Source organism: Pinus tabuliformis, chromosome 7 (assembly GCF_031772625.1).
Source record: "Pinus tabuliformis cultivar Carrire ecotype Pingquan chromosome 7, CPIR1, whole genome shotgun sequence".
In the NCBI taxonomy this organism is placed as follows: domain Eukaryota; kingdom Viridiplantae; phylum Streptophyta; class Pinopsida; order Pinales; family Pinaceae; genus Pinus; species Pinus tabuliformis.
In genome coordinates this window covers 972094300-972166388 of record NC_142293.1, presented here as the reverse complement: position 1 = coordinate 972166388, position 72089 = coordinate 972094300, and the positions used below count along the sequence as shown (strand labels likewise).

The 72089-nt window shown below is 37.0% G+C and overlaps 1 protein-coding gene and 1 pseudogene across 1 annotated transcript; one reads left to right on the top strand and one right to left on the bottom strand.

Annotated features, from left to right (window-relative positions):
- Positions 1-19300: 19300 nt before the first annotated feature.
- LOC149250852 (polcalcin Jun o 2-like) lies at positions 19301-20295 on the bottom strand. The gene is made up of 2 exons (XM_089453770.1): positions 20119-20295; positions 19301-19952 (listed from the first exon to the last, which is right to left on the bottom strand). The coding sequence occupies exons 1-2, from the start codon at positions 20293-20295 to the stop codon at positions 19440-19442; spliced, it is 690 nt and encodes a 229-aa protein (XP_089309896.1). The 3' UTR covers positions 19301-19439.
- A 17028-nt stretch (positions 20296-37323) lies between these two features.
- Positions 37324-41130, top strand: LOC149250851 (putative calcium-binding protein CML18; annotated as a pseudogene).
- The last annotated feature ends 30959 nt before the right edge of the window (positions 41131-72089 follow it).

Here is a 72089-nt window from a genome sequence, read left to right as displayed (position 1 = left end):
AGTTGTTATCAAGACTTTAAAGTTAAGATTCCTAAAGAAATTGGTTGTACTTATAGGTAATTCTATTTCTTTTATTAAATTGAAATGCTATTCTATGTCAAATAAGAGATAATGTATGGAAGTGGCTTATTAATTAGTTAGGTCTCTTGTTTTCTCTAACTTTAAAGGAAGGAATTATTGCACTCACTTGTTTTCTCTAAATTTATAATAAAACAATCAAGTTTAATACTCTAATACTTCTTTAAAACATCTACACATATCTAATCCTACAAACTAAATCCATCAGCTTGTTTTCATAGCTTTAAGATGATTTCTCCATAAGTTAATGTAGGTTAAAATAACATATAAGAAAATTATATTTTATGAACTCCATCTAGTTGCAAAGGTGGAATCTTTGAGATAATCTATGCAAAACTACCTTGATTTAATGGGGAAATTGGCATGGGATTGTAGAAATATTTTAATCAAGTATTTAGGCATTATAGTTATATCATCCCTCATATCATTGGTTGTGCATTGTAAATTGTACGGTTCACTCTTGTGTTGCTTCCAACACGGAAGACCGTACTAAAGCACTAATGTTATGGAATACTATTAGAGAATTATAGTTATATCTTTCTTAACATCATTGGGTTACCATATGGACTTGTATTATTTAGGATTTTGCTGCTTCCAACAAGGAAGAATATACACAAGCAAAGTTATTATGCAATACATTTGAAATTAGATTTTACATTGTGTGAAGTAGGAATTTGAATAGATAATGCTTCAATATTTTTAATGATCCTATTTTTAGATGGGTTTTCTAGCATTAGGTTATAGAGTGAGAATATGACAAGCAATAATTTGTTAAAATGTTCGAGTGACTTGAGTACAATTTTTTTTAACATAGTTTGAAGATCTCATAGTATGATATTTTTAAGTATTATTTGTCTTACATTTCATTAGCGAAATTAAACACCGTATGCCATTTAAACTTGTATTTAGTTTATGTTATTTTGAAAAGCAACTTTATGTTTAATTTTCATGAAGGATCGCATTAAAATATTGTGGTAAGTTATCTCTTTGTAAACTCAACAAAAGTGACACTTCCTTCCTTGCACATAAATGGTTAATGGGAACCTATTTTGTTTTCTATGCAATAACTAAGTGGACAGACTTTTCTATTTTGGAATAGGGTTGTTAGGATCTTACTTTGATTATCAATAATTATTAGGAGGATGTTAGAGATTTAACCTACCTAGAATATTATAGAATACTCATATTAGTATTAAAAAATCAAAGGTTGGAATTTATCTCCAAGGGAGTTACTCAACATATTTTCCTTTTAATTAAATTGATTAATTACTATAACTATTCCCTTTGTCTCCTATATATACAATAAGGAGAACTAGTCTTTGGATCATCAAATATTGTCTTGTGCATACCTTGAAGATCACTATAATTATTTCTTTCTTATCATTTTAAGGTACAAGGATGATAACACAAATTTAACTTCTCCTTTCTAGGTTAATTATTAGACTACTAGTTTGGTGGTTCTTAATCCCCAAATTTCCCTCTCACCTTATTTCCAATTTAGAACCCCATCTTTCCTCATTCTAGGCATGTTTGCTAGAGTTTCCACAAGGAGTTTTGTATTATGTTATATATCTTTAACCTGTGCTTCCAATGAGAATATATTCTTTGATTGGGTTGAGGGTTATTGTAAGCATATTCATTGTTCATTTTTGGTTTCTTATGGGTTCTTGCTCAATCATTTATTATATCCCCTTCAACTTTCCGTAAATACCCAAAGAAGCATGTTGTGGTATATGATATGTAAACTACCATGGATATTTTACTAAATTTGTTTGCCATAAATACCTAACGAAACATGCTTTGATACCATTATGAAATGTAAACTACCATGGATATTTTACTAGACACTTTGTCATAAGAAATCTAGTGAAAGAAAGCAAAACCTATACTATGAAGGGTTAATTCCTTAAGATTATAGATTTTCTATTAATGATTTTTATGTTTATGTATGTAATATATAAAACATGGAAAATAGATAATAGTGAAACATTAGCACTTGACAATTAAACTGAACACCAATATATTCATTGGGAAACCCTTCTAAGAGAAGACCTAGGTGGAAGGTGGGGTTTCTATGCTCTCTTTTCTCTAGAATGGAAATAATTCAAATAAAAAGGATAAGGAACTCTATATGGAGTTACATGAGACATATGTCCCATGGCATGCTACAAAATACAAACCCTCCTCTCTTCTTCTCTCTTACTATTGAATCTAGGTTACTTTCCTCTATTATAGAACAAAATGTACTCAAGTAGAATGGAATCCATTTTTGTCCTACTCTCCTAGTTATAACACAACTTGATAACAAACTAGGGGTTATGTTTGACTCGAAATTCAATTAGAGCTACCAATTTGACCCTTTAGGAGTCTTATTTATAGTTTCCATATGACTAGTCCATTTTCCCTGAGTAATGAGGTTGAGGTGGTGTCCTCTCAAATCCTGTGAAAAGTCACCTTATTAGTGTCATAATTTCCATTTCAAGTATTTTTTAAATTGTTGGAAAGGAATTTTAGTTTGTACCAGCTCCAAGGGGTTCATAGTAATTAATATGTTTTGGATCCCATAAAACATTATCTAATATCTCAAAATAGAAGGTTTTGGACCCCAATTCTCCAGATTGGGACCCTATGGTAAAACTTGCATTATAAGCTACTTCCTAAAACAAATTCACTCTAAAAGCATCAAAATGGATGGAAAATAATATAAATATCTAATCTTGATCACTCATATCCTTCTCATACCCCTCCCATGGTGAACAATAAAACCCTACCAAAAAACTAACAAACATGTGCTCCTCCCATGGCTGAATAAAATTTATGTGTATGATTGATAGAACGAAATTTCCATTTCATGTATAAAACAAGTGTATTGCATTAGTTATTGGCTTACAAGCCCCCTTGATTCCCAATCTCCCTAGAATATTCCCAATATGCTAGTCCTATGGGGATGTAGGAGTTGACTATACCTATTAATAATTAATTATTGCAGTGATGAAGCTAAATTGGATATGCTTGGTCCAAGATCAATCCAATATGAGATGAAACATGAGGGATTTTACAGTGGGATTTCCTCACTAACCAAACATCACCTAATGAATATCATTTGTATAGTTCGTAGTGAGCAAGTGGAGGAGAAAAACTCAAGATAATGTGTGTCGAAGTGAAACAGAGTGAGGTGAATGGTGTTTAATGGTTTCAAGGATTAAAAACTAAAATAAACCTTCAGTGTATGAAAATTATCTTTTTAACGCACTACGATTCCAATTCTTTTGTCATAATCATCTATACATTTGCTTGAAATTAGTAGGATAAGTTTATATAATTTATTCAAGTTTGAGATTTGAATGAAAGAAGTCAAAATACATGGAATAACTTATTTATCTAAAAGGCCAAATGAATGAAATGATGCCTCCAAGGAGTTAGAATCCAAAAGGGAAAAATGGAAAGAAAAGGAACAAAATTCAAGGGATATGATTCCCCTAGACTTTGAAGTTGTTATCAAGACTTTGAAGTTAAAATTCCTAAAGAAATTGGTTGTACTTATAGGTAATTCTATTGCTTTTATTAAATTGAAATGATATTCTATGTCAAATAAGAGATAATGTATGGAAGTGGCTTATTAATTAGTTAGGTCTCTCGTTTTCTCTAAATTTAAGGGAAGGAATTATTGCACTCACTTGTTTGATGAGAATTTGCATTGTTTTCATTTTGTTGAAAGAAAATAATGCATCATTTACTTTTTAAGAGCCCTTTATGATTTTCTATAAATTGATAATAAAAAAATTGGGCTTAATACTCTACTACTTATTTAAAAGGTCTACACATATCTATTCCTACAAACTAAATCCATGTGCTTGTTCTCATAGTTTTAGGGTGATTTCTCCATAAGTCAATGGAGGTTAAAATAACTTAAAAGAAAATAATGTTCTAAGAACTCTATCCACTTGCAAAGGTGGAATATTTGAGTTAATTTATGCAAAACTACATTGATTTAATGGGGAAATGGGCATGGGAATGTAGAAATATTTTAATCAAGTATTTAGGCATTATAGTTATATCATCCCTGATATCATTGGCTTCCCATACTAAATTGTATAATTCACTCTTGTGTTGCTTCCAATAAGGAAGACCATACTAAAGCACTAATGTTATGGAATACTATTAGAGAATTATAGTTATATCTTTCCTAATATCATTGGGTTATGTGAGGGACATGTATTGTTTAGGGTATTTTTACTTCCAACAAGGAAGACTATACAGGAGCAAAGTTATTATGCAATACATACGAAACTAGATTTTATATTGTGTGAAGTAGCAATTTGAATAGATAATGATTCGATATTTTGAATGATCTTATTTTTAGATGTGTTTTCTAGCATTAGGTTATAGAGTGAGACTAGGAAAAGCAATAATTTGTTAAAATGTTGAGAGACTTGAGTGCAGTTTTTTTTTTAACATAGATTGAAGATCTTATAGTATGATATTTTTAAGTATTATTTGTCTTACATTTCATGATCTAAATTAAACATATGCCATTTAAGCTTGTATTTATTTTGTTTTATTTTATTTTGAAAAACAACTTTATGTTTAATTGTGATGAATGATCACATTAAAATTTTGTGGTAAGTTATCTACTTGTAAACTCAATAAACCTGACACTTCCTTCGTTGCACATAAATGGTTAATGGGAACCCATTTTTTTTTATATACAATAACTAAGTGGATAGACTTGTCTATTTTGGAATAGGGTTTTTAGGATTTTAATTTAATTATCAATAATTATTAGGAGGATGGTATAGATTCAACCTACCTAGAATATTATAGAATATTCATATTAGTATAAAAAAATCAAAGGTTGGAGTTTATCTCCAAGGGAGTTATGTTTATTCAATTTAGTTTCCTAAATTGCTTTGCATAAATTATCATCTGAGGGTCGTAAGCTGATGAAGTGTAGTTCATTGTATGTGCTAGTTAACCCTTCTTACTTCGTTGTTTTGTATTTTTACATTGTTTTGTTTTGGGGGTTTCCTTGATTTCTAATGATATACGGTCTAAATTATGAGAAAATGAGTCTAAATTTCCTAAGGGGAAGTATTCAAAATCTAAGCTAAAGGAAGGAAAAACAGAGTATCTATCCTATCCTGACATTTAATCCTAAGTCAAAATTAAAAGGTGAAGCTGTAAGGAAAATTGAAATAATTATAGAAAATGAAAACTAACTAAAGCACGTTTAGTTGTCTAAGCCTCCAATTTTGAAAGATAACTTTCTTGAGATGGCAAACAAGCAACATACTGTACTCTATAGTTTAGAGAACTAAATCAATATAGTGTTGAAATGGTGACCAAAAATGTTTATCCACACAGTGCATTGGCAATCTGAACTAGGAAATAAATAATGGAGGAAAGAAACAGTAAGTACACTAATCAACAATGCATCCTTGTTACTTTTCCACCTTACCCTGTTAAAACAAAACAAGTTTCATTTATAAAATACATAGGAGAAACAAGACTCCATCATTGAATTCTAACACTATGATACTGAACAGAATTAAAATAAAAACAACTACAAGAAATCAATCTAAACTACAAATACTGCTAAAAGTAAATAATGAAGCTGAAGTAAAGAGTAAACCAAATAACAAAAGAAATACCTCCTTCAGTGCAGTGGCCCTCTGCAACTGATTGAGTTGAGCTGCTAACTATTTGAAGATACTCTTGTGAATGATCACTTGGTCAAACATGACTTCATACTATTAAGAGGAAAATAAGTTCCAAAATTACAGAGATGTAATTCTGAGCTTAATACAGATAAAAATTCGAACTCTTTCTCAGTTCTTTACAACTGATATTTAAAGAAACATTCTTAACTGTGTTTTGAGAGAATTTAGCTACAAGTGGTTTCCACATATTACAACAGATCTACGTAAAGGGTTGATTAGCTACAGGTGACTTTAAATCAACAAGATGGTTGCATGAACTATTATCACCGGTGGCTGGTTTGAGTTATTTCTACAACAAAACTGTCAGATTTATTAATTAGCCAGGAAGAGTGGACACAGAGTCCTATTTCTCTCGGGTTTCTTCGTTTGACTCCACCTTTGACTGTGGTCTTTAGCTAGCTTTTTTATCGATTTGGGCTGGGTGACTAGGATAGGATCCATGTCGTGACCATTCCAGAGATTCTCATGTGGTTGGTTTCCTCATTTGACACCTGTAACCTGCTCAACCATGGAAGTGGCTACAAAACACATGGTTAGCTAGAGAATGGGTTACGTTCCATAGCTAATTTTCAAAATCTTATTTCAAATAGAAAAAACATAAAAGTATAGCATGTCAATCATTTAATGTCTTCCTTGAAACAAAATCTATCATTTATCAATGATGGGGATCTGTCTTTCATGGAAAAACAAGAGAAAGAAGTGAGAAAAGTTGTCGAAGAGAGAGTAATTTTGAGCTCCAACGTACCCCCACTACAAAATCATTGCATGTCCGCATGCAATTTTTTGAAACTGTGAACTCTTCTTTCCTATTGTATCTACTTAGATACCTCTGCTAGTACATCTAACTTTCTTCTCTTGCTCCTCTTTGAAGTGACTGCCATCCTGGGTTTCTTCATGAGAAGTCTGTATTTAAGGTTGATCACTATTTTGTTCAAGTTTCCATTCTTCCTCTTCAACTTCCTATTCTTCTTGTACCATAACCCTTGGTGCAGTATTGTATTATCATGAATGACTTTATCCAATTTGCTTTGTTCCTTCAGGGTTTCATTTTCTTCCTTGATATGCCTATTCAATATCTCCAACTCATAGATTTCCTATTTGAGAGAGTCAGTCAGAGGTTCTTGTGGAATGACAGGTTGTTCTGGATTGGCCGAGGATCCTGGATCCATTGAGGCACTTTTCTCTTCCAGTGATTCTATGTAATCATAAATTTGTTGTTGTACTAGGTCTATACTTGGGTATCCTCTACTGGGACTTCCTTCAAAATATTGTCTAGGAGAGTTTTGAGGGTTCTATGTAAATCGAACATTTTCAGGAGATGATACTCGAGTTTCTTCTTCTAGATTTATGAACTTCGTTTCCTTTGATGATACCTTCTTCACCATACCTCGGAGTCTAGAACTCCTTCTAAGTTGTAGGGGGTTTATGTTTTCCTCTTTTGTACCCTTTTTCCCTTTCCTATCTTTTCCTTCCTCTTGATTTGTTTCCTTATCTCTGTCAACTTTTCAGAGATTGGTTGTCCTTCATCTTGTTGTAATGGAGATTTAGGTTTGTTCTCAGTAATTCCACAATCTTTCTTTTTCATCTTCTTCTTTTGCTTGATTTGCTCTCGGATCTCTGTTAATTTTTCAGAGATTGGTTCTTCATCATTTTTCTGTACTGAAGGCTTAGGGTTGCTTTGAATGGTTAGATTAGTCTTCTTTCTCCTACTCTTTCTGATACTATATTTTTCAGGAGATTATAGTGCCTCTTGGAAATGGTTTCTTATCAGAAAGTTTTCCCAGATGTCTCCCATTCTTTTCAGATGATATTCAACCAGTATTTTGACCAACCCATGATGGTACATGGTTGTCTCCAGGGATTCTATTTTCCTTTGTACATTTGAAGCCATCCTCCTTAGACTATTTAGAAGGAAGAAAGGGAGGTTGATGTTTCCATTTTCTAGAAAGTTCATCAATAAACATGTATGATAAACATACATACATCTGAATCTTCCCTCATAGGTAATAAATTTTTGTAATATCAAAAGCATGCTTCTCCATTTATTTTTGAGTGCTGAAATAGGAATACCTTTTCTAAACACAGTGACATCCATACCTGGGTTCTTGAGGATTACCTTCTAAGATTCAATGTGAAATTCTTTGTTTCTGAACAACCTCTCACCAAGTCTTGGCAATTCTGTAGCCTCTGCTATGTAAGATTTTGCTATTGTGAACTTAATGTCTCCAATCTCTACTTCTGTACCATCGAATGATCTAGCAAATGATTTTGTGATCTCCTTGTGATATCCATCAAATTTTTCAACGAATTTGAGCCATCCATTCTTCTGTAGCATCTCCTTCAGTTGTGGGTACCCTTCCAAAAACTTTTCCCCTACGGGCTCTGCCCTGACAATGAGTCCCATGGTCTTTGTTTCGTAGAATTTGCTAACCTTCAGAATTACTCTCCTGGTCTATGAAATGGATTGTATGCCCGTATGGTGAAAAAGAACGATGGGTTTGTATGGAATAAGTAGATAGTGAGGGTTTGGAGAGACGTGAATACTTTGGTCATATCGTGGTTATGACCATTAGCAGATAGAGTTATTAGAGACCATTTTAAGTACAGACTATGGAGACCGTAGCGGAGTTGTGGTATGATAAAATCACTATAGACCGTTGGGTATCGAATGTGGAAGATGTGGTGGAGATGTGGTAGTCAAATCAAATGATGACTTGTTAAGGAGACATATGATCATTGATATTATACATAACTTATGTTTATGACTTGCTGTTTGAAATAAATTTTCATTTTAACTTAGAACTTAACCTTTTTCTTGATAATTCTTTTGGCGTTGATCCGTAGGTACTTTGACCATGGTTGATCTCAAAAACTTGATTCTTCAATTTCCCTGCATCCATGATTTATTTGTGAGCTATACAATTGTGCCAAAGCTGATAAATGTGTTGCAGCTGCAGAATCAGATTAGCTGTGGAATGGAACCAGCTGTAGAATGTGAAAAGAAGAAAAAGTGAAATATGGCTTATGAAATATGGATGTAGAAATAAAATGGAAATGATTTATGACAGTGAGATGGAATGAGATGTAAGAAAAATGAAAATTAGGGTGAAATGGAGTAAAAATGTGAAAATAAAATGTAAATGAAAAATGACAGTGAGATGAAGTGGAAGTGTAAAACAGAATGAACACTAAATGAGATGGAATGAGACTATGAAATTGCAGACTCTATACTTCAAATAAATATAGCTTTTTGTCACTACTTATTATAGAAAGGAAATGGAAAATATAGGATGTCAGAAATCTCTAATTTTCACCCTGTTTTTTCTTTATAACTATGCCAATCAATGATTGGTTTTCAACCTTATACTATTTATTATTATTATTATTATTATTATTATTATTATTATTATTGTTTTATTGTTTTATTTTTATTTTTATTTTTTTTATGAGTCATTTCTTGGGAAAAATAAAGACTAAGTTAGTGGATAAGAAGGATTCTTCTTCACTAGCTTCATTTCAGAGTTATCCCAAAAAATCCCAATGAACTCTTCTCCTGAAACTGGTTTTTGATATATCTTCAACCGATCACCATTCACAGGAAGAGGTACCTTTTCCTCATCTATTTTTCTTATTCTAACCACTCCACTGTCAAAGACTTTTTCAATCTCATATGGCCCAAGCCAATAAGTTTGAAACTTCCCTTGAAAATCTTTGAACTTTGAATCAAACAATAGTGTCCAATCTCCTACCTAAAATTTCCTCTCCTTAATATATTTATCATGCCATTTAGCCCTCTGCTATTGGACTATATTAGTTCTTTGGACTGCATATTGTCTGGTTTCATCGAGTTCATTGAGCTGCTCCAATCTATGTTTCTGTGCCTCTGATAAATCCAATCCCAATTGGACTGCCATCTTGAAGGTTTTGATTTGAAACTCTATAGGGAACACGGCTTGTTTCCCATAAACAAGTTCATAGGGTGTATGTCCCTTTGTGTTCCTCCATGTAGTTCCATAGGCCCATAAGGCTTCAAGAAGCCTTTCTACCCAGTCTCTTCTATGTAGATGCACAGTCTTAGTGAGAATTCCTTCAATCATCTTATTTGTAGATTCAACTTTACCATTTGCTTGTGGATGATAGGGAGTAGATTTCCTACGTTTGATCTTGTAATTTTCCACAAGATCCTTCACCATTTTAGATGTAAATTGAGATCCTTGATCTATCACAATTTTTCTTGGAACACTAAAACAAGTGAAGATGTCCTCAAAAAGAAAATTAACTACAGATTTTTCATTAGCAAAAGCTAATGCTTTGGCCTCTACCCATTTCGTGACATAATCAGTGCATACCAATATACACTTCTTTTGCTTATATGAAGGATTAATTGGCCCAAAAAAATCTAAGGCCCATTTTTAAAAAGGTTCAATGAGTACCTGAACTTGTAGTGGCATTTCATTTGAAGTAGCACATTTCCCTACCCTCTGGCAGCTGTCACACCTCCTGACATATTCTTTGGCATCTTTGAAGATGGATCGCCAATAATATTCTAAAGAAAGGATTTTATAAGTTGTCCTCTTATTAGCAAAGTGTCCACCACACGGCTCATCATGACATGCTTTAAGAATCTCAGGCATTTCATCTTCCCTAACACATCTTTTGATCATAAGATCTGGGCCTATTTTTATATAATTCATTAATGATCCATAAGTATCTTGCACTTATCTGAATGATTTTTCTTTTTTCTCTAGGAAACAAATGTGAAGGCAATTTCCGTGTGACTAAGTAATTAGCAATATCTGCAAACCAAGGAGTTTGAGTAGTCAATGGAAAAGGATATTCATCAGGAAACTTATCTTCAACAAGAGTTTCATCTTTGATATTCTGAATTCTGGACAAGAAATCAGCAACTATGTTTTCTTTTCCAGGTCTATCTAGCACAGTAATATTGAATTCTTTCAAGAGTAAAAGCCATCTTGTAACTTTCCATTAGTAATAGGTTTATTCATTAAATATCTAATTGCAGAGTGATCTGTATGAACAAAGGTTTCATAGCCTATTATATAATGTCTGAACTTGTTGATTGCATGAACAACAACTAAAAGTTCCTTTTCAGTTACAATATAGTTCAACTTAGTGGGAGTCAAATTCTTACTTGTATAGTAGATGGTATAGGGAATCAAGTCATTTTGTCCTAATACAACTCCTAGACCTGTATCTGAAGCATCTGCTGAAATGTGAAAAGGTAGTTTCCAATTTGGACCTCTCAAGATGGGTGCTTCAGAAATTTTTGTTTTTAAAGTCTCAAATGCTAACTGGCAGTCAGGATTCCAATTGAATTCACAATCCTTGGTGAATAATTTGAAGAGTGCGGATGCTATTTTAGTGAAATTTTCTATAAATCATCTATAGTATCCTGTGAATCCTAGAAAACATCGAACATCCTTTTGACAATTTGGAATTGATAATTTAGAGATGATTTCAACTTTAGATTTATCAACTTTAATCCCATCTCCTGAAATGTGATGCCCTAAAACAATACCTTCTGTAAACATTATAGAAAAAAAATTATGGCTTAGTGAAAGGTTTGCTTCCTTACATCTTTTAAGAACTCTTTCCAAATTTTCCAAAGCTTCTTCAAATGTATTCCCATAGACTATAAAATCATCCATATATACCTCTACACAATCATGTATTATATCAGAAAAAATTCCTAGTACTACTCCTTGGAATGTTGCAGGTGCATTACATAACCAAAAAGGAAGTACTCGGTAAGCATAAGTTCCCCATGGACAAGTAAATGTGGTTTTATCTTGATCTTCAGGTGCCACCTGAATCTGATTATAACCACTAAAACCATCCAAAAATGAGAAATACTTCTTGCTTGCTAATGTATTTAACACTTGATCTATAAAGGGCAAAGGAAAATGATCTTTAAGGGTAGCTTTATTCAATTCTCGGTAATCAATGCACACCCTCCACTTACCATTAATTTTAGGCACAATCTCTAAAGGGGAAACCCATTGGCTATCTGAAATTGGGTAAATGAAGTTTACATTCAGCAGTTTTTGCAGCTCTTCTTTCACAATTTCCCTAAGATTTGGATTCATTCTTCTCTGAGGTTATCTGATAGGTCTGTAATTTTCCTCAATGTAGATGTGATGAATAGAAGTCTTAGGACTAATTCCTTTCATGTTAGTATATTCCCTGCATATGCAGTAGAATGTTGTTGTAATGTATTGATTAGCTTTTCCTTTTGTAATTTCTCCAAGTTATCGTTTATGTTCAATGTTCTCCCTGCAAAGATTTCAATTATAGAGCTACCCAATTCTTCCATAGAATAAAGAGACATCTTCCTAGATGACAAATATTCGATGTTGGATTTTTGTTGAAATTGATCATGTTCATATTCTTGAGATGATTCAAAATTTTCCACTGTATTTAAGATTTGACTATCTTCACTAATATCTGAAATAGTAAAGAGAGGATGAATGTCATTTTCATCATCAATCCATTCTTTTTCATCTATTTCTCTGATTGTTATTACTGGAGGATATAGAATGAATTTCTTTGTTGAATTCCTACAAAAAATATACATATCACCATATCCAAGCTAATGAAAGCATCAATTGTGGCCAGCCAAGGTCTTCCTAGTATTAATGGATGTCCTCCTAGATTGTTCTTCAGGGTTAGGATCATAAAATCAACAGGATATTCCTAAGAATCTAAGGATATTTAAATATCTTCCAACACTCCATCTGGTTCGATTACAGATCTATCCACTAATTGCAGTAATGTAGGAGTGTAAAGAAGATTAGGAAGCTTGAGTTATTCCATGGTTTGTTTGCTCATGATGTTTATTGCTGCCCCAAAATCAATCAATGTATTTGGAATTTCAACTCCATTGATATGTGATTTCCCAATTGGACTTCCTAGATCTACATATTTTTGTATGGCAATTTTTCTCATCATTATATCTGCTATTTTTCCTACCAGGTGAATTCTTTTTGTTTCTTTTACTCTTCTTCCTGGTTTCTTTATGCTCAACTCCTTTATTGTTTTAGATAAGATTGGAATCTCCTTAATTGCTTGTAACAAAGGAATTTTGATACAGATATTTTTCAATTCATCTAGAAAATCATAATTGGGCAACATGATCTGCTTTTCTACACCTTTATCAACTTGTAGTCTTTCAGGAAAAGGAGGTGCATAAGTAGATACTGGCGGCTCAATGATAGAAGTTGAGTACACTAGTTCTTTCTGTTTTTCATTCTTAGTATTTTGGTTTTGGAGAGATGTTCCCTCAAAACTTTTATTGGGCTCTAGAGAATCTTCCTCACAATTGTCTTGTTCCTGAATAACTACAAAAGGCCTTTCCTTTTCTAATATCCTACTAGATCTTAGTTGAACATCATTGAGAACTAGAGGAGTGATCATATAAGTTGGAAATTGTTGTCCTTCCACCATGTAAGAATTTTGAGGATTTTTATTGTTGGGGTTTGGTAATGGTTGGGCAGGTAGCTGATTTGGTTTCTGCTGAAATGACAGTAAGAGTTGACGACTTTGGTTTTGTTGTGGAAATGGTAATGAAAGTTGAGCGTTCTGATTTTGAATTTGTGGCTACTGATTTTGTTGTGGAATGTGTGGGGGAGGATAATACTAATATGATGGAGGATATTGATAATATTGAGAAAATCACCCATAAGGATTTTGTATTCCTTGTGTCCACAGTTGAGATTGAGATTTAGATTGAGGCCAAGGTTGAGATTGAGATTGAGGTTGAGGCCAAGGTTGCTCCAAAGAATTCCAATTTGGTGGGGGCTGAAGATACATTTGATTGTTAAATCCATGATTTTATGGCCCCTGCCAAGGTTTTCTAGAGACAAAACAAAGAGGCTCTGCTGAATTTGGAACTGTTTCTTCTCAGCCTTAAGACCTAGAATCAAAGGACAACCCCTGGTTTCATGATTCTTTGAGCAAATTATACAAGTCTCTATAATTTTTGCATCTAAAGGGCATTCTCTTAGAGCATGTTTCCTTTTGCATTTTGGACAGAAAATAGCTAAAGCATCAGCCTCTGCCTTCTGCTTGTTTTGCAAGTTAAGGGTGTCTATTTACTCACTAAGACTCCCTAGGATATCTGTTTTGAATTCATCAAGAATATTACCGATTTCTGCCCTACTCACTCATCCAGTTGTAGACTTATTTACTCTAACAAGACAAGGATCTCTTGGTCCTTTCCGAGTTTTGGATTTCCCTCTCGAGAGATGAACACATAACTCTCCTATATCACTTAATGGGAGTTGAGAGATATCTGCTTTCCCCATCATGTTAAGGATATCTATCCATTCATCTCTAGTGGATTTTAGTAAAAGAGCTTTTAAGGTGTCTTCATCTAAATTTTCCATCTTTTCTCTCTTCAAATTATACTTGAATATCTCAATCAAATCCTCTAAGTTTTAATCCTCTATTTTCATAATTTTTAACACTTCATCTTTGTGATTGGTAGGCATGCAATAATCCAAATGCCTATCCAAAAACATTTTTTTCATGTCATTCCATGTTCTAATGGACTGAGTGACTAACCCCATGAACCACTTCAAAGTAGCTCCTTTCAGTGTTGAAGGGAACAACTTAAGCTTTTGAGAGTCTTCTAGATAGTCATAGGTTCTGCACAAGACTTCAAACTCAAATAAAAATGTTTCAGGATCCTCACTTTTTAACCCATGGAAGTTTGGGAGGACAGAAGGTGAGATATTTTTCATTGTGGCATTTGTTTCTTCATCCACTATAGGGAATCCAAAAGAATTATCTATTTCCCTATTTCCTCTGCCTCCTCCATTATTTCCTCTATCTCCTCCATAATTTCCTCTACCTCTTCCTCTACCCCCTCCTCCAAACAGTGTGAATTCTCCATCTTCTCCTTCTTCTACCATTATAGTTTCTTCAGGGTCAGTATAGGGTTCAACCTGCAAGGTTACTTTCTCCTCCTCTAGTTCTTCAATCAATGGTATATGGGAGAGAGGTTCTACTTCTTGTTCCTCACCAGGTATTCCTAATTCTTCAATTAAAATGTGCTCCCCTGTGGAGGTGAAAAAGGATATTCCTACTGTTGGAGATTCAAGAATTTTCTCCCCTAAGACTGACTTAGTAGATGAAGTAGGTGATTCTTTTCATTGGATTTCTTCTCCTGGAACTTCAGGAGCTCTATGGCCGGGAGTATGAGTTTGGGGTGGAGGTGTATCTTTTCTTTTTCTTGGTGGAGTGGGTGGTGTTGTAGGAATTGAACTCCTGCTTCTAGCTATAAATCTACCCCTAGTGTCTCTTTCTCTATGCATATCATTTTTTTTTAATGTAAGAGACAAAGTTACCTAGTTACACTTCCCGGGCAACGATGCCAATTTTTTTTTTCAGTTTAGTTTCCTAAATTTCTTTGCATAAATTATCAATCAAGGCTCGTAAGCTCATGAATTGTAGTGCATTGTATGTGCTAGTTAACCCTTCTTACTTCGTTGTTTTGCATTTTTATATTGTTTTGTTTTGGGGGTTTCCTTGATTTCTAATGATATACAGTCTAAATTATGAGAAACTGAATCTAAATTTCCTAAAGGTGAACTAATCAAAATCTAAGTTAAAGGAAGGAAAAAGAGAGTATCTATCCTATCGTGCCATTTAATCCTAAGTCAAAATTAAAAGGTGAAGCTCTAAGGCAAATTGAAATTATTACAGAGAATGAAAACTAACTAAAGCACTTTTAGCTGTCCAAACCTCCAATTTTGAAAGACAACTTTCTCGAGATGGCAAACAAGAAACCTACTGTACTCTATAGTTTAGGGAACTAAATCAATACAGTGTTGAAATGGTGACCAAAAACGTTTATCCACGCAGTGAATTGGCAATTTGAACTAGGAAATAAATAACAAAGGAAACAAACAGTAAGTACAATAATCAACAATGCATCCTTGTTACTTTTACACCTTACCTAGTTAAAACAAAACAAGTTTCATTTATGAAATATATAGGAGAAACAAGACTGCATCATCGAATTCTAAAATTATGCTACTGAACATAATTAAAATAAAAACAACTACAAGAAATCAATCTAAACTACAAATACTGTTAAAAGTAAATAATGAAGATGAACTGAACAGTAAAAAAAATAACAAAAGAAAAACCTCGTTCAGTGCAGGGAACTTCTGCAACTGATTGAGTTGAGCTGCTAACTATCTGAAGATACTCTTGCAAATGATCACTTGGTCAAACACGACTTCATATTATTAATAGGAAAATAAGTTCCAAAATTACAGATATGCAATTCTAAGCTTAATACATATAGAAAGTCGAACGCTTTAGTTCTTTACAACTTATATTTAAAGAAACATTCTTAAATGTCTTTTGAGAGAATTTAGCTTCAGGTGGTTTCCACGTATTACAACACATCTGCATAAAGGGTTGACCAGCTACACGTGACTTTAAATTAGCAAGATGGTTGCATGAATTGTTATCACCGATGGCTGGTTTGAGTTATTACTACAACAAAACTGTGGGATTTATTAACTAGCCACAAAGAGTGGACACAGAGTCCTATTTGTCTCGGGTTTCTTCATTTGACTCCACCTTTGAGTGTGGTCTTGATCTGGCTTTTTTGTCGATCTAGGCTAGGTGACTAGGATAGGATCCATGTCATGACCATTCCATAGATGCCCATGTTGCTGGTTTCCTCATTTGACACCTGTAACCTGCTCAACGATGAGAGTGGCTACTGAACACATGGTTAGTTGCAGAATGGACTACCTTCTATAGCTAATTTGCAAAAACTTATTTCAAATAGCAAAAACATAATAGTATAGCATGTCAATAATTTAATGTCTTCCTTGGAACAAAATCTATCATTTATCAATGATGGGAATCTGTCTTTCATGGAAAAGCAAGAGAAATAAGTGAGAAAATTTGTCAAAGAGAGAGTAATTCTGAGGTCCAACAAGCTACTCAACATTTTTTCCTTTTAATTAATTTGATTAATTAAAAAAAATGGCATAAGAACAAGTTCCATATGAAGTGAATTAATTTTTTTGGGCATGCGGTATTGATAATCCATGGTAGTCGGACATCATTTTTAGCCCTTTCCTATATATTCATGGATGCAACTTCATAATTATTGAAGATTAATTTCGTTTTCCTTTCAATTAATTTCCCAAAGATAAGGATTACAACTCACATGCAATATTGAGAATTCAATTTCATCTTATTGGCATTGGTGTGGGCATGCAAACTTGAAAAATAAAATCTAAGGAGGCTTCAAATAAAATTTACAACATTCTTTCTAGTCCTATATTTTTCATAGTTTTATAGGCAATTTGAGTCCTTGTGCCAATGATAAACAAATCTATTTTTTTCATGGTTTTATATCTGGTATAACATCCTTCATTTACTTGCATGCTATTTCAAACTATATCCATTCTTTCTTTCTTTCCTTTTTTCGTTCACTTTTCAAATTTGCATTTATATTATGACAAGGGTTTTCCTTACACAAATTATAGGGCATTTCTTAGCTTTGAACTTTGCCTTTCTAAAAGTCCCGTTTTGAGCTTTTAAATTGCTTTATGTTGAATATTTTTGTGTGTATTTCTAACCTTATTAAATTATATAAAAATCTAAAAAAAAACTCATTTCTACTTAGAAATGGTAACTTTCAACCTTGGATGCCTCCTTGAAGAGTGATTACCATCTATTTTTCATTACTTCAAAAACAAAAACTTTTAATTATATAGTTGGTTACTTTAGACATCATAAGTAAATATGGTCAAATTATTCTTACATAAAGAACGAAGAAAAGAAAAATCCATTTTCTAAAGCCATTAAAACAAGTCTGTCATTGAAACTTCAAGCATGTCCAAAAAAGAGAAAAAGAAAACTATTACCCAATTCCCTTAGGTAGCTGGGATATTAGACTTTATTAATTTTACAAATGAATACATGCTTTGGATACAATTTCTAGATACATTCTCATGTGCCTTTGTTTGTTTGGCATAACATCTCAAAAATATACAAATTAGTGTGATGTTTAGTCCAATAACAATTTTTCATACTTTCATAAGGATAATGCCTTATATCAAAAGGGAATCTCCTCTCTATGCCATGAATCTCATCTCTATGGTATATTTTTTTTTCCAATCTAGTGCAGATTAAAAATTATCCATTATTAAATGGTAGAAGATGAAACCAACAATGCAAATGTTGTCATATTTTTTGCTTAGGTAAATATAATCAACCAACAAAATTTATGTTCTTAATCTTATTTCCAAGAATAAATGGAATTTGTTTGTTTATATATATATATATATATATATATATATATATATAAACTAAATGAAAATGAGGATATGTAGCTTTCTCATATATAATTATATACTAATTAAGTTTTAGGTATTTTATATATAGCCTCAACATAGCTTGATATGTATAAAAAGATGTGTTCAAGCATTAGAATTTCTATGTAAAATATGGGTCACACTTATAAACAAAATTTCCATTAATTTGATTAATGCAATTAAACATTAAAAAATTACCCATACAAAAGAGCACTTTTGAAATAGGTGTGCATCACTTGTAATTTAAATATATATTCATTCCAAATTTCTCTTTTTCCCCACATGGCCATTCCATCTCTTTTGCCACAATCATCTATAAATATAAATAAACTTGAGTAAATTAAGAAGAAAAGTTTAACAAATTTATAAGAGTTTGAGATTTGAAACAAATAACTCAAAATACTTGCCATCATAGGGTCAATGTTGGAAAAAGCCAAATGAGTGAAATGAGGCCTTGAAAGTGTTTTAATGGGAAAGAGGGATCGGAACAAAATAGGATGGATATGATTCTCCTAGAATGGGAAGTTGCTATGAAGACTTTGTAGTAAAAATCCATTGAGAAATTGAGTCCTCTCCTTCTAGGTCATTTTATTGCTTTCCTTAAATTGAAAACATAAGATGTTGTATGTTGAATAAGAGATAATGTATGGAAGTGGCTTATTAATTAAAAGGGTCATTTCTTTTCTCTCAAAATTTAGAGGAATTATGATAGTATTCACTTATCTTAGGAGGAGATTTTGTATTGTTGTCATTTAGTTGGAAGAAAATAACGCCTTTTAAGAGCCCTTATGATTTTAGCTAAATTGGTGATAAAACAAGAGAGTTTAATAAGGTACTACTTGTTTAAAAATCTACACATAAACTATGAGTTGCTTTCTTTCATACAAACTAAACTAAAATGAGTTACTTGCTGTCATTGCTTTAGGATGATTTCCCATAATCATATTGGTTTGTATAACACAAAAGAAGAATATGATGTTGTAAATGATTTTTCCAACAACAACGTAAGTAAAAATAAAAAGATAAGTGTGTAGTTATTTTAAATCATAATTTTTTCTCAAATCACAACGTAAGTAAGTAAAAAGATTAGGGATAGTGGACCGCATGAAGACTAGTTATTTTAAATATGTGTGCATATATTTAAAACTAAGTAGGATAGCAGAAAGAAAGAGAGAGTACATCCATTAAGCCCTCATATAACGATAGAGTTAAGCGCTGAGAGGTGAGGTGATAGTGATTATTTATTTATTAATTAGAGGGGGCGGCGTGGGCGTCAATTAGCTGAAGCCAGGCCTCGCATGAGACGGGCGGCATTGAGGTCGTTGGCGTTGGCGGCCACGAACTCGTCGAAGCTGATGAAGCAGTCTTTGTTAGAGTCCACGTCCTTCATCACCCCATCAATCTCCTCCTCCGTTGCGCTGCACTTGAGGATGGCGCTCAGTTCCGATTTCGATATTTTGCCGTCCCCGTTGGTGTCGAACTTGCGGAACACGTCCTCCAGCTCCAGACGGCCGGGCAGGGCGGCACATTGCACAGCTGAAGCAGAGTCTCGCATGAGACGGTTCTTGGAGTTGGCCTCCACGAACTCGTCGAAGTTGATGAAGCCGTCTTTGTTGGAGTCCACCTCCTTCATCACCCCTTCAATCTCCGCCAACGTAATCAGGGAACTCAGTTCCGACTTGGATATTTTGCCGTCGCCGTTGGTGTCGAACTTGCGGAACACGTTCTCAAGCTCGCGGCGGCTGCTCAGGGCGGCACATTGCACAGCTTCTGATGTGCCAAGATTCTGTGTGGCGAACAGAAAAGTAGAAATAATAAATGTAATGTTACGTTTGATAAAGGGAGGGAGGGAATCTAATTTGGTCCTTTTGGAAGGAAGACTCGCGATACATGGACACACGGTTGGGTTTGCAGTGAAGAAAAGCCTCACAAAGCGAGCTTGCATGACTAACCAACAAACCCAACCCTCCCGTGCGTTCTCCTGGTCCCGCACCGGAAATTCCATTCCTCGATCTCATCTTCAACTCCCTCGCCTTCGCCTTCGCCTTCCTCCAACTGTATGAGAATGGAAGACACAGCACACACCCAGAACGCCGAGCCCGAATATTTACAGTCAAATAAAAAACCATCAGAATATTTATTTATTATATCAACCTATCATATCAACATCAATACTTCACTTTATGAGATACTCCATCCATCCTGTGCGGTGAACAATAAGTGAACGATAAAAAAATATAAAAATGTTGGATACAGAGACGGAATTTGGTATATCTATTTTAAATATTTACAATAAAATAAATATTTATTATCAATGATTGATATCAGCATTAATACTTTTATGAGATATCCAATTCAATATATTTATTTATTTTAATTTGATATGAAATACTTTTGGAATTTAATTCATGGGAAATTTTAAACTTTTTTGGAATTTAATTAATGGGGATTTTAAATATTTTTGGAATTAAATTAATTGGTTGATGGGATTGAATCAATGGTTTATTAGATTTTGAAGATTATCATGGTGCCATTAAAGCTTATTTTTAACATCATAATTTAAAGGAAGCTTTTGCCACAATGTTTTGTAATCATCCCAACAATAATGTGTAGATTGTCATTACTAATATTGTTTTGGTATCCACTAAGTTGCCACCCATAATTCTTGGGTACACAACAATATTTTCATCATCTAGTCCAAACAAGTTAGAACATTGACAAGCCTCTTTTCACTTATACATCATTCTTTTTTCATCATTCAAATCAAGGGGCTGTTACTTGGGTTTGCCCATTTTTTGGGCAACATATCACTTATGAAAGGTAAGCCAATCTAATGTTTATGCAACTCCACAACTATTACAAATAGTAATTTATATGAAACCACCACTTTATGCTCATCAATGTGAAGGTCCTATTCAATATATCTACTTGGAAGAAATTCATAAACATGAAGGCATTCCATTCCCTCTCCATACTAGCTAATAAAATGTAGTGAGATGGTAATTGTTGTACATAATATATAGCCATTGACACTAGTGATATTGAGATCATTATCCTTGATTTTAATCAAATAGGCTATGAAGCCTTAAATATTTTATCTTCTCTTCACAAATATCTTTCTTAGTATACCATGAGAGAACTCAACTTTGGTATCAACTTGCTTATAGCTAGACAAAACCTCAAAGACTCCATCCAAAAATTAAAGGCATTGGTCATGTTGTTTCCTTTTTTGGTTAGAAAACTTTGGGAAGCACCACTAATGTTTTTAAAAGAAAACTTCTAATTCATTTCAGTTTTTCTCGCAGCACAATACCTTTCACATATCTAATCAAAATGCTAGCTTCCAACTAAGGCAGATGAATAATAACATGTTAATTATGTTTGTAGAAAAGTCATTAAAGACTCCCCTGCTTTCTCACACAAGCAAATATTCAATGTAGACTCTTAACTAAATGGCATGCCCTCCTATAGCTTAAGACTTACTTTATCTCTCTCATTCACATGGTCATGGCACTAAAATTTGAGCTTTCCTTGTACGCATTTGACTAAGGGTTTTCTTATCCTTAGATTTGTTGCATGCTTGAGAAACCTATTCGCCACCTTATTTATTTTATTTCACTCTAATATAGGAATTGGCAGTAATAAGATATTATTTTGAGTGGAAAATGTACTTTGCAACTCTCCTTATGGATCTTCTTCCTCCATTCAACTCAATATACACAAAATAATTATTTTGTAAGCATATTATAACAACATAAAACTATTAAACAAACAATCATAACAACAAAATGAGAATAGCTACATTAATTTTCATGCACTTGGCACATTAATGGAACATAATGAAAACACCAAAATTTAATTTATGTCAAAAAAATATAGTAAGATTTAAAATAGAATCAAACACTATTCAACAAGCTATTCTTAACTTCACATCCAGTTCCATGCATCTAAGATCTTCCTCTTTAGACGCAACTATGATCATAAATATCTCTTCTTTTTCCTTGTATCATAATCATTTTATTAAAGTGTATCCACAAGTTCTTTGATATAGTCAACTATCATTGATTTCCAACATTGTTGTACAAGATGTACATCAATATGTTGAAATCAATTTAGGTAACAAAAGACTTTACTTTACTGGTATTGTTAGGGTATCCTTAATTTGACATCCAAAATAAGTAATTTCTTTACTCTTTCATGAGAGTTTATAAAAATATACTACTATAGCAACATCCAAATTATTTGCTAACCACCCACCATTCCTAACTATTTGACAAATCAAACTTTCAAAACAAAAGTAAAATATTTATATGGGGCCCACTATTCTTATCATATAATGTGGAATATATAAAATATTTCCCTTAACAAATCAATATACCCAACATATAAATTGAATGTATTAAATTCTCTTAACTCGGAAGGGTGGTCTATAAGCGATAAAAGGATTTGAGAGAGTCATGGATGAGAGCATGAATGTAGTCGTGCTCATGCCAATACCTGTTGCTTCCAACACAATGTTTATTGTATTGTTTATCTATTTGTACACGCCCATGCATCAAATCTTCTCTCACACACACGTTGATCCACGCAATAGTATCATTGAATTCCAATTCTTGACAATTTAATGCACATTTCTCGGATATGTGCTAGGACAGATAAAGTGCTAAGTATTTAAGCTGCAAATATAGTTCAAAAAGGGCCATGGTGCTGAGTCAATCTTTCTTTAAGAAAGATCGCATCGTTGTAAACATATTTTATTTATTCTTCAAACACTTTCCAGTAGAAGCCAAGTCAAGCTCCATGAGATTCATTGCTATCAAAAATTCTTCTCTATAGGGTTATTGACAAGTTTCAACTCAAATCGAAAGGATTTGTCATTTTTATGGTTTCAATCCCACTATGATGAGGTCTTATAAGAGTACGTTGTTTCTAAATTGTTTACAGAGCTTCACGAAATTACAAATCTGAGTGCAATATATACTGGATTGACTTATGCTCCAAAAGGGACACAAATCTTGTTGAATTTCTTATGATTAAGGTAGGGTATTAAATAAACATTTTGATACCAATGTTAGACCAAATCAATATTGAAATGTTTAAAAATTTGTAGGTTTGTGACTCAGTCAAAACATTGCAACATAATTAATTACCAAGGAAAGGGTGGGAACCAGTTTCAACAATATTTTTAATTACAACATTTGTCACTTAGATCTACTCAGAATAGCCACAATAGTAGTTTGAATACTCCAATGAAATCACAACAAATATGTTATTGTAATTCACCAAATATTATGAAGAACATAATGGGGTTGTGTGTACAACTCCCATCTTGGAGAAAATGTTCAATATGGAGTGGAATTCCTTAGGACACAAAATTGGTACATTTTAGGGATTTTATATTAATAAAGTTATATTATGGGCCCAAACCCTTACACAATGCTTCAATATTTTGACATAAGATAAAATCAACATTCCTAACAACAAAATTGTAACCTCTAAGGCTACAATCCTCCCTACAAGGAAAACAAAATGAATATATACTTGACAAAAGTACCCAAGTATCAAAAGAAATTTACATAGCAACATGGATAAATAGAGTTTGATACTACTATAAAAGACCAACCAGAAGCTTGATAATCTGCAATGACCATGTCCTCTTGGAAACATCACCGGACCATCTCCTCCCATTTCAAGTTGAGCTCCACTACTTTTAGAGAACTCCTAGGAAAAAACATGAACATTCAGGGAATAGATATTCTCATTAAGGCTAGTCAATGCTTGTTCCATATGAGCTTGAAGCCCAAGTAACTTAACCTCTAGGAATAGTTGAGATTATTGCATTTTCATTTCAACCATATCTTCCAACTCATGGATGGATAGTTGTAGCACATAGATAGCCTCCAACATCCTCTTAGACATTATACTAGCATTTACGTTGTCCTTAATAGCCAAGGGATTAGCCATCATTGAACAAAATATTTTCACCCAACTAGATGAATCACTCACCAATATTCTCCACAATTCTAGCTAAAAATGAATTAGTGACACTTGGATAGAATGAGAGGCTAGGTAATTCATTTTATACATAGGGCTGAGCACCTGCCACAAAGTTGAACTAGAATAAGGATTTCAAATCCATTTAAAGATCATTAATAGTACCAATATTGAATGGGATATGAATTCTATGGGAACATAGTTAAGGCCATCCCATTGCTTAATGAGAAAAACTCCAAGACCAAGGAATTCCAGAGAAAATCCTACTAGGGGTATATTAAGTAGACTAGACTCTCAACATAACAAATGAATAATGTGACTTGCCACTTGTTTATGAAAACATGACAGTGGGATGAAACCTCAAGGATCGATGGATGGAAAAGGGAATGGTGCCAAATCTCAAAGGCCTTCTATTTCTAGAGGTGAGCCATGGAAAGATCTAGATAAGAGATTATAATGCACCATTATTTTCTAGAGATTTTTCCTATGATATCAATGAAAATGAGGGCATAATTACACCTTAGGGAACCAACCATGACTTAGGTAATAAATATATTAGTGAGACAAAATATATATTTCCAAGTTGCCTTGGTCCATATATGATCCTTTTTTGGCCTAAGTATCTACGACCAAATTGAGACGCCTATGCAGGTGGAAAAAAACCAATTTCTCAAACTAAGATGAAGTCACACTAATTCTTGAGAGAAAAGGAGAAGGATCACAACATATTGTCTTTAAATCCTTGGTCACCTCATGAATCACAATCAATGAGTCATTGAATATCATTAGCTTAGTCATTTAAGATCATGATAATCTGAAGTAATTTTTGGAGCAATGATTATCTTGAGAAGAGAAACAAAAAGGTGTCACAAAGATATTGGGTTATGACTTTGAAATTATTTAGAGAAATGGAAAAAAATATTGTGGCATATGTAATCTCAAGGAAAGAGGATGATACAAATGGTTTAATTATGTGCTATGTCCATTCCAAACTATTACTAGGAGGAAGAAGTAAGGATAGAATGGAAGCACCATGAAAATGTATGAAAGATCATTCAATAGCTACAAGAGGGCCCAGATGTAGTATACAAATTTACATGGAAAATTTATTTGCGATAGTATCAATATTTCTTATACTTATGAGAGAATTCTCAACTCAAACAAAAGGTCCTTTTGAAATTACACACTTATCCTATAGGAGGACATTCAGGGATTTTGAAGACATACCATTGGATCAAGAAATAATTTTTTGGTAAGGTATTAAATTAGATGTGAAAAAGTTTGTGGAAGAATGCGTGGTATGCCAATAAAATAAAGGAGATCCTATCAAGACACAAAGGCTCCTTCAACCATCATCCATACCAAGCTAGTGTTGCAAAGAGGTTTCAATGCATTATATTATAGATTTACCCAAATATAAATGAAAGAGTGTCATTATGGTAGAACTAGATTGGATGAATAAGTGTGCCCTCTTTTTCTCTCTTTCTAATCTTTTTAAAGAAAGTATTTTTGTAGAAAAAATCACGGAAATGGCCTAAAAGCTACATGGAATACCAATTTTTTTTGTAAGTGACACGGATCCAATTTTCACTGGGAAATTTTGGACTTAATTATTTTCTTGATTAGGTACTCAATTGGCCAACAACTCACCTTAAAATCGTCAATATGAGGGGAAAATTAAGGTAGTGAAAAAATATTTAGAAGGATATCTATGTCACTTAACATATGATAGGTAGAGAGAATGGGTCAAATGGCTTCCCTTGGAAAAATGGCGGTACAACACATCCTTCCATACTTCGTCATCCTCCATCCATCACATCACCCTTGAAATGTACTTTTCTAACTTACAATCCGATGGTCATGATATGTTCTAGACATGAAGTGATCCAATGATTCATTCTCTCCTTGGTATTAGCGACACTTGATCCATGGCTTAACACTTGATTGGTACATGATCTCTATTTAAAGAGCATGGAGGGTCATTTGTAGGGTGCCCGTTCATGAGATAAGCTTATGTAAATTTTCTTTCTTTTATTAATAAATTTCCTGAAGTGGCCATGTCGGTTCAGGTCATGGATTGTTTCCCTCCTTGAAGGTTTTAACCACATCAAGAATACTAGTGTATTGATTTGTGATCTATTTGTGAGTGGTGTCCTTCGGTGTTCTATCTGAGGAATTTACCATGTAAATTCCTACAATTGCTACTACATTTAAGATAATTTTCCTCCAAGTGATATTTTTGTAGTTCTCGATAAGTGTAGTGGTGAAAGTGTGAAACCAACCCCTAGAAATAATGATGACCAATTTTTCTTTTTGATACCTTTATGAATATGATACAATATGCTTCTCACTCATCTATAAGGTAAAATCTAACTACATAAGTAATATTCTCTTGATGTTGGTGTTGATGTTCGAAAAAAGAATGAACATATTTGATTACATAGGGGATTTCAATGTGTAATAGGAAATAACAAATGGGTTTCTACAATAGAGAAATAACATTATGTTGGAAACAACACCAAGATTGAAAATGATTCACCATTATGATCATAACAACTAGTTATATATCCCACTCATTGAATATTAGCTAGGATGTTATTTATGAATCCTATTAAATGAAAAATATGAAGTTAATATGGATCAATAATAGTCCCATTGCACATGAAAATGTATATGAAGAGCCTTGAAAAATGACATGAAAAGTTAGCTATGTCACTAGTTTCAAAGCCTTTAGAAATTTCATAACTATGTTTTTACTTCCCATATCACAAAATTTTGAGTTTTTCAAACAGAATATTATTTGTGGGGAGGTCATAGGAAGGTTTACTAAGTTAAGTTTCTTTTGGTAGTGATCGACCCGCCAACATGTCAGGGAATCTGCTCGATAAGAAGTCCTAACTAGACCTTAGACAGTTTGGAGTATGAGTCCTAGCAGTGGGTAGTAAAGATATGCCTAGACTGCGATAGTGCACAGAGGTAAAAAAAAGATCCTTGTCGGAAGCAATTGTGTGACCTTGCAGTGAGTCAAGAGAGATGCATGCGGAGGTTCTAACACACAGAGGTGAAAAGGAAGTGTGCCCCTTGCAAGCATATAATAGTACGTAACCTGAAAGGAACATATGAGCTTAATAACATCACAAACTGGAAAGTAGAATAGTCGTCAATCCAAAGTGATGAGTTAAATCAACAACATGTTTCAATGAGATTCATACAATCACACATGGAATAGTCCATAAATAAATGTTTAAGTTAAAACTACATACATTGCTAAAGTAACCAGAATAGTTGAACTACAATAACAACATATGCATGAAACATGTTGGCTCTGTAATATTATATGCATGAAGCAATGGCAGGGAAATCTGTGTAGTGTTCCATAGTAGGACAGGATCGGACTGCAGGGAGCTACTAGTCAAAACTGCAAAATTTTGGGAGACAGTTCGAAACAAGCAGTAGGGGCTTCTAGACATAACTGCATAGATTTTGGGGTGATTGCAAATAGAGGGAGAAGGGCAGGTGCCAATCAAAACTATGTAATTTTCTGAGGGAGAGAAGAGCACACCATCATGGGGCCTACCTGTTAGATCTACTTAATTTCTCGGTACAGTGCAGCGACATGTAATAGGGACCTGTCCCACATTTCTACGCAATTTATACAGGCAATACAAGGCAAGCAGCTGGAAAATTTTAGCGCAATTTTTGGGATCAGTGGAGCCCTGGGTCATAACTCACTTCAGTTTTTCCAATTGACTAGAGAAAAGGTTGATGTGTGATCTTTACAGGAAGTGAAGACTAGATTGGAATTCGAGACAACTTCTACATTGTTCTAGGAGATAGTCAGCTAACGCATTTACAAAATTATGTAGTGCAATGTACTCGGAGGATAGCCTCAAGCTCTATGTAGTTTGGCAGCAGTGCAGGATCACTGAGAGCTAAGACAATGCAATGCAGCTCAGTCGGGGTCCAGTTGAATGAGGGTTGTTTGGTCTATGGATTTTTAGGAAAGATGAATAAGTGTGAGATAAATTGAACTTGTGCATACATGACGTTGTGATTACACACTTAGAATAACTCGACAACAAGACACCTAAAACCAAAAAGACAAACATGTCAAAGCATGACCCTCTGTGGGACTATTTAATGTTGAAAATGACAAGTGCAAACTTGGGATAGACTTTAGGATGACCGTGATGAAAGTTGCACGAAAGTGCTTACAAATTTTTATGTGAGTGCGATGGGTGTTCACATAGCTAAGGAAACTGAAAAACACAAAGACAAACCTATGAAAACACCAGAACAAGATCACAAGCATGACATAATAATTGACATGCCAAAGACGACAGTTGGTTCAACAAGAAAAAATGAAGGAAGACACATAGGGGAAACATATGGAATGCCTTTTAGTGCTTGCAAACATGCATGTTATTGAAGACATAATGATATGACAACAACAAGTAGTCCCTCAAGCTACACTAAGAGATGTACTTCAAAATATGTATTTTACTTACCATGCATACCCTCAAGATTATATGCATCTGACGAAGTTTGCATGAGGTCTCGATCTTTTATCATAACTTGGTTTCTTGGTCCTTCTCCTCAACTCCTTAAGATTGATGTAGCATGTCACGTTTTCCTGTAGTCACTGAGAAATAGATCAACGTAGATTCAACAGACAGTGACCTTTGCCCAGATGATCTGTGTAGTTTTCCAAAGAAATGTTGGGCTGCTCTATGCAATTTCTGGGAGCAAGGCTATTGGATAGTTAGGAAAACACTGCATATTTTTTTATATGAAAAACACTACTACGATATGAGGTCCTAGGCATACACCTCTGCACAATTTCGGAGTGTAGTGCAGCCTAAGAAGTTGAGGGACAAAACTGTGCATTTTCTGATGACAGGACACTATTATGGGATGGGTTTGTGGGAGGAAACCTCTGCACATTTTCTGAATGCAGGAAAGGTAGACTGCCCTGTGCATTTTTTGAGAGCAGCGTTGGTTTCCTGTCTACTCTTCTCATTTCTAGAGAGAAGTGGTGGCTACATGACTTCTCTTCACATTTCTAGAGAGAAATCCTAGATGGGTAGCCAAGGGACAACATTGCACAGTTTCTGAAGATAGTGGGTTTCGGTTGGGGAAGGACATTGGAGGAAACCGCTAAATATTTTTGGATGGCAAGGGAGGTTGGCGTCTGTGCACATTGTGTAGTTCCAACAGGCAAGGGAAAAAGCTTGAGGGTTGCAGAAGTGAAGAGTGAAGTTCTGAAAAGCTAGATGAGGTTAGGTTGCTTAGGAAATTGGTTAAGTGTGAGATGAGTGAAACTGATGTAGACAGTGAGAGAACTTGACTATGATCAGACATGAACACTTAGTGATACAACATAGACCATTCATAACATAAAAGACATACTCTGCTTGATGCAACAACCTTTGTGACAAGAGTGTGTAAAGTGAGTGTGAAGCATGTCTATGTAATGAGAATGACCCATACGTAAAAGATTTCCCCTTGAAGCAGAAAAACATTCCCTTTTCATGGCAAACAATAATCCCCATGCCCAAAGATGACACATACTACATAAAGATGAGAACGTGAAAAAATATTAAGATCAAGTACAGGGTTTGAGATCATCAGCTTACCAATAAGTGACCAAGGAACGATTGATCACAGGATCCACGGTAGGCTCCGAAATTTGCATGCAAGCCAAAATTTTGGATGGTGGTTGTAGCTGCTACTATAGTTTCCAACATATAATCAATAGTAGTATAGTTTTATAAACTCTCATGAAAGAGTAAAGAAAGAACTTATTTTCGATGTCAAATTAAGGATGACCTAACCATGCAAGTAGTTTTTTTGGTTACTTAAATGGACTTCAACATATTGACTTACATCTTGTACAACAATCTTGAAAATCAATGATAATTGACTCTATGAAAGAACCTTTGGATACACTTTAATAAAATGATTATTATACAAGGAAAAATAATAGATATTTATGATCATAGTTGGGTCTAAAGAGGAAGATTGTATATGCATGGAACTAGATGTGAAGTTAAGAATAACTTGTTTAATAGTTCTTGATGCTATTTTAAATCTTAATATACTTTTTTTTAACATAAATTAAATTTTGGTGTTTTCATTATGTTCCAATAATGTGCCAAGTGCATTGAAATTAATCTATGCCATTAATCTATGTCCCATGATAATATTAAAAATTTAATAAGCCATTAATTCAATCTCATATTAATTCTTGGCTTATTATGGCTTGGTAATATATGCTTCATTTCCCAACGACAAAGAATCTGTGGCATATTTGTTGAATTAAGTTGGTGATTCCTTTTGGTATCGAGGCAAGTGCCATCTAGTATACTGGTATATCCTCTAGTACTGATTTAATTAGAATTAATCTGCCTACTCTAGATAGCCATCTCTACTGCTAGATGTTGATGCACCCTTCAATTTTTGCAATGAGCCAAGTCCAGCCTCCATGTCTAGTCTTGTGAATTGAAATTGTTGTAGTGCATGTCTTTGTTCATTTAGTAAACAGCACACATGCATAATGGTTGTTTTTTGTAATTGGGCATCATTCTTGTATCTTTAAAAAACATGGAAAAAATATGCTTGAAACAAGTGGTGTCCCGAATAGATCCATCTAAAAGTATTTGTACGTCATCAACAAATAAAAGATGCATTATATAGGATACATATGTCATCTTGACCCCACTAAAATACCCGGATTATCGGGCATTGGTTATGAGCCCACTTAATCCTTCCATGGTGGAGAGGAATGAGAGAGGTGATAAAGGACACCAATGTCTATATGATGCAACCCCATTGATGAGTATGCTATATGATGCAGATGTGAAACAACACATAATCCATTTTATGAAAGAATGTGGAAAGCCAATATGGGTAAGTATAAGTTGTAGGTATGTCCAAAATGCTCCATGAAATTCTTTTGAAAGGTCAATCTTAAGAATGATGCTATAATTGTTCTTTCTCTTTATGGAATGTAGCTCTTCTTGTGCAGTACCATTGGATTCATGGATCTGTCTATGATTGAGGAATGAAAATTGCTCCTTGGATATCTACCTGGATAATATGGGCTTGATGCAGATATCAATGATCTTAGATATTAGTTTTTTATATGCAATTTCATAAGGAGATAGGTCGATAGTTGTGAAAATTCAGGGGGTTATCATCTCTGGGTATGAGTGCTATAAATGTAGAATTAAATCCCTCGTGCATCTTCCCTGATAGTTTGCAATCCTCGATAAACATGAGGAGATCTACTCCAATATGGTAGAAATAGGTAAGGTAGAATTCAATTGGGCACCCATCTGATCCATGACTTTTATCTTTTTTGAACCACTTCTGCACAGCTTCAATCTACCCCAGCGTGATCATCTTGTTTAGTTTCTCCACCTCCTCTTCCTCCACAAATTGAGTCATTGTCCCAACAATGTCTAGTACTTCTGTAATGGTATCTTCTCTTGGATCTCTAAACATTTGGGAGAAATGTCTAGTGCCCATATCTGCAATATCACTAAATGTATTGGCCTCCTTGCTATTATGATCTCTTAAACTCCATATCGTATTGATTAATTTCCTCCTCGTGGAACATTTTTGGAAGAATTTTGTGTTTTCATCCCTGACCTTTAGCCAAATAGCTCTGCTCTTTAATCGCCAAGTCTCCTCTTTCTATCTTAAGAGTTTAATATTATCTTCTTCCATCCTCATAAGTTGTTCCTTCCATTCATATGATATATAACCTGAATTGCTAGTGCCCTCCATCTCCTTAATTTCTTCTTCAATTTTTAGTATTGTAGCATCGTCTCTTATATTTTTCTCTTTTGCCCATAATGTAGTACTGTGCTCGATCCATGATAAATTACGCGATATGACCACTGCTGGTGAGGAGTCGTTATCTTGGCCATAGTGAATCCAAGATTCCTTTACAATATTATGTAATTTTGATTCCTCCAGCGAGGCCGAGTTAAATTTTAAAGGAGAGTTTGGATTACAATTGGAATTTATGACTTCAAAAAATATAGGGAAGTGATGAGATATTCCCCCCGATCCCACCCACTATCTAAATCTATAAAAAAGATCCACCAGTGGTGCTTTAATGATAAATCGATCCACCTTTGGGCCTGTGCATCCTCGCTTATTCTCCTATTTCGCAAGGTAGGCAAGATCTTGGCCATGTCTATATTTAGGAGGTTATGTGTATCCAATAGGTGCTCAAGATATTCAGTGAGGGGATCAGTGTGTGCTTGAGCACCCCGTGATTCAACATGTCCCAATGAGAAGTTTATATCCTCGCCAATGATGATATTGTCTTTATCCACAAAATATGCAGTCATTAGTTTATCCCAAAATCCCACACGATTATGACACGGTCCATATATATTTATCAAACAGACTAGGGCATCTAGTTCAATAGATGTGATGTCTGCACCCAATACACCTTCACTACCCCATATGTTATCAATATTGATATTTTTATTATTGAAACCGATGGTACATCGCCCCGATCGACCTATCACAACAAGTGTATGGAATGTCCAGCGAAGAAGAATGGTTGTGAGTAAGATGTTGATGGAAATAATACCCTCTCCCAATGTCTCTTGTAGGAATATAACATCGATCCTTTCAGATCCGATTAGTCCCTTGTGTGCTAATTTTTTGTCAGAGCTAGCAAGACTCGTGTAGTTGAAAGATAGGTGCTTCATGGGGTAACCAATTTACAGTTTCCTTCTACTCTAAGAACCTAGTCAATGGAAGTTTGTATGTGTGTCGCCACCTCAATACCAACCCTCTCGATGGCCTTTGAAATATTTGATTACCTACCCTTGGGAATTTTCTGAGTTTTAGGAGGAGGCTCATCTCGGAGGCCAAAGGTGTGATTTGGCTTGGGGTGGCAAGGGACCAGAGATTGTATCTATGTTGTGAGCTATTTCCGGATATTTCCTCCCATTCAGAATGTAATGAGGGAAAAACCTCAATTGTAGTGGGATCAATAACCATTGCGGTGGGGTAGGGGCATAGGGAAATGCAAAAGGACATGTGATGGGACTCAAATTGCATGCAAATAAACCCAAAACCGATGCATATATTGATAAATTGGCATATTCAAAATTCAAAATATTATAAGATGCCGGGGTTTCTGTTGTTATGTTCTATGCAAGAGTCAATGGAGTTCCAATTATGTGAGTGCCTGTTGTCGGTTGTCTTCCAGGGGACTCGATGTGCACATTGGTGATCAACGAATATTCCTTATACAAGTGACTCACTTCATGGCATCACCTGCACTCGAAAGGTAGCCCTTCATAGTCTAGGATTTGCCATCTAATGAGCTCCATGAATTGTAAGCAAAAACTTTCAACTAACCCTTCTATGGTATCGAGATGTACGAGAATTCTGGCAATGGTAATCGTGCCACATTCAATGTATGATCTATTGTGGTCTATATATATCCCTAGATCATTGCGAATGCACCTGAATACACCCTCTGACCAATATTGCAGAGGTATACCCAGTAGTTGTACCTTTATAGGTCCCGCCCCAATTTTTTATTTTTCAGGTTTGAATAGTGTCATCCATCACTTCAGTGATATTAGAGTCATTTTTGTGTGAGAGTAATTGGACAACACCTAGTTCACCTCGTGTGGTCTAGCAAATATGAGGGCAAACCATATGCACATCATAGTAAGGACAACTGACAATTGATCTAGGATGTGACCCAATATCTGCAAAGTCGAGCATTTTAACCTAGCCGAGGAGTAGTTACAACCTCTGACTTGGCCGATTATCACTGTTATTTTTGTGTCTGCAGCTTCTGCCATACTTATGCTCTCTCCAAAAACAAGTAGTCACGCATGTTCTTCCACCTTAGTGAATTTGGATATTTTCCTGCCCGTTGTGTGTGGGTGATATTCTAGGTTATGTTCACTCGCCTCATGCTTGTTATCATGAGAATCTGAGACTCTCGTTTCTTCTTGTGCTAGTACTTGTTGTGATATGCCTTCGAAGCATCATGATGTGTGAATCGAGTGCTATGGCCGAGAGACCTGTGGGTCAGTCCCTGTGGTCTCTAAAGTGAGCCTTATATTTTCTATGCCAAATGTGGCTGCTTCATGTACAAGTAAACCCTATGCTACCACAGTTGTCTCTCGAGTACCAGATTTATGATGCACCTCTAGTTCATATTCCCAATACTGGAGCTCGAAAGGAGACAATATTTTTAGTATTGGTTGTGGCTTTTCATCATGTAAGGTGTATAGGAACTCTGAAGTGGGTGCAAGGTTCGGTTGAATAAAACCTAGGTTGTTGATGGTGGCCACTTCATCCTCCACCTCGGATACAAATGCCTCAACTTGGACATCCCGTGCATGGTGGTTCTGTGGTGTACCAATTTGTGTTGTATCCATTGAGTCTGATGAGAAGTCAACCATCTCTTCCTCGAGGAAAATGACATTTTCAGCTATTCTTGTTCCAATGAATTATGGAGTGATAAGTTACTCTGTGCCTTCGGTAATACCCTCGCCGAGTGAATATATAAAGTAGTTATCTAACCGGTTTGTTTCCCTTCCACTTCTTGTTGTCTAGCCTCACCCGCGCCAATAAATGTTAACCCCTTCCACTTCAGAGGTGCCCAAAAGTTACCATTCATTGTAATTCACGTTGCCATTTTGACAATTGACTCATTCCTCCTAAAGGCTCCCTCGCATTTCTAGGGTTTCACCATTTTCGCAAGAGTGTTCAAAAATACTAATAAATAGTACATGTATAATTTGTATGGCTTGGATAAGTGCATCTAATTTCATGTTCCCTTTTAACTTAACTTGTTTTATTTCAATATCATAAGCACTAATGAATACTAACCATCTAGATTATCTAGCATTTAAATGAGGGTGATCAAATAGATGTCTTATTCCACTATGGTCTATCATCAAAATAAATTTCCTACCCATGAGATAGGGATGCTACATATCTAATGCATGCATAATGTTTGTGAGTTTCAAATAATGGGTAACATAATTTTCTTCATGTTTTTCCAGTTTTTGGATTTGTATCTTATCACATGATTATCTTACATAAGCGCTAAACCTCATCCTTCCTTACAGGATTTTGTTCATACTATGAAATATTTGTTTGGGTCTATAATTGTTAGAATTGGAGCATTATTTAAAAGTTGCTTTAATTGTTGAAATATTTCTTCACATTAAATATACCAAACTAATTTTACTCCTTTACATTGTAAATAACATATAGGATGACCAATTTTTCAAAATCTTTTAATGAATCTACAATAGTATCTTGCAAGTCCCTTAAATGGCCTTACATCTATCACATTCTTCGAAGTAGACTAGTTCATAATACCCTTGAAATTTGTCTATAGAAATTGAGATTCCTAGATTAGAAATAACTTGTCCCAAATACTGTATTTGTCCTTTTTAGAAATTGCATGTACTAAACTTGGCATTTAAGTGATGTTTACTTAATATCTACAAAACCAATCAAAGATCTTCTTTGTGTTCTTCCTAAGACTTAGAATAAATGATAATATCATGTATAAATACAATATAAACATATCTAAGTATTCTATAAAGGTGTTATTCATGAGACACTCGTGTAGCTAGTGCATTGGTAAGACAAAATGGTACCACTATAAATATAAAATTAAACATATCTTGTTGTGAAAGTTGTCTTATAGATATCATCATCTTTTATTTTGACATGATGATATGTCAATGTCAAGTATATTTTTGAAAAGTATTTGTTCTCCTTTACTTAATAGAACAAACAATTAATTTAAGGTAATGGATACTTATTTTCCACTGTCATTTTGTTCAACTATTTATAATAATGCACATCCCAAGTGTCTAATACCTTTTCTTTACAAATGGAACTAGTGCTGCACAAGTAAGTACATTTGATATAATGTATCCTTTTTCAAAAGTCCCTACAATTACATTTTTAGCTCCATCAAATCAAGGGTGCTCAGTTTATAATGTGCTTTAGATATAGTTGATTTTAGGCACACACACACATACACTCACATCATCATTTAACCCTTCAAATCATTTAAGCCTTTTCTTATGCCATATCTTAACCAATTCATGTGAATACCTAATTAGTTTTCCTTTTTAAGTATTACATTATGTTTTCATAACTGCAAATATTTGAAGTTGTGAATTACATCTACCTTCTAGTGCAATATATAGAGTTTGGATTAGGTTTCAATGAATTATAGTTGAAATAGTGGTCAATTCCTTCACGATAAGAGTGAACATGCAATTTCTACTACATTTAAGATAAATTTCCTCCAAGTGATATTTTTGTAGTTCTGCATTATTCACCATTATGATCATAACAACTAGTTATATATCCCACTCATTGAATATTAGCTAAGATGTTATCTATGAATCCTATTAAAGGACAAAGATGAAGTGAATATGGATAAAGAATAGTCCCATTGCACATGAAAATGGATATGAAGAGCCTTGAAAAACCACATGAAAAGTTACCTATATCACTAGTTTGAAAGCCTTTAGAAATTGCATAGCTATGTGATTACTTCCCATATCACATAATTTTAAGTTTTTTAGAGAGAATATTATTCCTCAAGAGGTCATAAAAAGGAACCAATTTTGTGCCCTAAGGAATCCCACTCCACAATTAATATTGTCTCCAAGATGGGAGTTGTACACACAACCCCATTATGTTCTTCAAAATATTTGGTGAATTACAATAGCATTTTTGTTGTGGTTTCATTGGAGTATTCAAACTACTATTGTGCCTATTCTGATAGATCTAAGTGACAAATGTTGTAATTAAAAATATTGTTAAAACTGGTTCCAACCCTTTCCTTGGTAAATATGGTGCAATGTTTTGACTGACGCACAAACCTGCAAATTTTTAAACATTTCAGTATTGATTTGTTCCAACATTGGTATCAAAATGTTTATTTAAGACCCTACCTTAATCATAAGAAATTCAACAAGATTTGTGTCCCTTTTAGAGCATAAGTCAATCCAGTATATACTGCACTCAGAGTTGTGAACCTCATCATAGTAGGATTGAAACCATAAAAATAATATATCCTTTCGATTTGAGTTGAAACTTGTCAGTAACCCTATAGAGAAGAATATTTGATAGCAATGAATCTCACGGAGCTCGACATGGCTTCTACTGGCAAGTGTTTGAAGAATAAATAAAATATGTTGAGAAGTATGTGATTTGATCTAAAGAAAGCTTGACTCACCACCCTGGCACTTTTTGAACCATATTTGCAGCTTAAATACTTAGCACTTTATCTGTCCTAGCACATATCTGAGAAATGTGCATTAAATTGTCAAGATTTGGCATTCAATGATACTATTGGGTGGATCAACGTGTGTGTGTGAGAGAAGATTTGATGCATGGGCGTGTATAAATAGATAAACACTACAATAAACATTGTGTTGGAAGCAACATGTATTGGCATGAGCACGACTACATTAATGCTCTCATCCATGACTCTCTCAAAGCCTGATATCGCTTATAGAGAAGCCTTCGAGTTAAGGGAATTTAATACATTAAACTTATATGTTGGGTATATTGATTTGTTAAGGGAAATATTTTATATATTTCACATTATATGATAAGAATAATGGTGCCATCTACATATTTTTTTTTTGTTTTGAAAGTTTGATTTGTCATATAGTTAGGAATGGTGGGTGGTCAGCAAATAATTTGGATGTGGACATAGTAGTATATTTTTATAAACTCCCATGAAAGAGTAAAGAAATAACTTATTTTGGATGTCAAATTAAGGATACCCTAACAATGCAAGAAAAGTTTTCTGTTACTTAAATTGACTTCAACATATTGATGTACATTTTGTACAACGATGTTGGAAATCAATGATAGTTGACTATATGAAACAACTAGTTAACTATATGAAAGAACTTGTGGATACACTTTAATAAAATGATTATTATAAAAGGAAAAAGAAGAGATATTTATGATCATACTTGTGTCTAAAGAGGAAGATCTTAGATGCATGGAACTATATGTGAAGTTAAGAATAACTTGTTGAAAAGTGTTTGATTATATTTTAAATCTTACTATACATTTTTTTTGACAAAAATTAAATTTTGGTGTTTTCATTATGTTCCATTAATGTGCCAAGTGCATGGAAATTAATGTAGCTATGCTCATTTTGTTGTTCTGATTCTTTGTTTAAAAGTTTTATGTAGTTATAATATGCTTACAAAATAATTCTTTTGTGTATATTGACTTGAATGGAGGAAGAAGATCCATAAGGAGAGTTGCAAAGTACATTTTCCACTCAAAATAATATCTTATTACTGCCCATTCCTATATTAGAGTGAAATAAAATAAATAAGGTGGCGAATAGGTTTCTCAAGCATGCAACAAATCTAAGGATAAAAAAACCCTTAGTTAAATGCATATGCAAGGAACGCTCAAATTTTAGTGCCATGACCATGTGAATGAGAGAGATAAAGTAAGTGTTAAGCGATAGGAGGGCATGCCATTTAGTTAAGTATCTACATTGAATATTTACTTGTGTGAGAAAGCAGGTGACTCCTTAATGAATTTTCTACAACCATAATTAACATGTTATTATTCATATGCCTTAGTTGGAAGCTAGCATTTTGATTAGATATGTGAAAGGTATTGTCTTGCACTATTTAAGAGAAGAACTAAAATGAATTAGAAGCTTTCTTTTAAAAACATTAGTGGTGCTTCCCAATGTTTTCTAACCCAAAAAGGATACAACATGACTAATGCCTTTAATTTTTGGATGGAGTCTTTGAGGTTTTGTCTAGCTATAAGCAATTTGATACCAAAGTTGACTTCTCTCATGGTATACTAAGAAAGATATTTGTGAAGAGAAGATAAAATATTTAAGGCTTCATAGCCTATTTGATTAAAATCAAGGATAATGATCTCAATATCACTAGTGTCAATGGCTATGTATTATGTACAACAATTACCATCTCACTACATTTTATTAGCTAGTATGGAGAGGGAAAGGAATGCCTTCATGTTTATGAATTTCTTCCAAGTAGATATATTGAATAGGACCTTCACATTGATGAGCATAAAGTGGTGGTTTCATCTAAATTACTATTTGTAATAGTTGTGGAGTTGCATAAACATTAGATTGGCTTACCTTTCATAAGTGATATGTTGCCCAAAAAATGGGCAAACCCAAGTAACAGCCCCTTGATTTGAATGATGAAAAAAGAATGATGTATAAGTGAAAGGAGGCTTGTCAATGTTCTAACTTGTTTGGACTAGATGATGAAAATATTGTTGTGTACCCAAGAATTATGGGTGGCAACTTAGTGGATACCAAAACAATATTAGTTATGACAATCTACACATTATTGTTGGGATGATTACAAAACATTGTGGCAAAAGCTTCCTTTAAATTATGATGTTAAAAATAAGCTTTAATGGCACCATGATAATCTTCAAAATCTAATAAACCATTGATTCAATCCCATCAACCAATTAATTTAATTCTAAAATTATTTAAAATCCCCATTAATTAAATTCCAAAAATGTTTAAAATTTCCCATGAATTAAATTCCAAAAGTATTTCATATCAAATTAAAATAAATAAATATATTGAATTGGATATCTCATAAAAGTATTAATGCTGATATCAATCATTGATAATAAATATTTATTTTATTGTAAATATTTAAAATAGATATACCAAATTCCGTCTCTGTATCCAGCATTTTTATATTTTTTTATCGTTCACTTATTGTTCACCGCACAGGATGGATGGAGTATCTCATAAAGTGATGTATTGATATAATAAATAAATATTCTGATATAATAAATAAATATTCTGATGGTTTTTTAGTTGACTGTAAATATTCGGGCCCTGGTCTGAGTCCATGTCCACGCAACCTGGGCTCGGCGTTCTGGGTGTGTGCTGTGTCTTCCATTCTCATACAGTTGGAGGAAGGCGAAGGCGAAGGCGAAGGCGAGGGAGTTGAAGTTGTGAGGCTTTTCTTCACTGCAAACCCAACCGTGTGTCCATGTATCGCGAGCCTTCCTTCCAAAAGGACCAAATTAGGTTCCCTCCCTCCCTTTACCAAACGTTAACATTACATTTATTATTTCTATTGCTCACCACACAGCATCAAACATTTCTACTTTTCTGTTCGCCACACAGAATCTTGGCACATCAAATTACAATTTCGCACCTTGGCACATCAGCATTCTTTGGTGGGTACAAAATAATTGCGTAAAGCATCCCGAGATTGGTGCGCTGTGGACACGTGGCTTAGATTCGGAAAAAGCCATATATAACGATGACCTTGGCTTCCACTCCTCCACACCACCTACCGCGCCATTTCGTCTTTCGTTTCTGTGTAGCATTTGCTTGGCTTTGCCTTAGCCTTCACCTACTTCAGGCGTGAGAATAGCTTCAGCTGTGCAATGTGCCGCCCTGAGCAGCCGCCGCAAGCTTGAGAACGTGTTCCGCAAGTTCGACACCAACGGCGACGGCAAAATATCCAAGTCGGAACTGAGTTCCCTGATTAAGTTGGCGGAGATTGAAGGGGTGATGAAGGAGGTGGACTCCAACAAAGACGGCTTCATCAACTTCGACGAGTTCGTGGAGGCCAACTCCAAGAACCCCAATGCCACCCGTCTCATGCGAGACTCCTCTTCAGCTGTGCAATGTGCCGCCCTGCCCGGCCTTCTGGAGCTGGAGGACGTGTTCCGCAAGTTCGACACCAACGGGGACGGCAAAATATCGAAATCGGAACTGAGCGCCATCCTCAAGTGCAGCGCAACGGAGGAGAATATTGATGGGGGTGATGAAGGACGTGGACTCTAACAAAGACTGCTTCATCAGCTTCGACGAGTTCGTGGCCGCCAATGCCAACGACCTCAATGCCGCCCGTCTCATGCGAGGCCTGGCTTCAGCTAATTGACGCCCACTCCGCCCCCTCTAATTAATAAATAAATAATCACTATCACCTCACCTCTCAGCACTTAACTCTATCGTTATATGAGGGCTTAATGGATGTACTCTCTCTTTCTTTCTGCTATCCTACTTAGTTTTAAATATATGCACACATATTTACAATAACTACACTCTTGTCTTCATGCGATCCACTATCCCTAATCTTTTTACTTACGTTGTGATTTGAGAAAAAAACATCATTTAAAGTAATTACACACTCATCTTTTTATTTTTACTTACATTGTTGTTGTAGAAGAAAAAATCATTTAAAACATCATATTCTTCTTTTGTGTTATAGGAACCAATATGATTATGGGAATCACCCTAAAGCAATGAAAGCAAGAAACTCATTTTAGTTTAGTTTGTATGAAAGGAAGCAATTTATTTTAGTTTAGTTTAGTTTAGTTTGTGGTTGAGGAAATGTTGTGTGCCCTCATGACCAACACAATAGTGCTACCAAAGGGGGCATTGGTTATACAAAACGAGGCCAACATGCCTAAGGTTAGTGCGTTGAAAGGAGTAGGAATCAACATGGTTGTGCTCCCTCGGGAGACACTCTATGTCCTATAGGACAGAGTGACTACAGAACTGTGGGCCAGGGAGGGCCACGTGCTACAGGTGTTAAGCGAACAAAGAATCAACATTGACCAACTCAGCGTGCAGCATGATGGGGTAGTTGCACAGAACTGACGGAAGGTGTAGGTGGTTGAGGAGGCGTGCCAGATGGTCCCTAAGTTGGCCATCCCAGCACAGGCACTAGTAGAGGCACACATCTAGAGGTTAGCAGCAGGAGTGCATGAGTCATGAGCAGAGATGGCTAAGGTTCAGGTAGAGTTAAACCTTCAAATAGCAAAGTTGTAGTTGAAGGCGCAACCTTCAACTCTTCAACACGTAAGGGAACAACGCATCAGCGCCATCATGGCAGGAATAGAAGAGATCAACAATATAGTGAAGGACTGCACCAAAGTGTTGGAAGAATTGTTCGAGGTCCTCACTGCTCTACAAGAGGAGCTAAACATACAGGGCTCGGAAATAGAGGTGCGTGAGCTACAGCAACAGTATGACGAGGTGAAAGGGACCACGTAGATGGTGGCCCTCACATAGAGCCTCGCGCGAATGCAACAAGTAAAACCGCTTAAGGAGAAAGTAGATACAGTGCGACACAAAGAAGTGGTTCTAAAGGCACGCGTCCAACCATGGATTGATGAGGCCTTCATCATCACAACAACAATTGAAGGCAAGCTCACGTAGATGCAAGCGACATAGGAGGAGATATAGGGAAGTACTTCAAATACTGCGGTCTTCGAACAATGTGTCCAGGAGATACAACAAGCAGCCACTTAGTGCATTGCCGACATTGCAGCAGTTCGAGCAGAGTTCGGAGGTCTCCGTGTGAAGATCTCCGCACTGACACTGACTCTAGGGTGAGTCACGATGTTTGTGTTGGGGGCCTGTTTGGCGCAAGATCCCCCAAGGCAAGTTTTGGGGCTTAAAGTCCAAGTTTTGACTGAGTCTGATGTAAAGACTCCACAATATGAGGGCTTAATGGATGTACTCTCTCTTTCTTTCTGCTATCCTACTTAGTTTTAAACATATGCACACATATTTACAATAACTACACTCTTGTCTTCGTGCGATCCACTATCCCTAATCTTTTTACTTACCTTGTGATTTGAGAAAAAATTATCATTTAAAGTAATTACGTTTGTATGAAAGAAAGCAACTCATCATCTTAGTTTGTATGATTATATATGTGTAGATTTTTAGACAAGTAGTATCTTATTAAACTCTCTTGTTTTATCACCAATTTAGCTAAAATCATAAGGGCTCTTAAAAGGCATTATTTTCTTCCAACCAAATGACAGCAATACAAAAGCTCCTCCTGTTAACACCCAGGTTGTTCCCTATGACTCCCAAGGGAATACGGCTGGGGTAACCACTAACCAATCTTTGGATCACAGTTCCTAGCCAAACTGTAATCAGAGAGGGCTCTCTCTTTATAATTTGTCTCTATTTTGATAGTGTTTTAGGCTAGCTATTATGCTCAGGTTTTTGGTTTATGTTTTGGTTGAAGGACTTCTTTCAGTGCTTAAGATGTAGTGTTCAGACAGTAGTTTATCATTGGGCAATGGAGTCTAGAGCTGTGAAATGTTTTGAAATGCTGCAGTGATGATGTTCAGACTGCAGGGCCTATTGGGTATCTCAACAAACAAAATTTAAACTTAAATGGTGATGTATGGTCAGCCAACAGAAAGCAATTAAGAATTTCCCATTAAGTTGGTGAAGTGAAAGTGTAACAGGTGTCTCAGGAGCAAAATTGAATTCTTGAAACAAAGGTCACTGTGAAAGATATATTCTGAAAGCGCAGCAATTAAGAATTACACTTATCAAGATTCTAGCTGAAGAAAACATTCATTAACAACATAGATTGAACTCAGGGTATTGCATGAATAAGTCCTGAAGGTTATTCTTTTTCTTTGTTGCTAAACACTTAGAAATTAGAAACACATATGGATTGTAAGAGATTGAAAGACATAACAAAGAGAGTTACAGAAAAACTTATTGTATTTATGAAGTACACAGGAATCCTGCAGTTTTTCAACAGACACCAGAAAGCATTCAACACTTCAAAACTCCGAGAAATTCCATCACTTTCTTTATTAAAATTTGAAAGGATTACAACATAAGAAATTCTTCAAGAGAAATCAACAACAACCCCTCAACCTTGTGCGAGGGGCAAATATATACCATCGGTTATGCAAAATATCTGAGTGCTAAGTTATCTCAGAAATGAATACGTTCACCAACTTTTCAAGATATTTGATAAGAAAGTTATTACATCATTGAATACAAAGTAAATGCATCTTTATGCTTGTCAGAAGATATTTTGGCCTTAGGAGGCCACTGAGTCGGTTGGAGTGATCTGCATTAACGCTGAGAAATGCGCTTTTGGAGCTGCTCTGCTGTAGCTTCTCGGCCTGGACACCTGTAGCTTCTCACTTTGCTTTGTTGGCCGTTAGTTCTGCTGAGGTGGCTCAGCCTTCATCTTTAATGCATGCTGATTCTTTTAAACTGTCCTGTGTATGACAATTTGTATTTTCCATGAACAAAATTTATAGAATGGCCTCCTGTTTATAAAATCATCTGTATGGCCTTAGTCCACCATTCTAGTGTAGGTAGTTGATGCCTGAGAATTGCATCCATAGTCTCTTCTGCCTCTGTATATTTGTAAAAATTGGGAGGCACCTCAAACAGGTGTTTGATTTCATTCATTATAAAAAATAAACTCTCTACTCTATTGTAGAGAGTCTGTCCTATGGCTGGCCCTGTTTCCTCTGATGTGCTGGGCTTCTCATTGATCTAACTTGTAGCAAATGCATTAACCCTTTTGGCATACTGCTCATGAGTGAACAGTCTCCCTGCGCTGTTCAGTAAGCTGGGGAGCCCTCTGTTTTCCAATACCTGAAACTTCTCCATAAACCTGTTTACCTCAGTCTGCATGTCCTGGGTTCTTCTCTCTAATGTCTGCACCAAGTTTCTCAGGGTGAGAACCCTCTTGATTAACTGAATGTGCTCAGTTCTGTTTGAAATTCCCATGGCAACCAACTGAGTACTTGTTCTATTGTTAAGCACATTAATCATCCTGGTGGCAATTTCAGGCATATTGCTTAGAGCAGCTCTTGATCTCTGAATTTCAGTCTGTGCTTTTGGAATGAGCTCTAACTGCTCATGGATTGTTTCAATATATTGCCATTGGTCATTAATAGATTGGCCAATGTTAGCCCACAGCACTATTTTAAGCTCAGCCACAACCTTATCTAATTTGAGCTCATTCTCTAGCTCTTTGATCCTGTCTTTGAGGGCTTTTATCTCCCTGCCCTTTTCTGCCACAGACTGCTTGGATTTGTCATATCTATCATTTACTTTGGCCAATTTATCCCTGGTCTCATTCAGCTCTGTCATTTGAGCTTCCAGGGCCTGGATCTCATTCCTCAGCTTTTGCATGTCCAAGCTTGGGGCCTGCTCTGTTGCTGGTGGGGCTGCTGAGGTGGATGTTGCTGCCTGTTCTGTTTGTTGAGGAGGAGGAACAGTAGTTGGAGCAGTTTCCTCCAGGTTTATTACTTCAGGAGGAGGCTGGGAGGTCTGACCTTCTTCTCTTTGCTTCAAAGCTACCTGTAATGCTGCCTGTGCAGCCTCTGATTCTCCCAGCTTTTCTTGTGTCTGGATTAACTGCTTATATAGAGACACCAGCAAGGTTGAGGCCTCTTGATCATGCCTCTGCTGGGAAACCTCATCTGTTTGAGGGTGAATGGTGGCTGTCATTTTGATCTTTTTCTTCAAAGCAGCCATGTCTGCATCCCTTAACTTCAATATTTCCTGTATGCCCTTGATATCTTTGGGATCATGCCCAATCTCAATAATTATATCTTCTAAGGACCTTATTCTGTTGTCCTTAGCTTGTGAGGATGCCCTTTCCAATTCAAGTTGGGCAGCTGTATTATTAAGGCTATTTTCCAGCCTATAATTGTCCAATGTTTTGTCTGCCAAGGAGGCATAGACCATCTCACCTGTTTGTTTGTGCAACTCAATTTTATCCATTGGGTGGATGTCTTTGGCAAGGACCTCAAGATTGGTCCTTATATAATCTGCATGAGACAGGGGCTGTGCTACAGCTGGCAAGAAATGAATCATGATCATTTTGCCTTCACTAACATCAAAAGCAGACATCAGTCTTTGCTGGTTAGTGGGAGCCATCTTGAGCAAATGATTGTAGAGTTGTATTTTTATGGGCTCATTTCTTTTCTTTATGTCTATGAACTGCTGTTTAATACTCAGTTCACCCTCTCTCTGCTGGCTAGAGGAGCTGACTTCTCCTCCCACAGTTCTGTTCTGTTCCTTTTGGAAGGAACTTGCAGATGCTTCCCTGCTAGGTGGGCCCATGCCCAGAGACTGGCCTGTTGTAATTTCCTCTTCAGAGAAAGGATTCAATCTCTGTCTTTTCTCACCAAGACTTTTTGATGTGGTGAAGGGAGTCTCTCTGTCCCTTTTTCTGCTAGTATCCTCCTTTTGTGGAGTTTGGAGGATTGATGCATCAATTGATGTTTCTTGCCTAGGAGGCGCCGTATTTTGTGCCTGCTGTTTTGTGAAAATTGGGGCCTCAACTGCCCCTTCTTGCTGTGGGGGCTGCTCTTTGTCATCCTGCCCTTCTTATTGCTGCAATTCCTATTGTTGTTGTTGTTCTACCTACTGCTGTTGTTGCTGCACCTTGTCATGAGGTGGCTGTTCAGTCTCCATTTCCTTTTCCTTGCCCTTGCTAGATATATTTTCAGTGGCTTTGGGAGCTTGCTGATTTGCAGTCGAGGAGGATGCAACTGCTCCCACTTGTGTGCTTGGAAGGGAGAACACATGTGAACAAAATTCAAGGTCAGCCATCTTTTTTAGATTCCTCAACGCTCTTTGATTCAGCTCCTCTTATGTAACCGACTCTTCTAGGGTTCCTCTCCTCCATTTTGCTTGGTTTGCATCTTTTTCAATGTGAGGGATCTTTACATGATCATAGCCAGATAGCTTATATTTGAGCCTTCTCAAAGTGATGAAGTGGTTGGGGTCATAAGGTTTCCAGAGGAAACTGGTTTGAAGGCCAAGGGACTCAAGCATCCTGTCTGCTTCTCTCCAACCTTCCTCCCTCTGGTTATAGACAAAGTGGCCAAGTTGGTTCCTGACTTTGAACTGTGCTTTCTTGCCTTTGCCTGAAAAGTGAAGCACATCAACATTGACAAACTGCCTGAAGTATTCTAGGGAAAATAGCCTCATAGGCACATATTTGGGTAGTCTGTAGGGAGGCAATTCACACCCATACATCCTGATGACGGTGTGGTTCTGGTAAAAGTACCAGTCCCCAATGCTGTATGATTTGGATAACTGTAGGATCCTTTGCATTTCATCAGTGAGACTTGGAGGAGGTGAGCCCATCATCATTGACATAGTTGGGTGGATGAAGAGATCTATGAACTCACAATAAGTATAAGGAGACTCAAATCTAGAGTGGAAAACAGAGGACCAATAGACCACTGATCTTGGATTTCCTTGGGCATCCTCTCTTTTGATTGGAAAAGAGAACTTCTGATGTTGATGATATAAGATCAAGTGGTAAATGTAAGTTGTATACCTGAACACTCTTTCTCTTGCCAGGTTCATTAGCTGCTCATGTATTTTGTCTGCTATATAGGTGGCATAGTCATAGCAGATAAGAGACTTGCCAGGAGCAAACATGAGCATCATTATCAACACAGTTTGATCAACAAACTCAATTGAGTTGTAGCCCAAAATGGGACTAATCATGTCTGCAAGATCTCTGCCCAGTTGGTTGAGGTATACTTGATTTATAGGAGGATACTTCACAGAGTCAGAATCAATGTATAGCTGCTTTAATTTAGTGACCTGAGCATCTGTCATTCTGGCTCCTTGATTTATCAGGTCTACAAGTGATAGAGGGACCAGTTTCTTCTCAGTCCTGAAGCAGAGCATATCCTTGATAGCTTCTGGGGTGACATAAAACACAGTTGATCCCGAAGGGTCAAGAACTGCCCTCTGAGTGGGGTCATAGTTTTCAGCACACAGATGGATCAAATCAGGGAATTGTCTAACCCGAGGGAGCTTAAAAATAGGGAGGAATGAGTCCCATATGCCCAGCACATCTGTTCCAGCCTCATGCTTGGCCTTCAATTCATTGAGCAGGTGGATGTGGAACTTAGTCCTCATCAGCATTTCTTCTGAAATCTGATAGTCCATGTCTGCCAGAGACTGCCATTCCAATTGCCTATGAGGGGCATTCAATGGAGCAACGTTCAACGCTATAGGAGCTACTGGTGGATCCATGCTTTCTCCTGAGATTATGAATGGAGTTGCTATGCAGAGCAACACAAAAGAGTTTTCTTCAATGGAAAAATGTGAATTGTATGGAACAGAGGGTGAGTGAAACAGTTGCAGCAATTGAAATACTGCTTGAAGTGCAAAATAAGACCAATGTGTGGTCTCAATCTGTCTTTTTTATCAGGTAGGTATAGTTTGAGTAAGTTGTTTCGCGATTGCACGAACAAAGTACAGTTTTTTATGAAAATGTGGGCCAACAAGGCTCAGCTGGTGCTTTTCGAGCTTACAATTGTAAATGGGGGCTAGGCACAGAGATTTTGCCGGTGAATTTGCAAGTTTTTTGTCTTCTAAGCTCTTTTGAGGGAATTCACAAACAAAGTAGGCGTATGAAGGATTTATAATGGAAAATACCTGGTAAACAGCAAGCAGTGGTCACGAATGACTGTAGAAATGGCGCGCTGGAGGTCCCCGAATTGATTTCAGCAAAGGTGGTGCAAATTTGGACGTAAAATCATGCTGATAAAGCAACAGCTCTTGCGGCAAAAAGTATAGAAAAACGCGAAAATTGGCCTAAATATGGATTTTTGGCATATTGGCGCGTTTTTTGGATGACGTCATCAGGTGGGGTCAAGGTCGGATGACGTCAGCATGACGTCATCGGGTGAGGTGGCAGGTTGTGATTGGTCCATGGATATGATGAGGTGGCGGACATATCAGCGCGGGGGCAGACGAAGGGGTTGACGCGATGGCGGGGTGGCATTGACGTGGGTATGACGTGGTGGTGACGTTGGCTGGGCGGATCGACCGAAAACCGGGAGCGGTTAGCGGTTTCTCATCGCACCGCTTATGATACGGAAGAGGGATTTGTCAGGCGTACCTCCGATAAGCTGTGGGGACGACGCGTGGTGGAGGCCTGACGTCACCCTCTGACAGATATCGGAAGGTATCTTTCGGACATCGGGGCCGCTCCGATATGAATGAGGACCGTCAGATCAAAGGGGTCCGATCCGACGGTTGACGGGTTAGTGAAATGATCGGACATTACGGAAGGGGGCGGGGGTTATTTTAATATTTATTTCGGGATCTGTGTTTGGCGGAGACCTCTTGGTATAGGCGGATTTATAAAGGTTTTTCAATGCCCTTTTAATATAAAAATAACAAGGCGCCCATACTTTGGATAAATGAGAAAAGTGGGTTTTTTGTTTATTTTGCAAATTAAAGCGGGTATAGGTAGAGCAAGGTCCTTTATAAGGTTTTCTTTAGCAAATGAAGGTTTTACTGGGGCAAATGAATTCAGAAGAGGGGAGGGGGTTAGACTTATGTTTATCAAAGTGACTAGATGTCATTTGATCCCTGACAGAGGACTTATTGGCTATAACGCCAAGGGGAGGGATATTTATACAATGTTTGGGGGTTTATACACCATGGTGTTATAATACTAGGGAAAAGGTAACATAGGGGAATTACATAGTAGGGTTAGGGTTAATATGGATGAGGGGAGATAATACTAAGTTTATTTGAAAATAACTTAGCTTAGGGAGTAGATCAAAATGAAAAGAGTTTTAGACAAGAAATGTGGCTTCTAATAGAACCAAGAACCACCACAAAACCACCAATTCTTGCATGAATCTCAATTGATGATGGGATGTTAGTTATGGATGGGAAAGGGGATAAGTGGGAAGTTAGACATGCTTCTTTGCTTGCTGCAACCTGATAGAGAAGAATGACTTCTCAATCCCTTGACTTTGCTTTTGTGAAATAGGTAAGCACACCTTCAATTGTAAGGAATGACACTTCTGCAACCCCATCTTCCTACCCATCTACTTGCCTAGCATTTTTTATTTCTTCTTGGAGGGTGCACTTAGGCTTGCAGACCCTTATTTGCCTTTTCTTTTCTTTGGCTTTTTCTTTTGTTTTCTATTTACTTCTACCCTTATTTCTTCCAAGGTCCCAGATTAAGCAGTTGGGAGCCTTTCTTCTCTACCTAAACTACTTGTCTGCCAAGATTAAACAGTTTGGACAGACTTCTTTCTCTATTCTACAACTGAAAATTTAAAACATGGCATGATCCAGATTAGGCTGTTGGACCATCCATCAAAATTGAGAGAACATCAAGCTATATACACAGATTGTTTTCTCTTGGAAATATGTGATCTTTGCATCATCAAAGCAGAGCATATTTGGACCTTTCCTTGCCAATCATGAAATATGAAACCTATTGGTATAGGTAGCTAACACCTCCTAAGATAAGTGAATACTATAATAATTCCTCTAAATTTGAAGAGAAAAAGAATGACCTTTTTAATTAATAAGCCACTTCCATACATTATCTCTTATTTAACATACATATCTTATCTTTTCAATTTAAGGAAAGAAATACAATGACCTAAGAGGAGAGGAGCCAATTTCTCAATGACTTTTTACTACAAAGTCTTCATAGCAACTTCCCATTCTAGGAGATTCATATCCATCATATTTTGTTCCCATCCCTCTTTCCCATTAAAACACTTTCAAGGCCTCATTTCACTCATTTGGCTTCTTCCAACATTGAAGTTGTGATGGCAAGTATTTTGACTTATTTGTTTCAAATCTCAAACTCTAATAAATTGGTTAAATTTTTCTTCTTAATTTACTCAAGTTTATTTATATTTATAGATGATTGTGGCAAAAGAGATGGAATGGACATGTGGGGAAAAAGAGAATTTTGGAATGAATATATATTTAAAATACAAGTGATGCACATCTATTTCAAGAGTGCTCTTTTGTATGGGTATTTTTTTAATGTTTAATGGCATTAATCAAATCAATGAAAATTTTATTTATAAGTTTTTATTTATTTTATTTATTTATTGAATGTAATAGAAATCCTTGTTACAAAACTCAATAGTCACTTGATGAAAGAATTAAAGACCTAATTAAGCACATGAAAATTACCTTGATCAAGGGTTTGTGCAAATCGTTTCCTTAACCCTACATAAGAGCTCCATTAATCTTATATTGAATGTAATAGAAACCCTTGTTACAAAACTCAATAGTCACTTCATGAAAGAATTAAATACTTAATTAAGCACATGAAAATTACCTTGATCAAGGGTTTGTGCAAATCATCTTTGCCCACCTCCCTTACCAAAAAGTGCATCATAGATTGATGGATTGGGAAATCTAAATTCATCTACTATAATAGGTATTGTTTTTTTTCATACCTATAGCTTAACATTTAAGACTACATTTTCTTGATGCTGATAAGGGCTATATACCCAAAAAAACAAATGTTAGATGGAAATAGGAGAGTTGATGGGAATGTTGCAACCCACATGAAGTTTAGGCTACCATATATTATTACCCGTATCCATATCCAATGAAGTAGGCTAATACAACTTTATCTCTCTACATGATTAGAAGATGATTGGATTGAAGGTGGATAATGGTTGAATCCAATAGAGGCTATGTCATCCATTGCACATAGAGAAGATTCCCTTTTGATATAAGCCATTATCTTTATGAAAGTATGAGAAATTGTTATTGGACCAATGATCACACTAATTTGTATATTTTTTAGACGTTATGCCAAACAAACAAAGGAACATGAGAATGTATCTAGAAATTGTATCCAAAGCATGTAGTCATTTGTAAAGTTAATAAAGTCTAATATCTCACCTACTTAAGGGAATTATGTAATAGTTTTCCTTTTCTCTTTTTGGACATGCTTGAATGTTGGATGAGAGACTTGTCTTAATGGCTTTTGAAAATGAATTTTTCCTTTCCTCGTTCTTTATGTAAAAATCATTTGACCATTTTTACTTATGATGTCCAAAGTAACCAACTATATAACTAAAAGTGTTTGTTTTGGAAGTAATGAAAAAATAGATGGGAATCACTCTTCAAGCACTTATCCAAGGTTGAAAGTTACCATTTATAAGTAGAAGTGAGAATTTTTTTAGATATTTATATAATATAATAGGGTTAGAAATACACAAAAGAAAATTCAACATAAAGCAATTTAAAACCTCAAGAAGGGACTTGTAAAGGAAAATTTCAAAGCTAAGAAATGCCCTATAATTTGTGTCAGAAAAAAATGTGTCATAATATAAATGCAAATTTGAAAAGTGAACCAAAAAAAGAAAGAAAGAAAGAATGGATATAGTTTGAAATAGCATGCAAGTAAATTAAGGATGATTTACCACATATAAAACCATGAAAAAACTAGATTTAAAACAAAATGGGTTCCCATTAACCATTTATGTGCAAGGACGTAAGTGTGAGTTTTATTGAGTTTACAAAGAGATAACTTACCACAATATTTTAATGTGATCATTCATGACAATTAAACATAAAGTTGCTTTTCAAAATTACATAAATAAATACAAGTTTAATTGGCATACGGTGTTTAATTTTGCTAATGAAAAGTAAGACAAATAATACTTAAAAATATCATACTATGAGATCTTCAAACAATGTTAATATATATATATATATATATATAGATATATATATACTCAAGTCACTCGAACATTTTAACAAATTATTGCTTGTCATACTCTCACTCTATAACGTAATGCTAGAAAACCCATCTCGATCATTCAAAATACTTAAGCATTATCTATTCAAATTCCTACTTCACACAATATAAAATCTAGTTGCATATGTATTGCATAATAACTTTGCTTCTCTATAGTCTTCCTTGTTGGAAGCAACAAAATCCTAAACAATGCAAGTCCCTATGGTAACCCAATGATATTAGGAAAGTGTTGGTGGTGCTTGACCCGCCAACATGTCAAGGGATCTCCCTCGTAAGATTTCCCAACTAGACCTCAAACTGTTTGTTGTATGAGTCCCAATAGTGGGTCACACGGTATCGCCTTCACTGTAGTTGCACACAGAGGCAAGTTTATCCCTATTGGTAGCAAGGGTGTGACATATTGAGCAAGTCAAGGAAGGTGCATTAGCAGTTCTAACACACAAAGGGTGAGGTAAGTGTGCCCCTTCGAAACGTGTGAAAGCACAAAATTATGAAGGGAACACACGACCAAAGATGCATACAAACTGGAAGGCAAGTAAGCTAGAAATCTGTTGGGTGCGGGATTCCCCAAGGAAGGTTTTGGGGCTTAAAGCCCAAGTTTTGACTAAGTCCGATGTAAATACTCCATGATTTATGGGCACAAAACGCAAAGTTGTAATTGAGTCATAGGGTTGTCCGTCCTTACTTTTGTAATGTAATGTCGACTTAAGAGTTATACCCATGGTCCGCGGACCATGGGATTGTATAAATAGAGCGAGGCTCTAAGTGTAAAGAGACATCGAATAATCTAAAAGAAGATGAAGCATTAAGTCTAGGCTGAAGTGAAAAGTCGAGTCTTTGGGTTGTAGAGTAGGAGAAGGCTCTCCAACTGAGCACGCAGAGGCCTAGTAGTCCGCAACTGAGTGCGCAGACCCCCGCAGCTGAGTGCAAAGGGTGAGTCGAGTCTGTAACCATTGAGAAAATAATAAAGAGAAGTTTCTTATCAATATGTGTGTCTTTTTCATGTTTTATGCATTGAAGTGTATTGGGTATGAATTTCAAGTTTATTGTTTATTTGCTACATGAACTTATAAGAACGTGCCGAATAAGCGAATATAAGATAATCATCTCTTTACGTGAAGTTAACTAACAATTATAAGAAGATAAGTAAGATCCACAGTGTAACTTAGGAAAAGAGCGCAGATCACTACCTTAGCAGTGGGGAAGCACCTCAGCCCCTGGTTAGGGCTGCACGAAGGCGATTATAACACATTTCGAAGGCCTCGCAGGTCAGGAAAGTGTGCGAAGTGACGTGCATGAAGGTATTCACAGTTGGACTAAATCGACCCCTTAGACATCTCAAGGGTGTAGAAACTTGGTTCCAGCATCCCCCCATACTGCTTTGGGTGAGAGATCAATCCGTGCTCCATGGGTTGTTGCTGAAAGGGCCAGTGGTACAGGGATTTTTTTGGCTAAATAACTTCGAATCTCGGTTAGGCACCATCAAGCCAACAAATGGTTCTGTTGCTGGGACCAAAATGTGCATAGAGATGTGTGATGTCGTATCATTGGAATCCAACTAGGAAGGAAATTGAAGGTTGGTTGTACAAGAGAATTCACGAATTTGCGCCGCAGGAGAACAATAATCTGCGAGTACCAAAGAAAGAGTGGCTAGACTCCTACCTGTACACAGATATCCATGAAATTTTCTTCGCATCTTTCCCTACTGAGTTGTACGAGTGGATGGCGAAGCTAGCCAATAGCCAAGGAAGGTGGAATCTCGACAATCCTATTGTGTGGACCCCAGAGTTGGTGTGCAGATTGGATGCATCTGAGGATAATATCATGTGCATTGTTGATCACTAGCTTTATCAGATTATAGGAGGATTCATTACTGAGTTCACGATAGATACTTCAGTCTGCTATAGTGAGGGAGAACGATGCTTTCTCAAGGGATCGTGCGGTAAGTATGTAAAGTCTCTGAATACTTGGATTAAAATGCCATTGTGTGAAAAGAGGGTTATGCAATTACCTTGATGTCTGGAGCTACCTGAAGTGGAAAATCCTACAGAAACGAAGGAAGTAAGGACCATAGAATATCCCTTTGACTTCACCTCCGCGAGGGGACGAGGAAGAGCTCGCGAAGGTCTCGCCGTGAAGTGCGATCAATTTGATAAGGTAGATGATTCCACGCATACCACCTCCACCCACACCACCACGAGCTTCACCACCTTCACCTCCATCTTCACCTGTACCACCTTCGCCAGCACCGCGAGTCAATATGGTAACCACAATAAAGTTGTTTGTGTTCGACGGAGTAGGAAATGAAGATCAAGACCAGTTTGGGTTTGTGGTAAGAGACGTGTAGGAAGCGCAGGGAGTTACAGATGATAATATAAAGAAAGAAATGCTGGTCAATGTTCTACATGATTGCACACTGACCTGGTATATTGAGCATTCTAATGACAATCTGAATGTGAGGATCACGGATATCCAAATTGCTCTACACAAAGAATTTAGCAGGCCGAAGTTAGAGGCACAGTCAATCATTGGATTCAAAGAGATCACAATGCTACGAGGTGAGACTCCTTGGGAGTTGGATTAGAGGCTGAAGTGCATGATTCGTGAAGCTAATATGACTTTGATGGATGGATAGCACTGCGAATGGTTTGTAGCATCGCTAACGCTGCATTTGAGGAACGTACTATCGCAATAGAGGTTAACGACCAAGGAAAAATCCTTGGAGTTCATGATGAGGCTGCATGAGACCCCAATATAGGATCCTAAATTGGCAGTTCAGCACATCCACGCACAGTTGAAAAACTTATGCCTTAAGATGCAGAGTTTGAAACAGGACAAGACAGCCCGACCAGAAGTGTGCGAAGAGGTATGGTGTGTAAAATGCAAGGGTCAAGGTGATGACAAGGACCACTGCCCAGTATTCACGAGTTAACTCGTAGGAGGAGGACCGATGTTGTTAAGACCAAAGGCATAGGTAGGACCTCGCGTGGCACCTACTTTGTGGTGCATGATTTGTTAAATAGGAGGAAAGCATGCTACGGAAAACTGCCATTTGTTATAGAAGTACACACAGAATTTTCAACAGTTGTTCTGTAATTTTTGTATATCGGTTGGACACGATGAGCGCACTTGTAGAATCTACGAGCTGATGATGGATAGAACTCCCAGCTACAGGGTTCAAGTCGAAACACGACCCCTTGACTAGAATGCGGGAGTGGTGCGAACCAGATTTCAGGGGTGTGGACGAGGCCGTGGTGGAGGAGGACCTGGAAGAGGTTGCGGACAGGTGATATGTTACAATTGTGGAGGTCAAGGACATTATGCCCGTGATTGTACTAAGCTAATGCATCTATCATGTCTGTATTGTACCTTGTTTGACCATGAGACAGAGGATTGTCCTACGCTAATAGCTAGGATATGCGACAAGGGAGCGCTACCACCTCCCTCGACTCAGAACATGTAGATGATGAGGTCTGAGCTGTGCAAGGAAGATCCAAATGTTAACATTGTGCTCCAAAGTGGAATTACGATGGGAGATGATAAAGGTAAGCAGGCTGAAGATAGTACTTGGGTTCACAAGGCTCCAATGAAAGAAGCAGAGTTTGATTTGGAGCATGCTAAGGAAACCTTCATGGAAGCTAAGAAGAGCTTCATTAATGCCTCTATTTCAGGGAGAAAAGATAGATCAGAGCTGGAAATGGACCCATATATGCTTATGACGTTCCTAGAAACATGCATGAAACTAGGGCGCGACAGTAAGGTTGTAACAAGATTGCAGGAACTCATTAACAGATGTGTTAGGACCACGCTAGGAGAATCGCGCGTAGTGTGGAAAATTGGAAAGCATGTGATGAGGATGGGAAGAGAAATGAGGTTTACCACGCAGATTGGAGAATAAGAGATGGACCAAGTAATTTTGGACCTAGGATTGGAAGCGAACGTTATGCCGAAGCAAACATGGGAGCACATGGGAAGGCCTATGCTGCAATCGTCTCCTATCCAGTTATGAATGGTAAACCAACAAAAGATAATACCTATGGGGATATTGCAGGGAATCACCATGGATATTGAAGGGGTGAGCGCACTAGAAAAATTTGAAGTGATAGAGATTGTTAATGACAATAATCCCTACCCCATGCTCTTAGGAATCAATTGGGCCACTGACATTAATGGGGCGATTAATCTCAAGAAGTGTAAGATGATTTTTTAGAAGAAGTCTCTATGCGTAGTCATACCTTTGGACCCTATTGAGGGATCACACTATACAGAGCCGGTGCACGGCTATGGAAGTGATGATGATTTGGACTACATCTACAAGATAACCGCGCGAGAGCAAAACTAGGTAAGTCCCACTAGAGATGGACGAATCTCATGGGAACATGAAATCTCCTGTACGTCAGATTTAGATGAAGAGATAGAGCGGTGGTAGAACCTATTACATGAGGTAACAACGTTAAACTGTAACACGATGATAAGATTGTTGCAATGCATATCAATGGAAATGAGAGATTTTCCTACTTATGATGGATTAGGTGAGGTAGATGCTTTCTTGGATAGATTTGAAAGGGAGGAGCCAGAAAAACAATGTTTCCAGGCCTTGAATTTGGTACTGCACGCTATGTCCGCGAGGTGGTAGGGTACGTACAAAGGAAACCTTGAGAACTGGCACGAATGTAGGAGGATGATGTGCATGCGTTTTGGGAAGCCTAATATGAGACTAACAACTAAATAAAATGGATGAGATGGTCCCCACGCCCATCTATCCAGATGGCTACAGGCATATGGTAAACAGCCTACGCGGATGCACATGAACTTCGCGTTGGAGAATATGGTCAATAAGCATGTGTTGGGGGGCCAATTGCGCAAACAGTTCCTCAAGTTGAAACGATAGAGGGTGCAAAGAATGAGTGGGTAGAAGGTTACCCACACAGAATCATTTAGCAAAGTGTGCGAAGCACTGGACAAGGTATGTAATGTAGATCGAAGTGATTGGGACTTGCGCGTACCAGCAGTATTATGGGTTTATAGGATGACATGCAAGAAACTTATGGGACATATGCCTTCTAGGGTGACCTATGGAACAAACATTGAAATGCCGATGGAGTATATTATGTCTGGTTCGCGCATAACACCGCCCATGGATATGATGGTTCGTGGAGCCTTGGAAGAAGGGATCATGTAGATGGATGAAGAAGAACGATTGGGACTTGATGAAGAGATCCAACAGGGTGATCTTAGGCTCCAAGAATGCATGAATGGAATAATTCGGTTGAGGGTGAAAAACGCCATGATAGAAGAAGAAGTCAAGAAGCTTGAGCAAGGAATAAAAAAGGACTTTATCAATAAGAAAATTGTGGTGATAAAACAGGATGCAGATGATTACGTTGAAAAATTTGGGGACTACTCCCGAGAGTGGATCAACTTGATGCCTTGGATTGGACCGTATATTACTAGAGGGATCACCAATGGTGGTGTGATGCAGATGGTGAAGTGCGTGATGCAAATAGTAAAGTTAAAATGCATACCTTTCCTAGAAAAAGTGATTTATGGTCAATTGAAGCCGTATACAGGTGGCCTGGCCACCTGAATAGCCCTGGGAAGCATAGTCTTAGTGCTCCAGACAGTTGAAAGGAGGTGTGAGACTATAAAATACCCTACTGGAGAGTTGCGCGATGACGATAATGCACGAAGGAGCAAAGTGTCACATGGTTCGCGACAGCGTAAGGGTGGATGTGTTGCCACACGGGTTGGCTGGAAAGTGACCATTATAGTCACTATTCATGATGTGATGCTTGGTTTGAGATCAAATGGAGCGGGCGGCAGGAATTTAAGGCAGGATTTATGGGCTAGATTTGGGAAAATTTACCTCCAAGGGAGCATTAATGAATCAGATTTGGGGGGAATGGTCGAATTTGAATTCAAAAGGCGTTATAAATTGCAAAGATCTACCCAACAAACAACACTTGGCCATTTGAGAATTGAGCTATTGCGTGCCCAGAGATCTATGAACCCAGATCCATTTGATTTGTTCAATTCAAAGGTGTTGTTTGAGCACATACCTGAGTTGTTGAGAGATTTGTGGAGTAGCAATATGGTGACACCAGAGGAAGCGATGAATATCGGTGAAATGACCGCTGAAGAGGTCACGCAGGCCATAACAGTAGGAGATGCCCCTGAAAGCGTCGGGATAGTCGTGGAAATACCTAAATCGTCGTGCATGCCGAGGTCTAAGAAGGATAAGAAGCCTATGATTCCAGTGCGCATGTCCCCTCGAAACCCATTGAGAACTAAACTAACCATGGAAGAAAAGGGGAAAGTGGTTAATGTGGAAACTCGTGAGGAGGAGGAAGACCTTGAGGCAATCCTAGTGGAAGAGGAGGAGGATGAAGAAATGAAGGAAGAAACCGAGGGTGCGGACCCTCCGGCTAGACTACCTGTGTATGTTCGTCCACGGAAGGGAAAGGCAAAGGTGCCCAAGGAACTAGATGAGAGAATGAGCTCTCTGCAGACTCCGCTACTACCTAACAATATCATTTTTGAAGGAGCGTACTTGTGACGGGTGCCGAGTCTAATTTTTGAAGACTGGGATCTCATGGACCACAAAAGATTCCCATACTTGGAAACCACACAGCTCATGAAGCTGAAGAAAAACACTGCGGCAGGAGTTGTGGAGTTGGAGCTACACAAGTGTTGCGAGGGTTAGAGAAAGTAGGGTTGTTGAACCTACTATGGGTCCCGCATTACCATCATGCCCCAGTAACTATCTTTGTCATCACGCAGTTGCTTTTCCTGGTGCGTGATGGGTGTTTGTGGCTGCAGGAGCCCATCCCCATCACGGACCACCTGATTCATAGAATTACACAACTCCTTTGTAAGGGGGAGGACCCAACAGATATTTTGGAGGGAAAGAGCACTGACTTGGCCATCGTGGAGGCCATGAATGAAAAATTCAAGCCGAAGAAGAAGAAGAGAGGGTATGTGATCTCCAGTATCAACAATAAGGCAGTCAAATTTATGACCCAGAAACTGGCTCGCAAGGTTATGAGTAAGTGCCGCATGGATGAGGTGCCCGCATCGATGATAGAAATTGCTGCGCAGTGTGCATAGGGCGTCCAGTTTAACTGGTCACAGTACTTGTGCAAGGAATTCTTGGAGAATTGTCGTGAGGCACATGAACAGGAGAAGACCTTCCACTATGCATGGCTTCTGTTGTCCATAGTGCTGGTGGCTGGGGAATTGCCTGAGGATAGCGAGTTCCCCCCAATTGAGAGGGATCTCTCAGAGACCACGAAGTATGCTTCGCTGTGGGCCATTAAAGGCGTGCATAGGACCTGAGATAGTAAAATATTCTAGGTGTTCATGGAGTTGAAAATCAGAATGGGGATTAACTGCAAGCCATGGTTATCGCCCACTGTCTATAACAACTTACAAAGCTTCACAGAGTTTAAGGCAGACTTCCATCACATCTACATCAGGGCAGGCAAGGACCCCATGAAGAAGTGGAATGAACTTCCATACCTAAGCACAGATGATGTTATCTTCGACATACTTGAAGCGTGTCCGCCGGAGTGGCATGCTCCAGCCATATTCGCATTGGAAGCGAGCAAGTCTGTTGCACTGAAATAGAAGTAGGAGGCAAAACTACGGTTAGAATAGTTGGCAGAGAAGAGCATAAAAGAGGCAGCAACAACATAGGCTCAGGACACTATGAAGGCCACAACAAAAGCGCAGAAGGCAGCAGACGAGGATTGCAAGGGCCGGAAGTTTCCCTGACCTCAGCAGGAACAAGAAATGGAGTTAGAGGTAGAGGAGGGCAGCGCAGACCTACAAACAGTACACAGTTAAAGCTCCATCACCCAAGAGAGCAGTTAGGGCCATGAAAGAAGTCAAAATCATCTAAGACTTCTTTCGATCTGACCACCCTCACTGAGGGTGATATGCACGGTATAGAGGAGACAGTGTGCGATGTCATTGCGGAGGCCATCCAACAGTTGGCGAATGAGAATCAAATTGTGTTGGGGCCCTCCTAGCACAGATTCAGGAGTTACAGGTGCACACTCCCCAGGCTAGTACTCTCTCAATGAGCCTCGCAGTAGGAATGGTTGTGGCTGAGGAAATGTTGTGCGCCCTAACGACCAACACAATAGTGCTACCAGAGGGGGCATTGGTTACAGAAAACGAGGCTGACAGGCCTACGGTTAGTGCGTTAAAAGGAGTAGGAGTCAACATGGTTGTGCTCCCTCGAGAGACACTCTATGTCCTATAGGACAAAGTGACTACAGAACTGTGGGCCAGGGAGGGTCACGTGCTACAGGTGTTAAGCGAACAAAGAATCAACATTGAGCAACTGAGCCTGTAGCATGATGAGGTAGTTGCACAGAACCGACGAATGGCGCAGGTGGTTTGGGAGGCCTACTAGATGGTCCCTAAGTTGGCCATCCCAGTAGAGGCACTAGTAGAGGCGCACATCTAGAGGTTAACAGCAGGAGTGCATGAGTCATGAGGAGAGATGGCCAAGGTTCAGCTGGAGCTGAACCTTCAAATAGAAAAGTTTTAGTTGAAGGCGCAGCCTTCAACTCTTCAAGAGGTAAGGGAACAACGCATCAGCGCCATCATGGTAGGAATAGAAGAGATCAACAATTTAGTGAAGGACTGCACCAAAGTGTTGGAAGAATTGTTCGAGGTCCTCACTGCTCTACAGGAGGACCTAGACATATAGGGCTGGGAAATAGAGGTGCGTGAGATACAGCAATAGTATGATGACGTCAAAGGGATCACGTAGACGGTGGCACTCACATAGAGCCTCACGCGAATGCAACAGGCAAAACCACTTGAGGAGAAAGTAGATACAGTGCGATACAAAGAAGTGGTTCTAAAGGTGCGCGTCCAACCATAGATTGACGAGGCCTTCATCATCACAACAAAAATTGAAGGCAAGCTCACGTAGATGCAAGGGACATAGGAGGAGATACAGGGAAGTACTTCAAATACTGCGGTCTTCGAACAATGCATCCAGGAGATACAGCAGGCAGCCACTTAGTGCACTGCCGACCTTGCAGCAGTTCGAGCACAGTTCGGAGGTCTCCTCGTGAAGATCTCTGCACCGACAGAGTGACTCTAGGGCGAGTCACAATGTTTGTGTTGGGGGCCTGTTTGGCGTGAGATCCCCCAAGGCAAGTTTTGGGGCTTAAAGCCCAAGTTTTGACTAAGTTTGATGTAAAGACTCCACAATTTGTGGGTGCGGAGTGTGAAGTTGTAATTGAGTAATAGGGTTGTCCACCCTTACTTTTGTAATGTAATGTCAGATTGTATAAATAGAGCGAGGCTCTAAGTGTAAAGAGACATTGAACAATCTAATAGAAGATGAAGGATTGAGTCTAAGTTGAAGTGAAAAGTCGAGATTTTGGGTTGTAGAGTAGGAGAACACTCTGTAGCTGAGTGCACAGAGGCCTAGTAGTCCGTAGCTGAGTGTGCTGACCCCTGCAGCTAAGTGCGGAGGGTGAGCCGAGTCTGTAGCTGTTGAGAAAATAATAAAGAGAAGTTTCTTATTAGTGTGTGTGTATTTTTCCTATTTTATGCATTGAAGTATATTGGCTATGAATTGCAAGTTTACTGTTTATTTACTACCGGAACTTATATGAATGTGTTGAATAAGCAAATATAAGATAAACATCTATTCACATGAAGTTAACTAACAGTTATAAGAAGATAAGTAAGATTCGTAGTGTAATTTAGGAAAAAAGAGAGAATCGATGCCTTAGCAGCGCGGAAGCACCTCAGCCTCTGGTTAGGGCTGCGCAAAGGTGATTATAATAGATCGAAAACGCCTCGTAGTTTAGGAAAGTGCACAAAATGACCTGCGTGAAGGTATTCACAGTTGGACTAAATCAACCCCTCAGACATCTCAAGGGTGAGGAAACTTGGTTCCAACATCCCCCCATACTGCTACGGGTGAGACCTCAGTCCGCGCTCCATGGGCTGTTGCTGAAAGGGCCAGTAGTAGAGAGATTTGTTTGGCTAAATAACTCTTAGCCTGGGTCAGGCCCCATCAAGTCAACACAATCCAAAGTGATGGTTAAATCAATAACACATACATACATATATATACATAAAATAGCTACACATGCATGCGTAAGAAAACATATGCATATATAATTTAGAGTAAAAAAGATAGCTGAAATACAATATGACATATGCATGAAATGTGTTGGCTCTGCTATATTAAGAAGTGAAATTTCCAGTCATACATTACAACCATGACCAACCACCTGTTCTGACAACGAAATGTTACAGTCACTGCTGCCTGCTCCTCCAAAGAGATATACTAACTCTACACAGTGGAGAAGCCAAGGCTTGTTACAATATTCTCCAAGATTTCTCTAAGATACTCCTATCGGAAGCTTGGCTTACCAAAAGCCTCTTCAATGAGTTATGAGGGACTATATAGAGCAAAGTGTGGGGTGGAACTTGACATTCCCCTTGGTTACTGTTCATCTACCCTCACAATCCTTCAACTATTCTGTTGCTGTTACATCCAAATATCGACACTTGAACTTTCACTTGACAAGATGTTACATACAATTTGCTCATGTAGCAATGTGAGACAAAATAGGCTTTAGCAAGCCATGCAAGACATCACTATGACTCGGACAACTGTGGGAAGACCATCTCTTTGACATGCTCACGATGTTCGATGGTGGTGAACTGATGCAAATCTTGGTAGTCCCCGATGGTGTCTGTGTACTCTGTGGTCAATGTATCACAAGTCTTCCCTCTGTTATGTTCCTATATCAATAGGTGTCATAATTTTTGAATGGCTGAGATCAAATCTGTAATATGTACATACGTTTTCTTTCTGCAAATGTTTTCCATATTCAAAAAGTCAAAAAAATTAAAAAAATGTAAAGCGAGTATGTCCTAAAAGAAAATCAAAGGACAAAAAGAATGAAAATGGTCAAAAAAGATGGAAAATGAACCCCAAGAAAAAAAAAGAAAAATACCATGAAAGTGTGCAAGTCCAAATGCCACTGCTATTTTACTTCTTGTACAATAATGATTGTGTGCAACTTGTTATTTATGGCACAATCCATGGTAACCAAACAGTTTAATCTTGGTTATTCCATGTTTTGAATTTCATTCTTAGAGATAGAGAATAAAATATGACCAAATTGATTAATCTTGGTAGATAAGTAGATAGGTAGAGAAAATAAAAGGAGCTCAATAGTTTAATCAGATCCCTTGGATGTAATAAGGATAGAATTAGATAGATGTCTATTGTAAAAGAAAATAAAAATGTTTTGATAAGGGTTTGCCAGCTTAAGTGCACCCTAATAAAGAGTAGAAAAAAATGGTAGGATGAGTAGATGGGTAAGTAGTTGTATGTTTGTAGAATTGTGATGAATGATTAATTAAAGATCATATCATTTACTTTCATCATCAAGTTCCTAAAGTATGGATGATAATTGAGCAGTTACATAAATTCAAGTGATTAATTTCCCCATTCATTTTACCCTTAAGTTTATTAATTTCCATAAAGTCAAAAGTACCTAAAACCTTGAGTTAAAGGGGCTCAGAGCATTTCTTTGACTTCTGGAGGGACTTGACCCTCGGTGCAATAACTTATAGGGTCTAAGTACTAAAGCCCCCTCACCAACATTAACCCCCTTCATAATTCATTCAGTTCATCTAAAAAAATCCCTTTTCCTAAGGTATAATCACCATTTGACTAGGGAACGTAATTACACCTATAAAAAAACCCATTTTTCCACAAAAAAAGCCACAAAATGCATTTAGCCTAAGTTATAATTTGTAAATGCGAATATGTAAATAAATGTCAAATGCATTATACTTAGTGCAAAATCCACTTTTCCACTTTCATTTCATATTAACCTTTAATTTTAATTATATTTATTAACTCCTGGAAATAAACCCTTCTCGTATATTTTATTAAATCCCATATGATAAATATCCCACCCCCAAGGTTTGAAACATAAACCTTATTAAGTGAATAGTTAAATGGATTAATTAGTCGACAAGCGGCCAATTAAGAACCACAACCCTTCCCCGAATAAAAAGAGTAATTAGTCAATCAGTGATTAATTAAATATTTCCCCGCCAATCAAATCACCCCCGATGTCATTAATCCTCCTTAATCCACAGTTAATTAACCATTTCACTCATTTAAACCCCATTGGGTTCCTCCATTAAATCTCTGATCAATTCATTGCCCCGATCGCCGTGCGATCTGACCCCTTTAGATCTAACAGTCAACACTCATATCAGGCAGCCTCCGAAGGCTGACATTTACCCAGCTGATGTGAGCGGTTTCACTGTTCACCCCACCACTACGTGGCGCCCAATGAATGGCATCGGGCAGCCTCCCCCTAAAACCACTTATCCCAAAAAGCGGTGCGATAGATTCCGCTTACCACCTCCACTACATGCCAAAACATCACATCCCCCATTGATGCTAATTGTTCTTTTCCCAATGTACCCGCCAAAGTCATTGACTTTACACATAAAGTCAAAAAAACTTATAGTTTTTTCATGTTATCATGAAAAAGAACATTCTAAATTCCATGCAAAGCACAGAGTACATTCAAACTGTCAACCTGCTACCAACCGTCAACTAATTGAACTTGTTGAAATTCTCAACCGCCTTTCAACTGTGTGTTCTTCCTGCAAACACTGCATAGTCTCCATTACTCCATTCAATAGCCACAACTAGGTATTTACCCCAATTTCACTGAGAAGCCCTATTTTCTTCCCAAACGTGAACTAAATTGCTTCAAATACTAAGTAATTTAGTAAGATAAGTTGTCTGTTGACTCCAAAATACTTGAACTAGACCAATTTTTCCAAAAATTCTCTGAAACCCTTTGCCCCCGTCCTTGAACCCACAAGAACCAAGGATGGATGCCCCAATTGCATTGAATATCATGCCCATTACGAATACTCATAGGGATTTAGATCATCTCCCACTTGCAGACAAAGATTTACAGATTAAAGATACCTCTGTCTCAAGATCCCCTTTGAAACCATTCTACAAGTACATAAACTAGTACCTGAACCATGCCGACCACAATGGACTTTGGGAATTAGGTTTTCCCAAGTACCAGTTCCCGAGAGTTCATTTCTTCCCAGAGATTGGACATTACTTCCACATGAACTATGATCCCATCCAAATGGCAGTGAGAACCCCTGACGAGTCTATTCTATTTACCATCATTGTTGAATCCATTAACAAAATGTTTCAATTACTGCCAAACCAAAGCCTGACTCCTTTTTCTGTTGGAGATATGCTGAATAGATACCCTACACTCACCTCAATCAGACTTTCTTAGTTATACCAGACCTTCATCAGAGAAGAACAACACACCCGAAAGGACTCTCCCCCTTACCATTGTACTATTTTCTCCAACCTTGGCCGAGACATCATAGGCATGATATCCAGTGTGTTAGGTTACACCACAAGTGAATTTGTTTATGAAATCATAATATCCTTTATGTCCATATACTCTCCTCGACAACCACCAGCCATCGTGTCTGACTATGTTAAGTTCATTTCTGATAAAATGCATGATCAATTCATGAGATTGAAAAATGAAAGAGTGTTTAAATATTCCTCAGTTCTATATCATTTATTCTTGTATTATCAAGCTGATAGATTTCCGATCACCCTCCAAAATCTTAATACCAAAAGAAACCCCAGATCAATGATCTTCTTGACTTTGTTAATCCATCAATTTGACTCTTAATATTCTTATACCGACTTCATAGACCTCTTTGTGTACCCAGTGACAACTATGCTACTAGGAAGCCCTCCCCCTAGAATCAGTGTAGACATTATGAGGGTTTTACAGTTGTCCAAGCAATACAAAGTGGGGGATTGATACTTGTACCAAAACCACACTGAAATCAAAATCTATGGATGTGAACGGGCTCCCTAAAACTGCTTAGATACCTCCCTATGAAGAAAGCTTGGCCGATTTATTTGTAACAGTGTGGAAGCAAGAAAAGAAGCAAATGAAATCCTCTAGAGGTTGAAACTAAAACAGAGCTTTATATGGAATTATGACCCCTTAGACTTCATTTGTAATAGGAGACAAAAGAATAAATTATCTCCTTACATCCACCATAGAATCCTTGAAATTGAACAGTATGCAAATCGACTTGAATCGGTGGAAAGCACTTTGATAGATCGAGATAGCACATAGGTTGATGTTGATAATGTATTGATAGATTTAGATAGAAGACTTGATGAGGATTCATTTTTACAGGTGCGAGGAGAAACACAATCTCAGAGGCAGTCACAGGGACATAGTAAGTAGACAGCAGAAGCAGGACCATCAGAGCAAGCAAGGCCATTAGAGCAATCAGAGGTTTCAGAACAACCAAAAGAATCAAAACAGCCTGAAATTTTAGAGGAAGTTGCTCAACCAGAACAAATCATGTGCAATCCTCCTATTTTACAGACTCCTCTAAATGAGGAGAGGAACCAAAAAATATATTGAGAGGAGGCCACTCCTTCTAGCAGACCTGTTGTCGAAACCTATGCTAAGAGGCAAAGGTTGAATCCATTTTCATAGTAGGAATATACTAAGGAGATGACAGGAACTAGAGGTGTAGAAAGAACAGAAAACATTCATACTATTCATTTAAGAGGTACACAAGAACCTTCCACCTCACAAGCTCAAATGTTGGAAAGGCAACAAAGTGTGGAAGTATCCTCCTTTAGGGCTCCTACTAGCGAGAGCCGAGATATCAAAGAGAAATACAAGGAAATCAAAGCAAGGAATGAAAGGCTAAAGGTGCAAAGTTATGCACATTACTTGAAAATGGCTCCAACAAACCAAACAAGGCTAATGTCAGCCTCTGACATAAATGAAGGGAAAATGCAGATGAGTTTTTTGAAACCGACCATACAGCAACCCAAGTCAATGGAAGATTATCTTAAAACAGATTTTGAAGTATTGGAAAAGGATATCCATCCTATTGACCAAATTGAGTTACATAAGAAAACTAGTGAAATGCTCTACTCCACTTTGACCAGCAAGGCAATAGCATCCCACCAACTTCAGAATTCACTGAATAACATGTTAGCACAATTCCAATTTGAGAAGGGCTCTTCAAAGGCCAAGGACACCATAATAAAGTCCTTGCAAGACTTGGTCGTAGAAATTGGACATGATCACAAGGATGTAAAAGCAGTAAAAAAATGTTATCAAGAAGAAAAAAGATGAAATATCGGCCCTGAAAAAGCAACTCAATATTCCTTCTCTTCATCATCCTTAGACAGCTGAAGTAATGGAAAAGAAGAAGAAACTTAGAGAACAAGTGTCAAGTTTAGAAACCAATTGTAAACTTGCACAAATACAACAGAAAGAAGAAGCTCAGAAGAACCAAAGGATGGTAGAAAGAATAATAGTCCTTGAAAAGGACTTGACATTGCAAGAGCCACTGGGAGACATGAAAAAATTTCTTTGGACCAACATCATTGATTCCATCAATGATGTTTGGCCTTCTATTCAGGTTATTTTTGAATAGACTGAATTAATCAAAATGGCCACAGAAGCAATCCACAAGACAGTAGAAGAATTGAGAGATAACCCTGAAGAAGCCAATCAATTGATCACATTTTTGAACAACAGAAACAGGTACCAGCTGGATGAACTAGAAATTGATGATAGAACAAACATCATTGAAATAAAGAAGGTTCTCACCAAAAGGAACCTGATGCTAAATCTAGAGTAAAGGTGTCAAAGCATCCAAGCAGACATTGATATTTTTATGACAAAGTATGGAATCTTAAGAGAAAAAGGACTCCCCATTCCTATGCTAATCTGTAATAAGTTGATGACTAAAGAAGATTACATTGAAAGATTAAACAAGCTGGCCAGAAGCCAAGCTAGTACTTCAGTGGTGAAATCTTTGCCCGCTAGAAAGGTACTATATGATTGTCTTGAGAATCTATTTTACATAGAGCATGAAGTCAAGCACTTGTTTACCAGTAGGAAAAACTTTGCTAAGTATACAGAAGCTGATGAGATTTACAGTAAAATGATAAGGATGAAGTTACCTGACAGTGAATGGTGGACAAAACTTATAGATTTACTATAAAGTTACTGCAGTAAATCTACATAGTAAAACATTGCTGCAAGGTAGAAGGGACATCAAGAAAATAGTTCTCCATCTGTATCTATCTTCGTGTTGAAGATATTTTCTATTTCCTAGAATAATTCTCATATCGTTATGAGATATTTTGTATCAATTTTTGTATAAATACTTCATAAATTGAAGTAATTAGTGTGGATTAAAATACATTTCTATAGTCATTTTATTTTGGAGCTAAGGAGCTATTGTACTCAAGACTGGACTCATTTTGCTGGAAATGAAATAAGGCTAATGACATTTCACTAGATTCTTGTGCACAGTTGGAACAAAAAAGTATTATCTCTTCGTGTTTAAATATTGTATTCTCTTCATGTTATAAATATTCATATGTGTTTCTTATAAAATTTGTAAAGCAAACAAGGAATGATATCATCAGAATTAGCTTAAGTGCTCTCTGTTTTAACTCTTTTCTTTATTTATGTTTTCTACTAAACTGCCTTGTCCTTGGAATTCTTAATTGCTCCCTTACTTCCGTAGTTTACCCCCCCTTCGGTCCATAATAAAGGATTCTTCATTGCCCTTTCCCCTGGTTAGGACTACTTCATTCATTTAAACCTGCAGATTTGCTTTTGTTGTGCTAGCCTACCCTGTGCACTCCTACCTTAGTGATAGATCAAATCCAGTTAAGCCTTTCTTGATTGACTCCATAGCCCAATGGCCTAAATACTTTCTCTGCCCATCTGTCTTCTTAATTCCACCATCCAATCAAAACAAAACAATCATGAACACTAAGAACTAGCCTGAAATCTTATTCAAAATGAAGTTAAATTATAAAGAGAGAGCCCTCTCTAGACTTAGGTTGGCTAGAACCCGAGTCTAAAAGATTAGGTTTGTGGTTACCTCTGACTATTCCTTCTTTGATAACTTCTAAGGAAAAAATATGAGTGATAACATAGTGGCGACCATACCGGGGACTTGAAAACCCTTAGTTTTAATAAACCTTTGAGAAATTCAAATTTTTATTTTTAAGCATCTTAAAGGGTTATTAGAATTTATTTCAAAAATTCATAAAAAAAATCAAGATAAATCATAAAAAACTCGAAATCCGGCTTCAGGGAGAACTCATTATACTAGGGCCAACCCTGATCCAAACCCTCCCCCTATATTTGACAATCCCAACCTTATTCCGAGAATAATCAGAAGACAAGAAAGTTCAGTAAGCCCTAGACCTGTTTTTAGATCCAATTCCTGCCTTGCTGAGTGGTTATTCATTGAATGCCTCCCTTTTGATGAGTACTTTGACTTTTCTCTGGTTAGAACCAAGTCTGAGTGAACTTGTGGACATAGTCCTAGATCCAAAATTCACAAGAGAACTTGAAATCCAATGAGCCAACTTGTCAATTGATCAGTACCTTCTGAACTCCCCTCAGTCATCCCTTACCACTGACAAAATCCCTGAATTTTTTGAAATAGCTTCAACATCTTTTAGCTCACCATCATTTCCTCACACCTCTGAATATCATCCCTCATCTCCATTCATACCTTTTCTCCCCCATCAGCCTATCACTACTCCTGAAATACCTATTACTCCTGTTACCCCAACTCCCCTTGTTGTCCCAAATCCTTCTGTTACACCAACTACTGTTCTCAATCTTGTCCAACTTAGAGCTATGGCACTCATATATGCTCCCCTTATGATGCTTGCTCCTCAAGGTGTCTTGCCAATAGATTATCAGAGTAGAATTACCTTATTTGATGGCACTAGAACTTACACAGCACAGCAACACACTAAGAAAATGACAAATTATTTTGAACTGCATGAAATTGACATAGGAGATGTCCAAATGAGAATATTTGTCCAAACTCTAGCTGGAGAAGTGAGAACATGGTTTAGATATTTGCCCCCTCAGAGTATAGATAGTTTAGAATTTCTTTATCAATAGTTTTTAAATAGGTGGGAGAAGGAAAAGAACCCCCTTCAAATTCTTTCTGAATATGAAAACCTTAAAAGGGGACCAAACGAAACTGTTCAGGACTACTGTACCAGGTTTAGCAGTGTTTATAATGCAATCCCACTTGACCTTAGGCCTCCACCTGGCTTAGCTCTAATTAAGTTTCCAGACAGATTTGACTCAGATATGGCTTTTCAACTTAGAGAAAGGAATCCCCCTACACTTGAAGATATGCAAAGTGTAGTTGTTAGTGTAGAAGCTAATCTGCTATCCAAAAGGGCTAGGGTTATAAATGAGAGAAGAATACCCTTGAAAGATGAAACTTCACCCTTTGATAAAAAAATGGATGCTTTAGCTAAAGGAATGGAAAGTTTGATGGATAGAATAGAAGTTATTGAAATGAAACCTCACTGGGGTAACCAACAGGCAAATCCAATAAGGAATCCAAACTTTAGGAAGAACCACAACCAAGACACTGGTAAAAATGGGCCTCATCAAAACATTAGACCACCTTTCCAAGAAAATTATGTTGAAACTTACCACCAAGAAGACCCTGAGATAGACAGCCGAATCAACCTAATGGGATTAGATGACGAAGAGACTATCTTTCTTACTCAGGATGATCAAGAATTATACATGCTTCAACAGTTACAGACTAAAATTGGAGAATATTTTGACTATAAGCAAGGGTATGACTCTACTATTTTCGAAGTGCATGAACAATATAATTTGAGAAGAAAAAAGAGCATTGATGTTCCTGACCAGAATAAAAAAGCAGTACCTAGTCAGCCTAAGAAAGTAAAAGCTACAAAGCAGAATCCTCAAGTTACAAAAACCCTACAAATCCTTTCTAGACCACATCAAAACCCTCCCAGTCCCACCATTGAAGATGTAAGAGATGACCAACCTTCTAATGAGCAACCTTCCACTTTAGTTCCCCTCAAGGGAACAGTGGAACAGCCTCCAGAAATCATATTAGAAAATCCAATTAAGAACACTCCAAACAATGAAAAAGAATAACATACTACTCAGAACCTTAGTGCTAAAATTTCAAATTCTCAAACTGACGAATCCCCTCTGCCTTTTAATTTGGGAGCAGAGGTGGCCAAACTCAAAATCTCAGTGCCTCTGACAAAATTGGTTAAACATGAAACTTACAGATCTCAAATCAGTAAATCTTTAAACTTCCGTGAGAATGAAGACTCTATGAACCTATTTGATGATCAACCTCAGTTAATTTTCGGATTTGATGTTAATGGAAAGCTAGTGGAAGGAGAGATACCACCCTTCTACATTAGCTTTAACATCCACAATAAAATCCTACATAATGCCATGGTTGACAATGGGGCGTCACACAATCTTATGCCTAAGTCTATTATGGAGAAGTTAAACTTGGATATCGCTAGACCTTAGAAGGATTTGTTTGCTTTGATTCAAGCCAATTTTAGTGCTTAGGACTCATAAAAGATT

Bases quoted from the DNA above. Each gene is read 5' to 3' on its own strand.
- LOC149250852 (XM_089453770.1), bottom strand. From the start codon at position 20,295: ATGGTTTTTTATTTGACTGTAAATATTCGGGCTCGGCGTTCTGGGTGT. The intron at 19,953-20,118 runs GTTAGTCATGCA...TTCGCCACACAG, and splicing joins CGGGAGGGTTGGGTTTGTTG to AATCTTGGCACATCAGAAGC.